Raw genomic sequence first — 63,466 nt, forward strand, 5'->3', positions numbered from 1 at the left:
AATTATTTATAGAATTTGGAATTCTTGTTTCTAGAACTGTAACCTTAAAAGATCTTAGGTATAGTTTGGGGTTACAGATGCTAAATATCTTCCGTTGGCATTTATTTATTGATTTAACAGGTTAATTTGGATTGAGGTTTCATAGTGACGACCAAATCCCTTGACCCCGGATTTGGGGGCGTTACAATTAACGATTTCACCACTTCTATAAAAGTGACCAATAATTGTTCTATTTTTTTGTGACGAGCTAGTCTATAAAGAAAACTCGCAAGAATCTCCTCTAAACAAATATTTCTTGTCTCGTTTGACCCACATATGTCCCTAACCATCTCAAGGAGTACGAAAAATGTTCTATGATTTATGCGAAGAAAATTTGTACACATAATGTCACTCTCCCTTCTCATTCGATTCAAGTTATGCAATCTCATTTTTATTCTAATCCTGTTTAAAGTTGTATGCAACGAGAATTATATCATGTATTTCTTACCGAGTAACATTTCAGATGTAACAAGACAACACAATTAACCATTGTAATTATAAAACGTATATAATCACATTTTCTTCTACTTCTCAAGAGAGTACCGATTCGAGCCATTTTTGTATAAGATGATAGAAAATTATATATAGACATACACACATACACATATGACATGAAAGATGAAAAAATGATTTGCATCTAAATTAAACAAGAAAATAGTCCATATAACAATATCCAATTGAATCTTAAAAAGAGAAAAAAATGTAAAATCATGAAAAGTAAAAAAATACAAATAACAGACTTGTAGAAATGACAAGATGAATGTGAAAAAGAATAAATGATGGAAAAATTACTTTAGAATTTGTTGAAATAAGATGTTGTATTTAATCTTCAATTGATGTTTTAGAATATTTTTTCGCTAAAGATATGAACGAGCATAACTGATAATACGGGGGGGATGGGGTAACGGGCCAGGTAGGGCTAAGCATTCGATCGGTTTGGTGAGGAACCGAACCTAAAAAATCAAAAATCAAAAATCTTAAATTTTTTAAATCGAACCGAACCGAAATATGATATTAAACCGAACTGAAACCCAACCTAAATAATATGATCGATTCAGTTGTGTTTGAAAAAACTGAAATTCTGAAAATATGTAGTATTTACAAGTCCACCACTGATACTTACATTCAAAATTCATCAAAGGAAACATGTAAGTCACTGCATCATTTAGCTGCATCAACTATCTCGACAGTCTGAGGGTTGTGACTATGACAATGTTCAAGTTTTAAACTGCAAAAATAAGAAGTAAAGAAATACAATACATAAACGACTTACATGTGAACAATAAAATAAAGCCAGCAAACAAGTCTGGGAAGTAATTAATCGAATGACATGATATATTATTGAATTGAATGACGGTGTTTGAAGTTCAGACTTCAGATCCTGCCATTCATTTAAGATTTAGACTTTTAGTAATATATATATATAAATAAATTTTAGTTAATTTGATTTTAGACGAATTGATACTCTGACAAACCAACCCAAATGGATATTATTTCGTTTAAAACCGAAAAATTAAAATGGCCAAATTTTTGGAAAAAACTCAAACCAAACCAAACCAAACAGAAATTACCCGGTTCGATTGAATTTTTCGATTTCATTTCTGATGTGCAAGACATGCATATATCTCAACAAGACTAAGTCAAATTGATAACCCTAAGTAAGTTGTATTGATATCTTAGTTTGTATTTGTACTTGTAACATTTTAAAGTCTGTAAAAATGCAAAGGAGCAGACTGGAGTCTTTTTCCTTAAACAGTATCAAGCCTAAGGATTCTATCTGGAAGAAGATCAAGAAGATCATGTCTCCGAGGAATTTTGAAGAAGTTTGGAGTTGAATAAATCTGTTTGGATAAAAATGCTCTAAGTCAAGATCTTTACAAGTCACATATTTAGTGTTATAGAGAAGTCACTCGAGAACTCCAAATGACTTATCGAGAAGTCAGGAAAGCTACTAGAGAACTCAGAGAGATATCGATAAGTCAATTAAAGACATGAAGTTTGGAGATATCGACAAATCATTTCTTCACTAAAGAACTCAGAGTTATCGACAAGTCTACATTCATTAGAGAACTCTGAGTTATCGATAAGTCAAAGTCCACTAGAGAACTCAGAGATATCGATAAGTCAAAATTCACTAGAGAACTATAAGTTATCGACAAGTCAAAGTGAAGACATGAAGCTGAGAGACCTCGACAAGCCAAAGTGAAGACATTAAGTTGAGAGACCTCGACAAGCCAAAGTCTCTTATAGAGAACTCAAAGACCTCTATAAGTCAAATTCACTATGGAGCATTAGAGATCTCGATTAGTCAATATACTTATCGAGATGTCAAGATCTCTATATGCCTAACTGGAGATCTCGAGGTAAATTCTCAAAGTACAAAATGCAGACCAGTTCAATAACCAAGATCTACAATCTACAAACAATCCAACTAGCTGGATTGACAAGTCCACAAAAAGCAGCTTGAAGGATGTGCAAGATCAATGGTGAATATTTACTGATAAATGAAGATCAAAGTAATCACATGATGCTAAAGATATGTTAAGCCATAAATAGAAGATTCACTTTTCCTAAAATGGAAATGACAAGTGACAGTTTATTAAAGGTTAATAGCATATCTTATTGCACATTGTGTAAACTAGTAGTTAACTGAATTATAAAATTAACACTAGTCCTTTGTTAGAAGTAACAATTTAGATAGAAAAATCTTGTAACACTCTCAAGAAGAAGCTAAGCTCTTTATCAACAAAGAGCCTAGAAATTTTGTAGCAAAACATTCTTAATTTTAATATAAAATTACATTCTTAAATTTAATATAAAATTAAGTGAGTTTGGAAAGATTTGTGTTCTTTATTATTGTATGTTTATATTCTGCATTAACACATTTTTCTACAAGATTTAATTTACTTTGTTCAACCATAAAGATTCAAGAAAAGCACAAAAACACCTAAAACACATTCACCCCCCCTGTGTGTTATTCATTTCCTAAAAATTTCGGTTTTGCTCAACGCTAGTGTCAAGGAAAGATAACTCTAAAATCTAGTGGATAGCGGGGAATCAGGATAGATGAGTATTGGATAAACCCATAATAAAAATGATTCAAAAGGAATGATTCTTTTTCTTATCAGAAACTAATAAACGAAAATTAAAATAATTAATTAATTTTTCCTTTATCAATTATCTCTAACCAAAAGCCCCTTAGCTATATCCTTATTATATAATATGCATAAGGATGATTTTATCTTAATTTTTGGTAGTTATAGTTCATGTACCACCAATTAAATATTGTCGTTAGATCTTTATACAAATTGATTATACCCGTTCAATCTAAAATAAAGGAATATTCAATAATCAACGATACATAGGTATTCTAAATTAAATAATTTTTCTTACATTTTCAATGATTTAAACCAAAAGAGTAGGTATTATAATATAGATAGAATAATAATGCAAAATTCATAATATTTTTTTCTTCAAATTCTAAATAATTACACCAGAAAAATTCAACTAACTTTTTTTAGTTTGAATTAATTTTTTAAACCCGATTTGATATAATAATTTTATTTTAACCCGGGACAAATAGTATATATGATTTTGTTTTAACTAGTCGAATTATATTTTGAATATATATTTTGATAAATTAACTATGATAGTATAAATATATATATCTATATAATAATTAAATTGTTTCTTAGAGTAAAGATTGTTTTAGAAATTAATTAAATAAAAATTAAATTAGTAAAATAAGTTGACTTCGGTATCAATTAGAATAATATAGACATCAATATGAATTATAATTCAAATTTGTAGAAGACTTGACCTTTATATCAAATATAATCATTCAGGAGTTCAATATGAATTAAAATTTAAATCGGTAGAAGAAGTTCAATTAAATATCAATCAGAATTAGAATGACCGACTGATCAATCAAACTTTTGATATTTTATCTGTTATATAATAGCATCAATAGATAGATGCATAAGTGATTCATATCCAAGTTTTTGGTAATTGTGGTTCATATACTACGAATTTAATATGGACTGTCAGGTTTTTTTTCCAAATATATATATGCATATATATAATTATTATCAAATTATATTATGCTAGGTCACACAACACTATAGAAGGGGGTTGAGTATAGTATTTATACAATCAAATCGATTTAGAACACAAGTATGTAACATTAATCAAGTTTATTCAATATTATAAGCTCTGTTACAAAGTAGGTTAAACTACTCTCTCGGTGATGAACAATATCACTAAGAGCTGCTATGTTACAATGAATAATGTTCTCGTGAATGATAACACATATAGTGTAAACCCTAAGTTGTGTTTATATAGTACATAGTTACAAGATATCTTCTAATTGATATGGAATATAATTCTGTCTCCTAAAATATATCAATCAGATATTATCTTCTATAAGTCGTCTAGCTGTCCAACTCTTCATTTATATCTTCCTTTGTTTTAGTCCAGATCCTCTCCTGTAAATCAGCTGCATTCCTTATCTGAAGTACCCGCACTTAAGTCCTGATATAAATCCTGACGGCCTTAAGTTCTGATATAAGTTCTGACTTCAGTAAGTCCTGATTTCCAGTAAGTCCTGATAAGTCCTGATATTAAGTTCTGAAACTAAATAAATCAGATTAGACATGACACCATAAATATATCTAACAATCTCCCCCAACTTGTAAATTATGAAAAATATACAAGTTAATAGATTTGATGATGTCAAAAACATTTAAGTACAAATGCAATGAGAGTTTATTTAGACAACTAACTACAACTTACAGTCCTTGCAGCTTATACCAATCTTATTGAATCAATCTGAATCCAAAGTGATTCCTGACAAAGTTTGATATCAGCTTCTCTTCTGCATTTCTCAGGACTTGAGCTAATGTAGCCTTGACTTGCTTCATTTCTTCATCTTGACTTCCAATCTGGTAGATTGCAGTCCTAAGTGCTGAGATGTGATTTCTTTCTAATCCATCACCAAGTCTGATTACTCTTGGATGGGAAGAGTCTTCATTATAGAACAAACATTTCTCTTTCAGAATAACTTCAAGTTTAGCAGAATCCTTCTTCATTAGAATTTCACTTCCATCATCTTCAACTATATTTGGAATAAATTCTGCAACCCTTGATCCAGAGATTCTAGCTTTATCCCTTATGGTATTCATGATGAAATTTGACCATCTTTTGGTAATCTCAGACTTTATCTCCAAAAGATAATGAAAGAATTGAAGTTCTTTCAGAGATTTGTTTAGCACATCTGATTCTGACATTCTGTATGTTCTTCCATCTTCAAGAAATAGAATCAGCTTTTCTTTGACATTACTCTTATCATGAGCATCCAGTACCACTTGAACCGATATAACCTTGTCAAGGTGTTTCTGTGTAACTTCCTCAAGAGGTTTGTCAGTTAATAAGAACGGATCTCTGGTAATTACTTCAACTCCTGTTTTGATCTTGGCTTCTTCAGAACCTAATCCAGCTATGTCTCTTGTTTCTCTGGCTTTCAATCCAATAGTCATGCAATCAAATAGCAGTTGACTTTTCTTAGGATATGATGGTTTAACATTTTTCCATAGGAGTTTCTTCTTATCAGTAACTGTCATCTTGTTCAAATCAACTTGACTCTGTCAGAGGTTGATGTCTTGATGACTTGATCATGATTTGTTGTTTTATTATCTTCTTGAGCACATAGCTTCTCAGAATTTGATAAACTCTGAGCTTCTAGAGTTTGAGTAGTTTGAGCATTATCAGTAGTTAACTCTGTTTCTTTCAGTTTCTTCCTTCTCTTCAAAGATTCAACTTCCTCTTCTATCAGAGTATCATCATCATGCATTGTAGCTTGATAGGAAGGATCTATTAGAACTGAAGGAATTTTCTTCTTCTGAATTTTTGTTGGTTCATCAACCTTTTCTTTCCCTTTTACTTTGAGATCAATTTCAACTTGTGATCTTGTCCTGGGATTTGAAGCCTCAGAAGTTGACCTTTCCTTGATCACAATGCCTTTTTCCTTAGGCCTTGAAAGTTTCTTTGTATTAGAAGCTTTAGATTTAAGATTTGTCTTCTCAGCTGCAAATCTAGCTTCTTCCTATTTAGAGTCTCTAAATCCATTCCAGGATTATGCTTGAGAAATAATCTTCTACCAATCTCTTCATCAAGTGTCTGAATCTTGGGATCCTTGTAGTAGACAGTAGTCTCCCTTCCCTTAAGCTTCAGAGTTTGTAAAAACTTCTAAGAGTCTTGACTTCCTCCTTAACTGAGAATATCATAACTTGATATCAGACTTTGATTATCAGAACTTGCTTTCAGAACTTGAGCATTCACAACTTCAGAACTTGTATTCTTCTGTGTAGAAGATTTGCTAGAATCAGAAGTTAGTTTCTGTGAAGAAACTTTGCTGCTTTTCCCTTGACCTTGACATTTGCCCTTGCTAGGGTTTCCTTGGTCATCTTCTTTATCAACCTTCTTCTTAAGTACTTGAATAGTTGAGCATTTGGACTTAACTACCCTCTCCCCCTTTTTGGCATCATCTGATAGGAGTAGAGAGAGAAGAAGTTCCACTGAAGATTGGATTTCATTCAGTTGAGTCTATTGAGAGGCTTGATTCTGCAGGACCTCATTCAGTTGGGCCTGTGCTTTTATTGAACTTTCTCAATAGCCTCTACTTTTTCATGAATAGGTCTGATAAACCTGTTTTATCTAGCTTGAGCATCAGGTCCAACTTATCAGCATTTTCCTGTTGTTTATCAACCTTAGCATGAGTAATGGAGTTTTGACCTTGAAGACTTTTAGTACTGAGAGTTGTGACTTTAAGTTGAGCTTTGAAGTCAGAATTTGTCAACAACTCATCAGCTTTTGCAATATGATCTGACAGAACTTTTGAGCTGGGAATGAAGTCAGATTCATTCCACTTCTTGGTCCACTCAACCCCTCTGTAAGTTTCTTCCCAAGGAATAAGAGCATCTTCTTCAACAAACTTTTAAGTAGTGCATCCTTTCCAAGAATTGGAGCATTTACTGGAGCACCGTCTCCAGAACTTGAGAGAATCTCATTATCTTCTGACAGTACTAAAGTGTGTGTCACTGAAGGTGATTCTGGTACAACTTCATCTGTTTCCACATCCAGAATTGGTGTGGTAGGAACTTCAGCATTTAGTGGAGAAACAGGTGGAGTTGTCTCCTTTGCTGGTGCTTCCAGATAAGAGACAGTTGGTATGTTCAGCCTGTGAATATCAATTTCAGGACTTAATCCTGAATCTTCAACTGTAGTTGTTTCTCTGAGTGGAGAGATATGAGGTGTGATCACTGTATCTTGAACAATGTCTTCAGGTGCTGGAAGGGCTTCAATTACCATAGGTTCTGATGAGATCAGATATTCCTGATCCCCTTCCTCAGCATCTTCATATTGAGCTTGTACAATTTTCACACCTACTCTAGTCTTCCTTTTTCCACTAGATGGAGGAAAAACATGATCTGCAACAGAATTTGCAGATCTTTTCCTTTTCTGAATTCCAGAACCTTCAGCTTCATTTTCTTTCTGAAGAGTTGACTCTTCAGCTTCTACCTCCTTCTGAAAAATTTCTTTTTCAGCTTCTAATGTCTTCAGGTGCTGGAAGGGCTTCAATTACCATAGGTTCTGATGAGATCAGATATTCCTGATCCCCTTCCTCAGCATCTTCATATTGAGCTTGTGCAATTTTCACACCTGCTCTAGTCTTCCTTTTTCCACTAGATGGAGGAGAAACATGATCTGCAATAGAATTTGCAGATCTTTTCCTTTTCTGAATTCCAGAACCTTCAGCTCCATTTTCTTTCTAAAGAGTTGACTCTTCAGCTTGTACCTCCTTCTGAAAAATTTCTTTTTCAGCTTCTAGTGTCAAAGTTCTGATGCATGAACCTGGACTTGTTCATCTTCATCTGATTCATCCCTAAAAATTATATTTCTTCTTCTCCTTGGTGGAGATTGAGGAACATATTTTGCTCTTGAATATTTGGGTCTGGATGTTTTACAACTGGCACTTTTTGGGAAGTATCAGAGGTGGGTTTGGTAGTAGGTGCTGATGGTTGTGGTTAAGAAGATTGTGCTGGTTGGAAATAGGTTCTGATGGTAGGCTGTGGTTAAGAATTGGAAGGTTGTGTTGGTGGAGGTTGAGATGGTTGTGGTTGAGAAGATTGTGCAATATCAGGAAATTGGGTTGTATATGTGTTGGGGTCAGAGTTTACTAAGAACTGTTTTACTGATGTAGGAATTTGAAGGGGTCTTAGTATCTCTTTCTTATTATCAGTAGATAACAAGTCTGTGAAGGCCCTTTTAGCAAGTTTAAAAGGTTGAATTGACTCACTAAAGTTTTGGGGCTTATCAGAACAACAAAAATTGTAAATGAGTTGACAAAATCTAGCAAAATAAACAGTATTTGGGTCCTCCTTCATCCTATCCCCAATAAAACCCAAAATAGCAGTAGCATAATCAAAGTGAGTTTGATTTAGAAGTGCATACCCTATTTGCTGACTCATAATGGGAATGTCATCAAATTTGGAGCATTTGTTGGCAAAAGCTCTGGTGATGTAGTCAAAGAAAAATTCCACTCCCTTCTAATGTATGGCCTCTTCAGCTGTCTCAGCTTGGACAGACTTTTTGTGATGCCCTCAATCTCGGGGTTAGGAAATGAGGACTCACACACCTCTAATCTAATAATTAAATATGCATAAACCCCGATTAACTACAAACAGGATCAACAGGATAAAGTATGAGACAAGATTACAACTACCAATCATAAAATATAACTTACAAACCCAAAATATTATTAAATAAACATTATCGATTCCGGCTGGGAACCGACAGATAACCCATTGTATCTTTATACACCTCTTCCTAGGCGCGAGCTCACTCATAAACACCAATACCTGCTCTGGCAACCGGAAGCCCTCAATACGGTAGGGACTGTTAGGGCGAAAATATGCGCTAATATTCACGCAAGTATACGCGTTCGCAAGTAGTATAAGATATAAATCAGATTCGTTCCCACAGAGACTGGTTTAGGTTAAGTTCAATTTATGCACCTATGCAACAATGTATGGTTATCGCTCAATGCTAAGACAAATAACAAATTGGGTTTTTATTAAACTAAGAGATTATATTAAATAACATTAACTAAGAGAATTGAGGTTGAATTACTATATATGACAAACATGGGATTCTAACTTCATTAAATACTTCATTCAATAGCCTTATTGTTTTTAACCTTAGCATGTGATGGTGATGACACTAATCAGATAACACGAAACTGATAAACGCCAATTTTCGTTGCACGAGTACCATTCTACCAGACATCCACAAAAGAGATAGAAGCTGAATAGGCACCAATTATATTGAGACCCTATATGTCTATAGAATTTGACAACATAACGGTTTAAGCACAAGTTATTTATCTTGATTACATAGGGCAAGTAAAACGGTTAGAGTTACCTACGAATCATGTATACACATACATGAACCTATGCTAACATGGCAAGTTCTAAACCTCTATATTCACTGTCGCTTCAATAGAGATTAACACGCTATCTTATATGTTAGCTACGCACATAAGACGAATAAGCACAACCAATACTAGGATATCAATCAATCACCACACACCAAGATATCGAAACAATTAATTATTGAAATCCATAAGTAAATCCGCTAGAATCCCATGACAACGATTAGCCCATAATCGAACTCATCGTCACCATGGGTTCCAATGAAAGCATGGTATAAACAAGGTCTTAATAAACTAAATAATAATCAAAGTATGAATAAACGAGATCTAGGTTCAACAAGAACGAAAACGAGCATCCAAAGTTATAACTAATTCAAAGAATCACAAGTTGAAAACAAGATCTTCTTTTTCGGAGTTGTTCTGTGCTTCTAGGTCTTCTCCTTGGTATCCCAATCTTCCCGGATGATGAAAACCCTTTTTTTAAGTATATATACGCCCCTAGTGGACCTGGACCCTTAAAATCGTCAAATTTTACTCAAAAAAGGCTTTTTCAGCGAAATCAGCGACCAGCCGCGCCCTGAGCGGCCGCTCAGCTCTCCTGAGCGGCCGCTCAGCTCTCCTGAGCGGGCGCTCAGCTCTCTGAGCGGGCGCTCAGCTCTGCTGAGCGGGCGCTCAGCTACTGACTGGGAAAAATATTCTGATGAATCTTGTTTTGGCCATAACTTGAGTTCTACTCATCAGAATTAGGCGATTCAACTGCCCACGCGAAGCTATTGAGATTCTCTACAACTTGACAATGGCCTTGACTTCCAATTCTGATCACTTTTCATCATATTTCCTTTAAAAGCTCTTTTCTTCATTTAACTGATACCAGAAATGCATTAACACAAAAACACATCAAAATACCAACAACTTGAGTCCAAAACACCAATTTAAGCTTGTAATAAAGCATTCCAAGTGGATATAAAATCCACTTATCACACCCCCAAACTTGAATCGATGTTTGTCCTCAAGCATAAACAGACTCAAAACTACAAAATAAACCTAATGCATGAATGCAACTACGTGAATGCAACTAAATGATAATGTAATCGATCCCCTCAGAATAACCATAACCAAATGAATAAGCCAATGCCTCTAAAAATGCAATGACTTTAAACAGAGCTCGAATAAATCCCACAAACCAACTCACAAACCAGAAACGTGCGTGTGTGGATGCTTAACAGATATACTCGCGATACTAGATCAATAACCATAACTTATCTATCATCGAAACAATCAAAAGTTTATAAAGAGAATAGACAATAAACGCATTATGACTCACAACACCTCCTTTCTACTAGAGTTATACAAGGATTCACACTATTATTGAACACATAGCAAAGATGCTTATTTGATCGTGCAATGAATGAGGTCCCAAAAGACTTATACAATAATACCCATGTAGCGAGCGTTAGGTTAGTGGATCCCAGACTATAAAAGCCTTAGGTCACTAGGCACAAAGTCCCCTAGAACTTAATAACTCGAGTATTAAAGAGCTCACTCTTGATCAATTATGCATAAACACATACTTTTTTCTTTTTTTTTCTCTTTTTTTTTCCTTTTTTTTCAACAATTTCTGAATGAGTGTGTTTCGCTCCATCTCATTCAACCCTAGACTACTCATAAAAATATGAGCCGGATACTAGCCATTTGACGCCTAGCCTTACAACAACTAGCAATGAAATCCAAGTTTTTCTCCAGATAAAAAAAACAGTGTTTTTACGTCATTACGAGAATATCACAAATTCTAAATATAACCAAGTGATTAAATCTCAACAACAAACAAGTATGATCATGATCTAGATCAAAAGCAACCCTATAAGACTTTGTGAAAATATTTATTTCTGGCATGCAAATCAATTCATTAAGACTTAAACATCCCTCTATTCCTCATCACCACACTCAAATCAACATCAACTTATCCAATATCATAGTTCATCTTAAGGGATCATGCTAAATATGCATGCAAATGCAACTATATGAAATTGCATAAAAATAAACAAATATGTCCTAAATGAACAATCATACAAAAATATGAATGAACTACAACTAAACATGCAACATGAATCTATATGAATCTATATGGACACACACTACTAATCCTTACATTATCACCCCCAAACTTAAAATTTTCAATGTCCTCATTGAAGGCAATAATAAGGATTTCAGGCATACCTAGTCGTCGGAAAGATCACCCTCTTCGGGTGGAGGATCAGGTGGCCAATCAATCTCGCCACTAGTGTCTCGGAAAATAGTACCGAAAGCGTGTGTCAAATCTTCAGCAAAATGACGGTGAATGTCGTGCATGGCCTCCATACGCCTAATTACTCGCCTGTACTGCTCATCACCAACACCAGTCCTATCAACTACCTACTGCACATGAGAAGAACCCTCTATAGGCACTGGAGGATCCGTTCGGCTACCCTCTACATCATCAAAGATATATCCCAACCCCTTGTCAGGGGGTGCACCTAAGAATGAATAACTCAAGTGATTTGGTAGTGGGTTGAGCTCAAGTGTAGGAGCATCTTCAATAGACGACTCGAGACGATCCTGAGAAATTTTCAGCTCTGCTAACCCAAGAGAATCGAATGGCACATCCAACTTCCTCTTCCACAGAGGTGCATTCAAAACCTGAATTTGCTCTACTTTAAAGCACTCCTCTTTAGCTGTGGGTAATTTTATTTCCTTGAACACATTGAAGTGACCTTCTGATCATGAACCTTCATCGTAAGCTCTCCTTTTTGCACATCGATCATAGTTCGGCCTGTAGCCAAGAATGGTCTTCCCAAGATAATGGGATTCTTCTTATCTTCATCGAAATCAAGAATTACAAAGTCAGCAGGGAAGAAGAGTTTATCCACCTTGACCAAGACATCCTCCGCTATACCTCGTGGATAAGCGATGGAATGGTCAGCTAGTTGAAATGACATGTATATTGGTTTCGGCTCAGGCAGACCAAGCTTCTTGAAGATAGATAAGGGTATCAGATTGATGCTAGCTCCTAAATCACATAAACACTTGTCGAACGACAAGTTTCCGATGGTGCAAGGAATAGTGAAGCTTCCAGGATCTTTAAGCTTCGGAGGCAACTTCTGTTGCAGCACAGCACTGCATTCCTCCGTTAGAGCAACGGTCTCTAAGTCATCGAGCTTCACTTTCCGAGAGAGAATACCTTTCATAAACCTCGCATAGCTAGGCATCTGTTCAAGAGCTTCAGCGAAAGGTATGTTGATATGAAGTTTCTTGAACACCTCCAAAAACTTCTCAAACTGCTTATCCGGATTTTTCTTCTGCAACCTCTTTGGAAAAGAAGGTGGAGGATAGATCTGTTTCTCCCCTGTATTACCCTCAGGAGGAGTGTGTTCCACAGTAGTCTTCCTTGGTTCCACCTCTACTTCCTTCTGCACATCTTCTTCAGCCACAATTGCATTTTCTAAATCTTGAGATTTTTCAGGCTCTTCGTCTTGCTGAATTTGGGGGCTTGCGACCTTTCCAGACCTTAAGGTGATGGCGTTCACATGTTCTTCAACTTCCCTCTTTCCTGGATTGGCTTCTGTATCACTAGGAAGCGTTCCTGGTGGTCGATTCAATAAGGCATTAGCAATTTGCCCTATTTGGTTCTCCAGAGTCTTGATAGAAACAGCTTGGCTTTGGCATATAAGAGCCTGGTTTTTGCACATAAGCCTCAACTCCTCTAATTCAGATTTTTCATTCGAAGATAGACCTGCATCATGAGTTTGTTGTTGAAGTTGGAGTTGTTGTCTTGGTGTAAATTGTTGCTGAAAACCAGGAGGGTTAAATAGCTTATTTCCAAACTGCTGGAATGGCTGTTGCATCACATTTTGATTGTTGCTCCAGCTGAAGTTAGGATGATTCCAGTTGTCAGGATGATAAGTGTCTGGAACTGGTTGTTGCGATCTCTGAAAGTTGCTCACAAACTGAGCTGAGTCGCTAGATATAGCGCATTGCTCTGTCGCATGCGGACCTGCACACAGCTCACAAACACTAATTATCTGCTTAACACCATAGTTAGCCAGAGAATCGATCTTCATAGACAACGCCTTTAGTTGAGCAGTGATAGCCGTAGCTGTATCCACCTCAAGTACTCCTGCTACCTTGCCCTGTGGATATCTCTGGGTTGGATACTGATATTCATTAGCAGCCATCAGTTCAATTAGATCATAAGCTTCCTTATAGCTCTTTGCCCATAATGCTCCGCCTGATGCTGCATCGAGCATGGGTCTGGACTGTGCTCCCAACCCATTGTAAAAATAAGTGATGATCATCCAATCAGGAATTCCATGATGAGGACACTTCCTAAGCATCTCCTTGTAGCGCTCCCAAGCTTCACATAGCGATTCTCCCGTTTGTTGCACAAATTGAGTAATAGCGTTCCTCATTGCAGCTGTCTTCGCCATAGGGAAGAATTTAGTAAGAAAATTCTGAGCAAGATCTTCCCAAGTAGTAATCGAACCAGCTGGTAGAGAGTGTAACCAGCTCTTAGCCTTGTCCCTCAAAGAGAATGGGAATAGTCTCAGCTTCACAGCATCTTCGGAAACACCGTTGAACTTGAAGGTGTCGCAGATCTCAATGAAATCCCTAATATGCGTATTGGGATCTTCCATTGGAGAACCCCCAAACTGGACTGAAGTCTGTACCCATTGAATTATGCCATGCTTGATCTCAAAGGTATTAGCTGTGATAGCTGGCCGGACAATGCTAGATTGAATGTCATTGATCTTGGGTTGAGAAAAATCCATCAAGGCTTTCGTTCGTGCTGCTGGATCTCCCATTGTAATGAGTACCTGAAACACAAACAAATAAACCGTGAAAGTAAAAGAATCCGAGTCAGTGAACTTTAACGACCACTGATGACAAGCACATAAACTAAAAATTAACACCGAGTCCCCGGCAGCGGCGCCAAAAACTTGTTAGGGCGAAAATACGCGCTAATATTTACGCAAGTATACGCGTTCGCAAGTAGTATAAGATATAAATCAGATTCGTTTCCACGGAGACTGGTTTAGGTTAAGTTCAATTTATGCACCTATGCAACAATGTATGGTTATCGCTCAATGCTAAGACAAATAACAAATTGGGTTTTTATTAAACTAAAAGATTATATTAAATAACATTAACTAAGAGAATTGAGGTTGAATTACTATATATGACAAACATGGGATTCTAACTTCATTAAATACTTCATTCAATAGCCTTATTGTTTTTAACCTTAGCATGTGATGGTGATGACACTAATCAGATAACACGAAACTGATAAACGCCAACTTTCGTTGCACGAGTACCATTCTACCAGACATCCACAAAAGAGATAGAAGCTGAATAGGCACCAATTATATTGAGACCCTATATGTCTATAGAATTTGACAACATAACGGTTTAAGCACAAGTTATCTATCTTGATTACATAGGGCAAGTAAAACGGTTAGAGTTACCTACGAATCATGCATACACATACATGAACCTATGCTAGCATGGCAAGTTCTAAACCTCTATATTCACTGTCGCTTCAATAGAGATTAACACGCTATCTTATATGTTAGCTACGCACATAAGACGAATAAGCACAACCAATACTAGGATATCAATCAATCACCACACACCAAGATATCGAAACAATTAATTATTGAAATCCATAAGTAAATCCGCTAGAATCCCATGACAATGATTAGCCCATAATCGAACTCATCGTCACCATGGGTTCCAATGAAAGCATGGTATAAATAAGGTCTTAATAAACTAAATAATAATCAAAGTACGAATAAATGAGATCTAGGTTCAACAAGAACGAAAACGAGCATCCAAAGTTACAACTAATTCAAAGAATCACAAGTTGAAAACAAGATCTTCTTTTTCGGAGTTGTTCTGTGCTTCTAGGTCTTCTCCTTGGTATCCCAATCTTCCCGGATGATGAAAACCTTTTTTTTAAGTATATATACGCCCCTAGTGGACCTGGACCCTTAAAATCGTCAAATTCTACTCAAAAAAGGCTTTTTCAGCGAAATCAGCGACCAGCCGCGCCCTGAGCTGAGCGGGCGCTCAGCTCTCTGAGCGGGCGCTCAGCTCTGCTGAGCGGGCGCTCAGCTACTGACTGGGAAAAATATTCTGATGAATCTTGTTTTTGCCATAACTTGAGTTCTACTCGTCAGAATTAGGCGATTCAACTGCCCACGCGAAGCTATTGAGATTCTCTACAACTTGACAATGGTCTTGGCTTCCAATTCTGATCACTTTTCATCATATTTCCTTTAAAAGCTCTTTTCTTCATTTAACTGATACCTGAAATGCATTAACACAAAAACACATCAAAATACCAACAAGTTGAGTCCAAAATACCAATTTAAGCTTGTAATAAAGCATTCCAAGTGGATATAAAATCCACTTATCAGGGACCACCAGGTACGCTCTTACAAGCAGTGCGCCTAAGCCTGACCATCTTCTTGCTTAACTGTCATGGTTAGATTAAGACAAAACAAATGAGTATAAAACTCAGCAAGTAACTATATAGCAGTTCTACAATATCAAATCACAATACGCTTTATCAAACTAGGGCATTCTACTTTAATTAGTCTAGGTGGCAGATTTCCATTTTTTTTTGAATAAGGAAAGGTATCTGAAGAATAGTAGGGGCTTTCAAGAAACAAGGCTCGAAACAGGACGAAAGTCGATATTCATCACAAATCATTATAGGATCAAAATAGATCTTTCGATAGAGGAAAGCAACAGTATTTCAAGATAGAATCAATCATATGATCAACAATTTCAAGAATCAGGGTTCTCGAGCTTTAAGCTCCACAATAACATAATCAACTCTTTTCAAGGCAATATAAACCATTTTCATTTCCAAAAATCAATTTACTGAATAAAAGTTTCAGTTCCCTTTTAAATAATCAATTAGAACCCTTGATTGGATCACTTTATCTTTCCATTTCATTATATACGGGTAATCAACCCGTATCGACCTCCATTCCGGTCTTTAAGGTACCAATCGACATAATTTCAGCCTTAAATTGGACTAGTCCCACTAGCCTCTTACCATGACTGGACTAGTCCCACTAACCTCTTACGTCTCAATCCAATCCATCAGGAATTCATTTGGAAAACCTTGAGTTGGAAAAACAAATAGGTTTTCTAAAATCCATTTTATCATTACCAAGCATTTGAAATCATTTGGACTCTTTCAAGTCGAAACTCATTCTTAAATCAGATTTTAAAGAAGCAAAGTTCAGTGAGTGAATCAAAGATACGCAAGGAATAATTCACAAGAATTCTGTGTCAAGGATAACAAGGCACCAAATTAGAAGGATAAACATTGATTTAGGGATCAATAGGGTGATCAAGAGAAATAGAATATCATTAAACAGGGTTAACCAAGATAATCAATAGGTTCAATATGATTCATGGCATTATAGGTAACTTGAACAGAAAGGTTAGATTATCAATGAGTGAAATCAATAGGCTTATCAATAACAGGTTATCAAGAACAGGGATTCTTTAAATCAATATCAGGGTTTCATAAAACAAGGGTCTCATAAAACAAGGGTTTCAAGCTTAAACAGTTCAATACTCTACATGGTATGAACAACATTTCTTTTATAATCATTTACACAAGTAATCAGAGTTACTTGCCTGAATTTGCTTTCCTGAGGGTTGAACTACTGCCACCTAGTAAATCCTTTCCTTTCCTAGCCTGAATGCCCTCACGCTCCGAATCTACAATAAAACCAAAATCTTAATCAGATTCTCAACTCTCGTTCCCGGAACGATCACTCTATACGATAACTCGATTATATCTTTGACTCAAGTATACGGATATAGCTTATACATATAAGCACATAACACATAGCACATCCCTTTTTCGTAGCTTTTATATCCTTATATACTTAACCATCAAAGCGTACTCGCTTAACCTTGGCTATTTCTTAAATCACACTAACATAACTCTATTACGAGTATAAGACCTATTCACAACCAAACATTTACGTTCATAACTATCACTTATATCAATCAACTTAGTTCCATTTTCTTTTGTTCCTTAATTTGAACCACATATTATAATCAAGCAACAAATTCATAAATATTTACTTATACACTTTCAATCATCCTTTTAATCATAAAACCAAGTAATTTGACTTTCATTCCCTATGGCCTATTCGGCCTTATCACACAAAATTAACCAAATTCTCACTTTAACTCACATACATACACACAACTCATTCAAAACTATTAAAGTATCATCATAAAAATTTGAACCAAATCATACATACTTGCGCACATGAAATTCAATTTCAACTTATCATGATATCAAACACTTTATCTTTATTAAGTAAGCCAACTAAGTTCCTTAACACAATCGATTTTCACCTAAATCACAACATGCATCCATTTATTCATCACATTAATCCCTTTTAACTCAATTTCATTCGGCAAAACTCAAACTTGCACCTCAAAGACAAATCAATGACATGCACATCTTGATCCTCTTTAAAACTAGCATGCAATCACTTTTAAACCATACAAACTTAGTGTTTACCAAGATTATCTCACAAAATTCAATTTCCTTTCTTGTTAACATAAAAATTCAAACCTAAACTTAGCATGCAACAACAATTTCATTCCTTTTTACTCTAATAGCAATCCGTCATTATTTTAAACAAGTTAACTCAAATCAAACAACTTTAAAGATTAACACCATTCGGGTTTTTCAAAAATAAAACATGCAACTTGATATCCTTAATCCTTGAATCACAAATCATCCTATTTTTCAACATCAAATCAATAACTCATGCATTTCAATACAATCAACTTGATTTCCTTAAAATAATAATGGCCATTCGGCCTTTTTAATCAAAACATCACATGTAAACTCAAATATATGGTCTTAAGGTTCTAGAGCTCAGTTTTTAACATCATAGCTCACCACCGGTTCATCAGAGTTCATCACCGGTGGCGGTGGCATCACGGTGGTGCCCTCATTCGAGGGTGTCCAACCATGAAACCCCCAATTTCTTAACAAAAGAAATGCAGCAACACCACATGCAATCTGATTTCAGCACAATAATCACAGAAAATGAACTAATCAAGCAAGCCCTCGGTTCTTGGCTCAAAACCGAACCCAAAAACACACACACACTTTGCATGCAAGCATAAACACACACATGCACATGAATTAAAGCTCTTGTATGGAATAAGGTTGATGATTCATGGAGGGTTTCAAAGAATTAGAGAGGGAGAGACAATATACCGAGAGAAATCAAAGAGAGAGAGTTGCCGAGAGAGAGAGAGTGAGAGTGAGAGAAAAAGAGGAGAGAAAAGAGTGAGTGCACGAAAAAGAAGAAGAAAATGGGGGAGGAAGGAGTGATTTATACTCCACCAAAACAAGGGCAAAATGGTAATCTAATAACTCCTTTTTGACTCACACATTCTTTCTCTTTTTACTCGAATGCAACAAAATTCGAATATAAAATATTTCTCTCTCGGAAAGTCGAGAATTATTGAAAATGACAATTTTAACACGTAGGTCTCAAAATTAGCTTTTTATCCATTACTCATAATAAGAATTTGAGCGAACGGTTGATTTTATATGAATTTCGCAAACTTGCTTTAATAAATATATTTTCCATATAAAATCAATTTAAAAATGCAAAGATCAACAATCAAATTCACTTATTATTTTTAAAAAGTCTCTAGGATCTTTACGAAGATAACAGAACAAATCCCATGTTTTTATCCTTCTCGGATGATTTTATAAAAATGCGCGAAGGTTAATTAAACCTTTACTTAAATCACGTAATTCCTTTAAAATTCGCAAAATTGACACATAATACATAGTCATACATACAATCAAGCAATCACACATATACAGTCACAAAATGACTCAGGTCTGATCATAGAACTTATCCCTCTTGAATATTTTATCCTCTTTTACGCGTACCGGGTCACGTTCAGCCTGACGGCCCGACGCTCAGCGTTTCGATTACTCTTCTCATTATCTTTGCCAATCATCACGTCTCTTAGGACGAAATATTTTTTTATTCACTTCACATATAATTATCATTTTATATTATTTAATTCCATATTTGGACGGGTTCCGTTCTACCTGACGGCCCGACACCACAGCTTAACTTCTGAGCTGACTCTTTAAATTGGAATGTTTTTATCCACGCTCCTTAACTCTAGTATACAGATAAGACAAATAATCATCACTTAGTCACATAATTATAATCACATCACATAACACATACTTTATTCTCTTAATTACGTCACAAAATTCTCATTCGTCACACTTTTCTCATAGCCAAGATTGGCCATCATACCCTGTATAAGTGGTTCTTCAATCTGAGCATTGAAATTGCAATTTTCTGGAAGATGTAGAGATTGTCTAACAGTAGACAAAGTAACCAGATGCTCATCCTCCCCGTTGTGAAAATAATACTTGGGGACCCAGCTTTACGACCATCATCATAAACTTCACTCCTCCAAAACTCCAGTATCTGTGTTCCTGAGAGTGATTGTAGTTGGGTCAAAGCATACCCAATCTCACTGCGAGCAAGAAAGTCTTGGATGAAGTGAAGATTTGATGGAGCATCGTCCTTGGTGAGAATAGCGATGTAGTTATTGGGGACGAACTTGGCTCCATTAAAGATGATGTCCTTGGGTGCCATTTCTGTAAGAAATTAAGTGAAAAGTTGTGTGTACGAAAGGTGTTTGATAAAATGCCTGTAAGAGAGTCCGTCAGAAAATAGAGAGAAAAAGAGAGAGAGAGAGAGAGAGAGAGAGAGAGAGTAAAAGAAATAATAGATAAAGTAAGAGTAGATAAAAGATTGTGAAATCTTTTAACTCTAATATTTAAACTCTTTCCACTCAACAGCTCTTTTTGGAAGTAAAACAGACATTTGACACCTGTCACGCAGTAAATAGTCAAAACAGTGGTTAGTGGGCACGAGAAATGTGCAGTAATTATTGTTCACATGCTGTTTTCAAAACAAACACGCAACCTATAAACCAAATGATTATTACTGTTTTTATCTCACTTAATCATTTTCTGATAAAAATGATTGTTACAGTAAACACAAAAAATAAGTCAAGTAATTTAAATAATGCCACATAAGCATCAGAGTTTCCATCAAGATTTGCATAAGAACTTGACTATTATCAGAATTTAATGGTCATCAGAACATGGCTTCTGTACTCAAAAAGTGAATGATTGTTTATGTGATTCTTCGCATAAAAACTGACTGGTTTCTTCAGAGTTTAATCATCAGAACTTTCATCAGAATTTGTCCTCAGAATTTATGCAAATAATACTTAACTCTTTATCATTCATATGGAGTGAGAGTGTGTGCATTTGCAAATGATCAGATAAAGATTAAAGTTTGATAAACTTCGGTATATCTTAGAAATAAGGCATAACTAAGAAAAGTGCTTAAAATCTGTCTTGAATTGTGAAGTCTACTATAGAATAAAGTTATGCAAGAATCCACCTCAACTGTTTGTGCTTAATTAAATGCATCTTTTGAAATTCTTAAGACAGTGGCTTCTCAGTGTAAATGTGTTACAACTGCCATCAGAATTTATGCTGTTATCAGAATATTTCTCCAGTAATCAGAGAATGTGAAAATTCACCAAAAAAATTAATTTGCTTTTCTAATGCATATTACTAAATACCAGCAATGCACTTGGATCTTCCCTTTCACATATTTACTCTATATCTCAAAAGAGTACCTGATTTTAATTTTTTTTATTTTGTTTTCTTCAGATAAGTGAGGCTTATCAAGCATGTAGTTTATCCTTAAGATTTACTAACATCAGAATTTGACAGATAAGAAGCAATAATCTAGTTTGTGACTTAGTAATAAGATACACAGAGTAAATTTGACTAAGATCAAAATCAGAATTTGCTTGTGTTATTGATTTTCACATAAACAACTAATTCAAACATGAGATACATAGTTTGTTAAAGACTACTAAGTCAGCATCTAACAAATAATCCTCATTGGAGTGAATAGTCAAAGAACATTCAAAACACTTTCAGAGTTTATAGAATCACATCAGATAACAATCAGTATTTAATATGTTACAATTTAAGCACAGATTACATGGAGATAAGATAATCTGTAAATACTGATCATAAATTCTGATGCATGAGAACAAAAACTAAACAGATTTTGAGAAAGAACCTGAAACCATTCCAAGTTCATTTACCAGTCTTGTAAAAGTAGCTTCACATAGTGGTTTTGTGAAGATATCTGTTAGTTGTTGATCTGTTTGGATAAAATGCAATTCCACTGTACCTTCCATCACATGTTCCCTTATGAAATGGTACCTAATGCTAATGTGCTTTGTCATTGAGTGTTGAACTGGATTACCTGTCATAGCAATATCACTTTGATTATCACGGTAAATGGGTATTTTAGAGAATTCTAACTCATAGTCCAGTAACTGATTCTTCATCCAAAGAATATGTGCACAACAGCTTCTTGTAGTAATATATTCTGCTTCTGCAGTTGATGTGGAAATTGATTTATGTTTCTTCCTAAACCGAGAAACCAATCTGCTTCCAAGAAATTGGCAGCTTCCACTGGTGATTTTCCTGTCTATTTTGCATCCTGCAAAATCTGCATCTGAGTAACCTATTAGCTTAAAGTTTGATTCCCTAGGATACCATAATCCTAGATCAGCTGTACCCTTGAGGTACTTGAAAATTCTTTTCACAGCTATTAGATGAGGTTCTCTTGGATTAGCCTGAAATCTTGCACAAAGACATGTAGCATACATGATATCAGGTCTACTTGCAATCAAATATAGAAGTGAGCCAATCATACCACTATATCTACTGATGCTCCAGTATCTTTATCTAACTTGGTGGCAGTGGCCATTGGAGTGGATGCAGTTGAACTGTCTTGCATTCCAAATTTCTTGAGTAAATTTCTGGTGTACTTGGATTGATTTATGAAAGTACCTTCATCAGTTTGCTTGACTTGAAGTTCCAGAAAATAACTAAGTTCTCCCATCATACTCATTTGATATCTTGACTGTATTAACTTGGAAAATCTTTCACAAAGTTTTGTATTTGTAGATCCAAAGATGATTTCATCAACATATATATGTACCAAAAGTAAGTCATTTCCATGGTTGAGGTAGAACAGAGTTTTATCAATTGTAACTCCGGTAAATCCACTTTCCAGAAAGAATTGAGCTAAAGTCTCATACCATGCTCTTGGAGCTTGCTTAAGGCCATAAAGTGCCTTATCAAACCTGTAGACATGATTTGGAAATTTTGGATCTGCAAAGCCTGGAGGTTGTTAAACATATACCTCTTGTTCCAATTCTCCACTGAGAAAATCACTTTTCACATCCATTTGAAAGACTTTAAACTTCTTGTGAGCAGCATAAGCCAAAAAGATTCTTATGGCATCCAATCTAGCAACTGGAGCAAATATTTCATCATAGTCAATACCTTCATGTTGAGAGTAACCTTTAGCAACAAGCCTTGCTTTGTTTCTTGTAATTATTCCATCACTGTCAGTTTTGTTTCTGAACACCCATTTAGTACCAACAATGGATCTGTTCTTTGGTCTTGGCACTAGGGTCCAGACTTTATTTATTTCAAATTCATTTAACTCTTCCTGCATTGCTTGCACCCAATCAGCATCTTGAAGAGCTTCTTCCAATTTTTTTGGTTTAGTCTGAGATAGAAAGGAATGATATAGACATTAATTTGATGTTGCTGTTCTAGTTCTGACACCCGCTTCAGGATCTCCAATTATTAAGTCAGGTGTATGTGATTTAGTGCACTTCCTTGCAGATGGAAGTTGATCTCTAGAACTGGATCCTCCCCCATGATCCATGTTGTCTCCATCAGTATTTTATGATGCTCCCCCTGAAGTTATGCTCTCTGAGATTCCAGAATTTGAGTTGGATCCTTTAGGAATTGAAGAATCAGAGTTTTCAGAATTATCAGAATTTGTCTCATCAGAACTTGATGAATCAGAACTTAAAAAGCCAGTGACAGGTTCCGATGCTTCTTGAGAGTCTTGAGATGTGGTAGGATCATTAACTTGCTCCCCCTAAACAGGTGCATTTTCCTTCAGAGTAGTTACCACAGTTTCAATGACATCAGGATTTAACTCGTCAGAACCTACAGTATCAGGATTTAGGTCATCAGAATTTACAGACTTAGAATTTACATCTTCATTTTCAAATCTCAGCTGATCATGATCATTGAAATCTTCAAGTCCAGTAATCTTTTTATCATCAAAAGATACAATAATAGATCCCATGACAACCCTTGTTCTTAAATTATAGACTCTGAAGGCTTTTGTGAAAAGTGGATATCCAACAAAAATTTCTTCATCAGCTTTTAGATCAAATTTTGACAGCTTTTCAGGATGAGTATTAAGAGCAAAATACTTGCATCCAAATACATGAAAGTATTTCAGATTTGGCTTCTTTTTCTTCACCATCTCATATGGTGTTTTTCCATGCTTGTTTATGAGTGTAGCATTCTGTGTAAAACAAGCAGTCTGCACAACTTCATCCCAAAAATAGGTTGGTAGCTTTGCTTTATCAAGCATAGTTTGTGCCGCTTCAATAAGAGTCCTGTTCTTTCTTTCTACAACCCCATTCTGCTGTGGAGTTCCGGGTGCAGAAAATTCCTGCTTTATTCCATGCTCTTTGCAAAACTCTTCCATGATTGAATTCTTGAACTCAATGCCATTATCACTTCTTATAATTTTAACAGAATCTTTGATTAACTTATCCAGCTGTCTGACATGATCAGTTAGAGTAGATGCAGTTTCATTCTTCTTGTGCAAGAAATACACCCAAGTGTACCTTGTGAACTCATCCACTATAATCATAGCATATTTCTTCTTTGCAATAGACATGGCATTGACCGGACCAAATAGATCAACATGCAGTAAGTGATAAGGCTCAAGAATTGAGGATTCAGTTTTGCTCTTGAATGAAGATTTTCTTTGTTTTGCCTTTTGACATGAGTCACAAAGACCATCAGGAGCAAATATTGATTTTGGCAGTCCTCTCACAAGATCTTTCTTTACTAGCTCATTTATGTTGTTGAATTTTAAATGAGAGAGTCTCTTGTGCCAATTCCAGCTTTCTTTAAATGATGCTCTGCTTAATAGACAGATTGCAGAACCATCAGAGTTTGTTGAAAGTCTGGCTTCATATATGTTACCATGTCTGTAACCTTTCAGAACCACTTTGCCTGTAGAATTACTTACAACTTCACAGTGTTCTTCAAAGAAATCCACATGATAACCTCTGTCACAGATTTGACTCACACTTAGCAGATTGTGTTTAAGTCCTGAGACAAGAGATACTGTTTCAATTATGACATCCCCAAGATTGATATTTCCATATCCCAGAGTTTTTCCCATGTTGCCATCTCCATAGGAAACTCATGAGATAACTTTCTCCATAAAGTCTGATAGCAGGGCTTTATTTCCAGTCATATGTCCTGAACATCCACTGTTCAGAACTATGATATTTTTCCTGTTGCCCTACAATCACAAAGACAACTATTGGTTAGTTTTAAGGATCCAGACTTGCTTGGATCCTTTGGCCTTTATAAGTTTGTTAGCATTTGCAACGGATTTAGTTTCAGAGTTTATGCTAACATACTTTTTATCAGACTTTACATCAGAATTTATACTAGAAGAAATTACATTAACTTTCTTTAAAGAAGGTTTTATTTGATAATAATCATAGTACAAACTATGATATTCCTTACAAGTATAAATAGAATGCCATAAAATACCACAATGAAAATAAGGATTTTATGGTTTAAACCTAACAGACTGACTCTTAACTCCTGATGTAGGAGGTAAAGAGTTAATATCTTTATTTTTCCTGCAAAAAGAAGCAAGATGGTTAGAGTTCATCCGAAGAAACGGAAAATACCAAAAAGTTCGAATTCACAGTCCACAATAATAGCATTTCTTTCTAGGAGCATTAGGAACAGGCATATAATTATTACTTTTATTCACACCTTCATTTCCATTCCTATTTTTCCTAGCTTCCTTTACCTTGTTCACATTTCTAATCTCTTTCAACTTATGCTTAAGCTGCTTCTTTATCATTAAACCTATGTTTACTGAAGCTGATTTGTCCTGTTTTAATTTGTCAGAAGTTGACTTTTCTTTAAATTCTGTCTTAGAGTCTTTCATCTTTTCAGAATCAGACACAAAAGTTTTTGCTACAAATTTAACAGGATTAACTTTAGGCTTTTCAGCTTTATTGGTAAAGTTTGGTTTAGATGACACAGTTTCCTTTTCTTCTTTATCTTCTAGGTAACCTAGTCCTTCTTTTCAATTTTCATTTTCTAAGATTTTCTGAGTTGTTCTTCCAGAGTTAGTCCAAGTTTTGATTATCTCCTTTTCCTTTTCCAGTTCAGATTTAAGAGATTTATTCAATTTTAGTACTTCATCTCTAATATACAAAGCCTCATCTCTTTCTTTCTGAGTTTGATGAAATATAACTAACTCTTTTTCTAAGTAGTCATTTCTGTTTCTAAGAGCAAGACTTTCAGATGTTAATCTTTCATTTGTTAAAGTCTGATCTCTAAAACTAATGAACATAGTTTTAAGATATAATCTTAGCTCAGAAATATCATCAGTATGAAAAGCAAGAGTAGAATGAGGTACCTTCAATTCAGCAGCATCAGAACTGCTACCAGCATTTGCCATTAAGTCATAATTCACCTCATCTTCAGAATCTGAAGTGTCTGCCCACTTTTTCTTCTTTGTAATAAGTGTCTGGCCTTTATCACCCTTTCCTTTCTTGCAGTCAGGAGAGATATGGCCTCTTTCACTACAATTGTAGCATTTGACATTTGAGTTGTCTCCTCTGTCAGACTTTCCTCCTTTGCCTTCAGACTTTCTGAACCCTTTTTTTTCAGTCCACCTTTCCTGAAAAACTTCTTGCCCTTTCTGAATTTCTTGTAGGCTATCTTTGTGTACCCTTCACCATAAGAGCACACAGTTGCATCATCTCTGCATCAACATCCACTTCAGAAAAATTTTCAGATTCTGAATCATCATCATCAGAATATGATGACTCTGAATCAGACTGTATGATGAGAGCCTTTTCTTTGCCCCTCTTTGAGATAACCACTTTAGGAGATTCTTCCTCAGCTTTAAGTGCAGCTGTCTTTGACTTTCTTCCATGCCTTTTGCTCCTTTGATCCATCTCAAGTTCATGAGTCTTGAGCATACCATAAATTTCATCAAGAGTAGTTTCAGTAAGGTCATAGTAGTCTCTTATGGTAGTAGACTTCAAATCCCAATTTTCAGGAAAAGCTAAAAGGAATTTTAGATTTGAACCTTCAAGATCATATTCCTTGTCCACTAGTGACAGATCATTCAAGAGTTTGGAAAACCTGTCATATAAATCACTTAATGACTCATCAGCTTTTGAGTCAAAGTGCTCATACTCTTGTGTGAGTATAGTCTTCCTGTTCTTTTTGATGGCTTCAGTTCCATGGCATCTTGTCTCCAAATCATCCCATATCTCCTTTGCAGTCTTGCATCCAATTACTCTGTTTGACATGACATTGTCAATTGCACTATGCAGCAGATGCCTTACCCTTGCATCCTTGGCAATAGATGAGATGTCTTCAGTTGTGTAATCACCTTTCTCCTTTGGTATCATCTTTGCTAGTTGATCAACAACTGCAACAGAAAGCTTGGTAGGCTTATATGGTCCATCATTAATTCTATCAAGGTATTCTGGATCTGTGGCTTCCAGAAACATAACCATTTTTACCTTCCATATAGGATACTCAGATGCTCTCAGCATGGAAACCCTAATACTCTCATATCGACTGTGGGTTTGATTGTTTTGAGTATCTTGAGTTTTGGTGGGCTTAGGTGGAGTTTGTGTTTCATCAAACATGATTGTAAACTGGATCTCACTGTTTGTATATCAACAAAGATGCTCTGATACCACTTGTTAGGTCACACAACACTATAGAAGGGGGTTGAATATAGTATTTATACAATCAAATCGATTTTGAACACAAGTATGTAACAATAATCAAGTTTATTCAATATAATAAGCTCTGTTACAAATTAGGTTAAACTACTCTCTCAGTGATGAACAATATCACTAAGAGCTGCTAGGTTATAATGAATAATGTTCTCGTGAATGATAACACATATAGTGTAAACCCTAATATGTGTTTATATAGTACACAGTTACAAGATATCTTCTAATTGATATGGAATATAATTCTGTCTCCTAAAATATATCAATCAGATATTATCTTCTACAAGTCTTCTAGTTGTCCAACTCTTCATTTATATCTTCCTTTGTTCTAGAACAGATCATCTCCTGTAAATAAGTTGCATTCCTTATCTGAAGTACCCGCACTTAAATCCTGATATAAATCCTGACGGCCTTAAGTTCTGATATAAGTTCTGACATCAGTAAGTTCTGATTTCCAGTAAGTCCTGATATTAAGTTCTGAAACTAAACAAATCAGATTAGACACGACATCACAAATATATCTAACATATTATATATAAAATTTTGAATAAATAAATTCCGCATTTTAAAAATTAAAATTTAATTTACATTAAAAAAATTATATAATGTTAAAATAATCTGTGCATCCCTTCTAACTACTAAGTTAAAATATGCCATTTTGTACCATTTTTTATGAACAATTTAAGACGCAAGAGCAATTCCAAGAGTTGTGTGGAAGACTTCTAATAAAAATTATATTGTATGGGTTCCTAAATCATAATGTTTAGGCTACTTTTAACAACTTTTTTCTTAAAAGGTTCTCTATTTTTAATCATTTTTTAATTCCTAACATCACCTGCACAAATTACAGATTTTACAGCTACTATGTATTCAAAATCTATATTTTTATAATATAAAAGTCACCGATGAGCCAATACATCCTCCTCAATAATGAGAAAAGATTTAACATTCTTTAAAATATAGGGAGGATTTAAGAGCCTGCTAAAGCTGATTTTTGTTTAAATTTCAATAAAATTTAATAAGTTAAATATCAAGTAGGTGACTGACTGCGTCCAAAAAACTCAAGTAGGTCACTCATTGTAAATTTAACTCAAAATGATCATCAATTAACTTAATTTGATCATTTCGTTAAAGTCGAAAATTGAAATTAGCTAAAATCGATAAATGTTAACATAATGGAGTGGAGATCATTCTGGGCTTCAATATGGTTATTAAAACTTATTTTTTGACTAATAAAATTATGATGAAATCTCGTTTTAATTTTTTTAAATCTTGAAAATAACCCTGATAAGTGGATTTTATATCTACTTGGAACGCTTCATTACAAACTTAAGTTGGTGTTTTGGACTCAAGTTGTTGATATTTTTGATATGTTTTTGTGCTATTGCATTTCAGGCATTCGGTAAATGAAGAAAGGAGATTTTCAAGGAAATATGCTGAAAAAATCTCAAAATTGGAAGCCTAGGCCATTCTCAAGTTGTAGAGAATCTCGTTACCTTCGCGTGGGCAGTTGAATAACCTAATTCTAACGAGTAAAACTCAAGATACGACTAAAAGAAGAATCAGAAGAAATATCCAGAAACCCTGCGCGGCCGCCCCCAAAACTAGCACGGCCGCCCCGACTTTTTGCCAAAAAACCAGCGCGCCCGTGCTGATTTTAGCGCGCCCGCCCCGCCCTTTTCGTGCCGAAATCCTGATTTTAGTAGAAATTAATGATTTTGAGGGTCCAGGTCCACTAAGGGCTTATATATACCAATAAAAAGACATTTTTGAGGAGAAGGAGCGAGGGGTGAGCAATAAGAATACCTAGAGAGCACGAGACGACTACGGAGAAGAAGACTTTTATTTTTTTTAGTATAATTGATACTTGGATGCTTGTTTTCGATTTGTATTTGAACTCTAGTACTCTTATATTGTTTATTATCATGCTTTCATTTGAACCCATGGTGACGATGAATTCGGTTATGAACTAATCGTTGTCGTGGGGTTCTAACAGATTTACTTATGAATTTCTATAGTTAATTTATTTCAATATCTTGGTGTGTGGTGATTGATTGATATCCTAGGATTGGTTGTGCTTATTCGTCTTATGTGCGTAGCTAACATATAAAAAAACATGTTAATCTCTATTGAAGCGACAGTGAATATAGAAATTTAGAACTTGCAATCCTAGCATAGATTCATGTAATTGTTATGCATGATTCGTAGGTAATTTTAACCATCTTAACTCCCCTATGTAATCACGATGGATAACTTGTTCATTAAACCTTTATGTTGTCAAATTTTATAGACATATAGGGTCTCAATATAATTGGTGTATATTCAGCTTTTATCTCTTTTGTGAATGTCTGGTAGTAGGGTATTCGTACAACGAAAGTTGGCGTTTACTAGTTTTGTGTTATCTGATTAGTTGTCATCACCATTGCATGCTAAGGTTAAGAACAATGACCTTGAATGAAGTATTTAATGAAGTTAAAATCCCATGTTTGTCTCATATAGTTAATTCAATCACTTTTATTCTTAGTTAATTGCATATTAGTTTAATCTTAGTGATAAACATCTCAATTTGCTATTGTCTTAGTATTGTGCGATAACCATACCATTGTTGCACATGTGCATAATCTTAAGTTAACAAAAAAGAGCCTATGTGGGAATGAATCTGATTTATATACTACTTGCGAACGCGTATACTTGCGTGTAATTTTAGCGCGTGTTTTCGTCCCGGCAAACTCAAGCCAGGAGAATCAAAAGCAGACTTCATCATGATTATGTGAGCCATATAGAAAGTTTTAGTAATCATATTGAAGCCTAAAACGAGTTCTATCATTCTATGTTACCATTTTTAATTTTGGGTAATTTCAATTTTTGACTTTATCAGAATGATAAAATTAAGTTAATTAATGATCAAGTTGAGTCAAATTTGCAATTAGTGAGTTACTTGAGTTATTTGAACGCAATGAGTAGAGCTATCAAACGGATAATTAGAATACGAATATGCCTGTATCCGTATACGCATCCGCAATTGTCGGATTTGAATACAGATAATATCTGCTTTATTTCGAATACGGATAATATCCATTTTTTTTCGGATACGAATGCGGATATGTCGGACAGACATCGGATTTTTTGAGTTTTTTGATGACCCTACCGTATTGACGATGATTTTAGAACATTTTTTATTATCAAACTTGAATCATATATTTATATATGTATAAAATATGTGTACAATTATATAAAATATGTATAAATATATTAGTTAATGCATATACACACACAGTAAACTAAAAGAATAAATTTTAAATTATATATAATTATATATTTATATAATTTAAATATTATAAATATATAATTTTGGATTCAAATATCCTGAATTTGGATACAGATAATATACTATATATTTCAAATATAAATAATATTCATTTTTTTTATTTGAATACAAATTTTTCAGACAGTCAGATTTTTCGAATTTTGTTGAGATAATAAGTCATCTTTGAATCCAAAATTTAAATTAGGACGATAAATAGAATGATAATCGGAGATGCTATAACACCCGAAATCCTATCTCGAGATCAAGGCCCTTACAAAGATTTTATTTTAAATCTTACAAGTTAATTGCAGACCCTTCGGCTATCGAAGCTATAACAGAGGGAATGCATAATCGAGTTTAGGTTTCTCACTCAAACCTAAAATTTAATTAAATAACATTACAATTCAATGGACATTTAGATATTAGAATTGAAACCCTAGAGTGATTACTAAACCATATATATTATTAATGGCGGAAAAATCTCCGTCTCTCTTTGCCGGCGGGCACTCTGCTGGAGAATTTATGATGCTATTAGTTCAATTCATATCTGCCTGGGAAAGAGAGTTCTAGTTCCTTCATCCAGCTGAGTTTGTTAATATTGATGTCTGTTTTTGCAATTTTCATTTATCCACAGGCTAATTGTTTTGTAAAGATAAAATGATTAGCAATTTTAAATTAGTTGAATCTTGAAGCAGAAAATTAAAGCCACGAGGTAGCTAACTTAAGTTTGTTGTAACAACTTAGTTATATACTTGTTTATAAAATCATTACAGCTAAGCTTCCATTGACTTGCCGGGTTTATAGATCTTAATAGCAGGATTAGAAGATGAACAACGTCTTGTGTTTGCGCCATGCATGATGACAATCATTTGCATTATTGCTAAATTTAAGATATTTAGTACTAGTGATATATTTAAGTATCCATTGACTTGTAATTGTACTCTCCAGGATGTTAAATGGAAATTATTTTATTAACTTGAGTTTGATTTTGTCAACAGTGCATAGTATTATATATTCGCATGCTATTACCTGCACCTAATTCATCTTTCCAGTTAGCTCCCTACTCTTTCTCCCCTCTTATCTTTGTTATTTGATTTATCACAGTTTTAGCAATAAAACTGTATCTTTGATTTCTTATTACAATTAAAGCAAACACAGAAAAAAACAGAGTTAAAGGAAAGTAATAATCATGGTCGGTCTGGCGGACATTCCTTGCGTTGGAAAAGCTGTGGACAAAATATCTGATGTCACAGTTGAAGCAGTTTATCGTGGAGTGCGCTATATGTTTTGTTCTCAATTCTGAAATCGAGAAAGTTGAAATTGAAGAGATGAAAATTTCCAACAAAGTTGTTGTAGCAAGAGCTGATGGTAAACAAATTTATGATCATGTATCGAAGTGGCAGATAGAACTGGAGGAATTCCGTGAGAGTTCTAAAGAATTCTCGAAAAGATACGAAAGAAGACGTTCTTTGGGGTGCATCAAGCGGCTACCAATTCCTAATCCGGTCACCCGTTTTCAACTGGGTAGGGAGGCCCAAAAGAAGACCGACAGAGTCGTTGAACTCACTGCATCAGGATTGACGCACCTGGCTGATGAAATTGCTCATCTTCCTTCTGGAGAATATGTACCAAAACCTGATACTATATTTCAGAATTTTCAATCCAGAAAAGATGTTTATGGGAAGCTCTGGAAAGCACTAACTGAAGGTAATTCTGTGATACATGGCATTTATGGAATGCCAGGAGTTGGTAAGACTCGGATGGTGGAACAACTCTGGGAAGACGCCATGAAGGAGAAGATCTTTAAAAAGGTCACACGGGCAGATGTCGGAGGTGATACGTTAGACGTGATAAAACCGCAAAACCAGATTGCAGGCTATCTAGATTGCCATCTTGAATCACAAGATAATACAGAGAGCAGAGCTAATCAACTTAGGAATAGTTTATTGAATGGGGATAAGTTCCTCGTCATATTAGACGATGTATGGAGAGAAATTCCTCTGGATGCTATTGGAATTCCCTATAATGATAGTAGCAACTCCAAAGGCTGTAAGATCCTCTTCACATCTCGAAAAAAAACTGTATGCTTGCTAAACAAATGCAAGCATCCTGTCAATATTACAACCCTGACATTTGATGAAGCTATGGTTCTGTTTAGGAACATTGTTGGCACTACTGAAATTGACTCTCTGCATGATGATAACCTGGTCCAGGAAGTGTGTAAAAAATGTGCAGGTTTACCGCTCCTCATTCTTGCAGTCGGTAAAGCTCTCAGATTCAGGTCTCACAGTTTATGGAAGGATGCACTTAATTACCTTGAGGAAGGCAACTTTGAAAACATTTTTGAAATTAATCCACAAGCATATGGCTGTGTTAGATTGAGTATTGACAGATTACCAGATAATGCAAAGTTATGCCTTCTTTTGTGTTCCTTGTTTCCTGAAGATGCCGACATCAGTATCAGGATGCTGATCACGATAGCAAAAGGCTCACAACTTATACCTGATAGAGAATCTAGTATACATGCTATGGTTGATATTCTGAAATCATCTTCGTTGGCGCTTGAAGGTCCTTACAATGGACATATCAAGCTGCACGCATCATTAGAGATGTAGCAAGTTCCTTGGCTTTCTCCAATCCAAAATATGCATTCTTACGAGTAAGATGTGGCTCCAGGTTGCCTGATAATTACGATTTTGGTACTCGGAAATTGTTGCGTTTAGTTGTGGTGGATGATGATTTTCAATTCCACAAGGACCTTGTCTGCCTAAACCTGCATAGCTTGTGGATACACTGCAACAATGTACAGCAATTCTCAGGTAGCTTCTTTAGTATGTTTGTGAATATTAGATTTTTGATGCTTCAAAGTGTCCGTCATTTTCCAGAGCCTTTCTCTCTTCAACACTTGGTGAAACTGAGGGAGCTTTTTATGATTGATTGTGTCATTAAGGAGAAAGATCTTAGTCTTCTTCCCGAAAACCTACACGGTCTATGCATAAGGGCCTGTAATCTCCCGAGATTGCTGGATTTACCAAACCTGAAAAAACTTTGAAAGCTCGAAATTGAAGGCCCGGATGATAGTAATATAAATGCAGTGGTACTTGTGCCGAATACCATATCCAATTTATGTAGTCTGGAAGAACTGCGTATACCGAACGGTTACAGTTATTTTGGGGATGCAAGTGATAGATCAGTGCAGGAAGAGATCTGCGGATTAAATCTTCTAACAAGTTTAGAGATTAATCTAAGTGATTTTAAGCCTTGTGAAGGTACAACTCTATTTTCTAAATTACTTGCATATAATATACGTGTGAGTGGGCAGGAGGATAAAGATTCTAGATTTAGAGCTTCATTTGTCTCAACAACAAGATTGATTAAGGTGTACGGCTATCACTCTAAATGCTTGGAAAGTCTGATGGTGAGGGCTGAAGAACTGTGTTTGTCCTCTAGTGATGTTGATTTGAGTAGCATTTGCAATAGCAATAGAGAAGCATTTGCGGACGTGAGAAAGCTATACATTCGACAATGTAACACCTTGGAGCATCTAGCAAGGATATTACAGCATAGCCGTCAACCACTGACATCTTTTTCTAAACTAACCATCTTAAAAATAAACCATTGTTCTGCATTAAAATACATTTTCAGCAGCTCTGTTGCAAAATGTCTTACACATCTGGAAGCGCTCAGCGTAGATAACTGTCCCGTGATGGAAGTAATCATATTGAATGAAGGCACAGTTGATGGAGATATCATAAATTTTTCTAGACTAAAATCATTGACGCTAACAAACATGAGACTTAGAAGCTTCTATGGGAAACAGAAGGTCACACATACCCCCTCAACATCAACAGCGGACAACTTTGCCATTTCCTTTGTTCAATATCAGCCTCTTTTTGATGGAATGGTATGTTTTGGGTTACTTTATTATTATTATTATTATTATTATTATTATTATTATTATTATTATTATTATTATTATTATTATTATTATTATTCTTATTATTCTTATTATGTACACGTATTTACTTTGAAAGCATTTTTAGAATTAGTAATCATTTTAGGAATGTTAATATTTTTAATATTAAATATCAAAAAGATTATTTACAGTTGAGATTTGTAACTATATGTATTGGAATTTGTAATAATGGGTATATATCTGCTACAGGTTGCATTCCCTTCCTTGGAAAGATTGGAGCTAAATGGATTGGACGATATGAGTGCTATTTGGGGAAACCATTACTATAACAATGTATCCTCCTCCTTTTGCAAACTAAAGGAGCTCAAAGTATATCATTGTAATAAGCTGGAAAGTGTGATCTCATTTTCCATGTTGCAGAGGCTACGGAATCTTGAATATATATATATATATAAGTTCATGCGAGAATGTGAAAAACGCGTTCGTATCTTTGATTGTTAGAGACCTTGCACACCTTAAGGGAATGTATGTACGTAACTGCACAAAGATGACAGAGCTTATTGGGGCAGGTGAACAAGAAGATTTCACTGGTGGCATTGTGTTCCCAGAATTGAATGATCTATCTCTTGTGGATTTACCATGCTTGACCAGTTTTTGGTGTTGCCACAGCGAGGAAGCTAAAACCTACAAGGTATATTCATATATTACTTACTTATTTGGATATTACACTCAATGAATAGCTTATTAATTTAATGTTTAAATTTTATAGTTCATGTTTAGAATGCAAAAAACACCGGTGTATCACCAATTACTTCAAATTTTCTACTTAAATAATACATAGCTGATATATGGAATGCGAATCCATACTATGGTTCTGGTTTTCCTATCCGATCATCCTTTTACTATTTACTAGCTTGTAACTGTATTTTTCTTAATATATTATAATTTTCTTATATTTATATATTTTATAATTCCTTTTTAATGTTTTTAATTTAATTTATATATATAGTTAGTCATATTAATTAATTTTCATAATGAAATAGGTCTTTTTTTTCATAATGAAATAGGTTTTAATAATTTATATTGGTTAAAATTGTATCTTTGTGAGATTGTAGCATTAATAGTAATAGTTTTTTAATTAATGACATGTGTTATTTTGAACTAATAATATATTCTTTTTGAATAAATTGGCTTATATGCCTTATTTGTTCTAATAAATTTTGACTGTGAGCTAGAGACAAGAGATAAATCTTACCATTTGAGTTATCTCATCGAGCTCAATTTTATAAATTCTTAATTGTAATACGTAGACATGATTCGAAAATTAGCATTTTAGGCTTTTAGTAGTGTAGTTTAAGTGTTTAACATATAATATTAATTCGAATCTTACAGCCAAGTTGAACCAAACTACAAACAATTATATACATGTAACATGTTTATTTATTTTTTGGTATAATGTCAACTATAATCTTACTCCTATGTTTAAGATAATTGGTCATTTATGACTTTTTTTAGTTAGAATTTTGATTGAATATTAAAAAAATATTTTTTACGATTTTAAATACTTGACGCTTGCATTTTTAAAAAATTACACTAACTAAAAATATGTTTGTTTATATGATTAATGTAAATTTTCATCAATTTAATAGCAAAAGTTGAAATACAATTATTTTAAAATGGTGAGAATATTATTATTGTCATCATTAAATAGTGTGGGTAGTTGAATCATATTGTATATTTTATTATATTATCAAGTTAGTATTATACAAAGGGACGAAAGCAAGTGAAAAGGGAAGTAAATAAAAAAAAAATTCACTTTCTAGTTTTTTAAAGGAGGTTAGCAAGTGAACGGGAGTGAATTTTTTTTATTCTTTCTCCACAAGACTTTCAATTCAAAAATGGGATGAAAGTGAAAGCAGGTGTATTTATTAAAAAAAAATACTTAACATTACCCTTTTACTTAAATTATAACTTTTTATATCTTAGGAAATTATTTTTTCAATCTATAGTTTTTTAAATTCGGGAGCAAGTGAGACATATTATTTCTCATTTCAATCACTTCTTTTTACATTCATTTATTTCTTAAAAACTCGAGAGCACGGCGTTAACCTTATCCGAAATTTAGCACATTTGTTGTACAAAGATGTCAATTAATGTAGTTAACATAATGAATGGCATTGGTTCTGTAGGTCGGATTTCCAAACTTGGTAAGATTACAACTCAGGCGCTGTGAAGTAATTGACTTGGAAGGCATAGAGTTCACTTACCAACTAAAGCACCTAAATTATTGCAACAACCTAAAGCTTCCAAGTACATGGCAACTTCGATTACACAATATGAAAGAATTAGCATTGAAATGCTACCCTTGGTGTCATGAGCTGGAATTTTGGTGCTTCACAAAGTTAGAGATGCTTACAGTTGAAGAAGGTGAATGCTCTACTCTTTTTAAAGTCTCAGACTTTAGAAGTCTACGACAACTTCAACAATTATTTATAAGAGATTGTCCATTATTTGAAGTAATCGTGGACGATGTATGGGGTGGGGAAGCAGCTTCTGGCATGGATAACAACACTATCACACTCTTTCAGCTGGAATACATATTTCTTTTAAATCTGCCAAACCTCAAAAGTTTCAGTTCCACTGCAAACTGTTCTTTCTATATACCCAAATTAAATTCTTTTTCTTTGCGACGATGTCCCCGGTTAGAAAGCTTCACTTCCCTAAAAACAAGCACAGGACTAGTAACTGTTCATTCTGGGTGGGGGAAAAAGGAACATATTTTAGATCTGAATGACTACATAAGACGGAAACGCATAAGTGGTGCTAGAAAATCAAGTTGTAGTGATCAAGATCAGGAAACAGATATAGAGAGCGTTGAAGAGGAGAAGAGTCTGGAAGAACTATTTGAAAAAGAGCAGCTTCAGTATGAAAGAGTTGAAGAAGAGGGGTCGGCAGAGGAGAGAGCACAGAAAGAGCAGCCTCTGGAAGCAAATCTGTTTTCCTTCCGCTGGTCTTGCCCTCGGGCCTATTAATACAGTATATGTTTGCAGGTAAAATACATTATATATTTTCACTTATAATAGCTATCTGATCCTTTTACTTACCAGTCAAAGAACATGTTCCATACAAATTTATCATGAAAATAACATTTGAATCTTGATTCCAGAGTGTACAAATTTTTTAGATGAGTTAAATGATAAACCTTTAATAAAAAAAGTGCTTGTTGGTACCTAAGGGTTAATGTATGATCTACAGAATTTTCTTCATGTGAAGCAACTCGAGTAGTACTGATGAGTGATGACTGATGAGTTGGAATAAAATATTTTAGGATGGAGGAAAGTCTACCAGTATTTCCATTCACATCCAGTTCTCTATGCTTTTCTTTGTGCATGGCTTCCTCTCCTCTCCTCCAACAATTATCATTACTCGTGCCATCTTACAGAGGATATTTGCTTTTTAGCTTATCATTACCCTCTTCTTCTTTTTTTCCTTTCTTCATCATTGCTCTTCCACCTTTCATCAATCATCATCCTTTTTCCTCTTGTTGTTTTCTTCATCCACAATTATTCTTAGGTAGATTTCATCTTTGCAGAAACTTGTTGCTAAATTCTTTTGCTGGAGACTTGTCACTCAGCATAGCCATATTCAATAATTTTGCCAGTTGATAGTTTGCTAACAATAAAGTGATCGATCTTTCCAAACCCCTCAAATTTAGTATTTGCAGGATTATGAATGAGTTGTAAGTTTCTTGTAGTAAATTCTATTTCTACCATCCTTTGCCAATTTTATCTATTAAAGTCTCTAACTTTGTGCAAGTCGCTTCATTCAACAAATATCTTAAGATGTGAAAATGTATCATAATCCACTGCTCGCTCTAACTAGAAATTTGCCATTTGTTTTTATAGTCTACCGCCACTGGTATGTTGATCACACTGTTTCTAAGTTCTCTTTATAATCACAGTGATCTTTCCTCTTTTTCCAATCATTAGAAAAAACAAGTACTCCGATCTTCATAAGGCTTACAAATTTCTTTGGTTTAAACTCGAAAAAATAAACAAAATTCTCACCGGACCAATTTAATAAGACGAAATTAAATATTTGATTTTCAAGCCCAACAGTATCTATGCGGGCTCAATTCATGACACTGTTTCACCTTCAACCGGTGCTTATTTGATAGTTTGGAAGATAAAAAATAACTTCAACTTGTTAATGAGCTGCCTTGAATTATTAGCAAATCTTTTCAAGTTTAATCTTCAAGAACAAAAATAATGCAAAATAAAAATGAAATAACGCTACTAACTTGCCTGCTTAAATTTGCTGTTATGAGAATGTGACAGCTAATTAAGCATCCACTAACTTGCTGGATTACTTGTATACAATTTTATGTGGCAAAAAAAGTTATATACAATTATAAGTTGTTTATTTGTTTTTTGTGCAAAAAATCAAAGCTTAAACATTTAGGGATAAAAGAAACCCTGGAGTGATTACTAAAATGTCGTCTCCGTTCTCTCTTTTCCGGCAGGCACTCTGCTGGAGGATATGCGATGCTATGAGTTGGATTCATATCTGCGTGGGAAAGAGAATTCTAGTTCCTTCATCCAGCTATGTTTGTTAATTACATTAAAACTTCTTTTTCATATTGATTTTTGTTATGTCAATTTTCACTTATCCACTTGCAAATTGTTTTAAGAGTAAATAGCAATTTTTTTGTAGAATCTTGAAGCAGAAAAATAATGCCACTAGCTAACTAGATTAAATTTGTTGTAATGATTAATGGGCATGTGACAACTTAGTTATACACTTGTAGTAGTATATAATTACATAACAGCTAAGCTTCCATTGACTTTCTGGGTTTATAGATCTTAATAGCAGGATTAGAAGATGAACAATGTCATGTGTCTGCGCCATGCATGATGACAAGCATTTGCATTATTGCTATATTCAAGTTATTTAGTACTTAAAGATAATGATATAGCTAAGCATTCATTGTCTTTGTAATTGAACTCTCCATGTTGTTAATAAAAAATTATTTTATTAACATGAGTTTGAAATTCTCAACAGAGAGTGTCAGGAACTAGGTTTTGTGTTTTGTATTTTATGATTTGTTTGTGATTTTCTGTTTAAGTAAAGCAAGTAAATGCAGGAAAAGTAGTAGATTGAGAACAGAGATAGACAGAGATCAGAAAAACAGAGATTAGAGAGAAGGAGATCAGAGATTAGAAGAGAGATAGAGATCAGAGATAGAGTGAGGAAGAAGACAGAGATTCAGTTATAAAGAGAGAAAGTTTAGAGAGAGAAGTGAGAGAGAGAAGTTGGTGGAAACATTTCCATTTTATATATTTCATAACCAGAACATTACATTCTGCAAGCTATTTATAAGCACTCTTGAACAAGACTAACAGAAAATGACTTAACTACCCTTAGTAACACTCATACACAGTAACACTACTATTAGTAATGGTCATCCTTCCTAACAACACTCCCGCCTTCAAAAACAACCATGTCCTCATGGTTTGTACTAGAACAAGCAGCTGGGTCCTTAGCAACAGTATCCTCAGGAACCCTGGACAAGGCATCTGCCACAATATTATCCTTTCCCTTTCTGTAAATAATAGTATATGTGTATCCCATCAGCTTGCTTATCCATTTCTGCTGCAATAAATTGGCGACCTTCTGCTCTGTCAGAAACTTTAGGGCCCAGTGATCTGTCTTGATATAAAAATGTTTATCCATCAAGTAAGAACTCCATTTCTTAACTGCTGTCACCAAGGCAACCAGTTCCTTCTCATAAGCAGACATTGCTCGCCCTTTAGGTCCCAAGGCCTGAAATAAGCTAAAGGCTTCCCATCTTGAGTCAAAACTGCTCCTAGTCCCACATCAGAAGCATCAGTTTCAACAATGAAATCTTTGTCATAGTTGGGAAGAACAAGAATGAGAGTACTAGACATAGCCTGTTTTAAGGCTTGAAAAGCTTGGGAGGCCTCTTCAGTCCAATGAAAGTTGTCTTTCTGCAGCAAATTAGTTAAGGGCCTAGCAATTAAGCCATACCCTTTGACAAACTTCCTATAGTAGCCAGTCAGCCCTAGGAACCCTCGTAACCCTTTAACAGTCCTAGGAACAAGCCAAGATAACATATCAGCAACCTTACCTTGATCAACCGCCACCACTTCCCTACTGATAATATGACCTAGATATGCAACCTGATCCTTCATGAAGTCACATTTAGACATTTTAGCATATAACTGATGGTTTTTCATTAGTATAAAGACTTCCTCCAAATGCTTCAAATGTTCCTGACTGCTTTTGGAGTTAATCAGTATATCATCAAAAAACACCAAAACAGATTTCCTCAAATGTGGTGCAAATACTTTGTTCATCAAGGCTTGAATAGTGGCAGGGGCATTGGTGAGGCCGAAAGGCATCACCGTGAACTCATAGTGCCCAAGATGGGTCCTAAAAGCTGTTTTCTCAATATCCCTTGCCTTCATTCTCACTTGATGATACCCAACCCTCAAATCTAGTTTAGTAAAATATGTTGTCCCCTGCAACTCATCTAGTAAGTCCTCTATCAAAGGAATAGGAAACTTATTCTTAATGGTTAGTGAATTGAGTTTCCTATAGTCTATAAAAAACCTCCAGCTGCCATCTTTCTTCTTTACCAACAATATGGGGGATGCAAATGGAGAGATGCTAGGCCTGATGACCCCACTGTCCAGCATTTCAAGTACCAACCTTTCAATTTCAGCTTTTTGGTCATATGAGGTTTTGTAAGGCCTTATTGAGAAAGGCTGAGAACCTTCCTTTAGATCAATACCATGCTCAACGTCTCTATGAGGTGGTAACCCTTCTGGAAGTTGAAAAAGGACCTCATACTTCTTAATCAACTGTTGTAAGAGCACATTGTGTTCATTAGGAGTAGAAATTTCCTCCACCTATTTCACAGCGGTTTCAGGTCCAGAATTAGCATATAAGACATACATCAGCCCATGCCCCTGTCTTTGACAGCTCCTGAAGAAGGCATTAGCTGTCATTTGTTGTAAAGCAGGCCTTGTTCCTTGTGAGTTACCCTGTAGCATGATTGTTTGACCTTGATTTTGGAACTGCAATGTCAACTTCTTTAAATCAAAGGTAACAGGTCCAAGGGTGCTCAACCAATCCACTCCCAATACTAGATCATAGTTACCCATTGGCAAGGTCTTAACAGTGATTTTGAACTCATTCTGCCCCATTTTCCACTTAAAATCCGTACATTCATATCTACTGATTAGATGATTACCATTAGCCACAAGCACCTTCATAGGGTTAATCTTCACCAGTTGACACTTGAGCTTGATGGCAGTTTGCTCATCCAGGAAACTATGTGTGCTTCCTCCATCAATCAGCACTGAGAATTCTTTCTTGCCAATCAATCCAGTCATAGTAATGGTTTGATTGCTATGGTTCCCTTCAATGGCATGAACAGAAACCTCCATTGAAGTCTCCTTACCTTTCCAACTTATTTTTTTCTGATTTATTCTTAACTTGTTCTTTTTCCTTCTGCTTTTGATCTGCAGGACATGGACACAAAACTTTTTTTTCCTTTGAGTTGCTCCATACATTTCTCAAACTGGTTGAAATAGTGATCTACTGTAATAGTTTGCTTGAGCTGCTTAAATGTATCATATAAGAGCTCTTATTCCATACTTCCAAACCTAGCAGAGAATTGCAAGATGAAATCAGACCATTCCATTTGTTTCCTTCCTACAGTGTAAACCTGATACCACCTCCTAGCCACACCTTCAAGGTGCATACCAGCCACAACAACTTTTTTGGAGTCTCCTACTTCAAAGATATCAAAGTAGTGCTCACAATCCTCTATCCATTCACTAACACCGCCTCCTTCTGTGAATTTAGGAAACTTAAGCTTTAAATGTTGGAGTTGACTAGAGCTGTTTCCTTTAATCACTATCTTATCTGCTAAATGTTGTTTTCCAAAAGGATTGACAAACACTTCTTTTCTCTTCTGCGTTTGTCTCGCCTGCAACATTGCAAACTTTTGTACAGCTAGCTCCATTAATTCCTCAACCTTATCAAGTTTATGACTAGTTTCCTCCCTATGCATCAAAAATTGTTGCTGGACTTCTTGCATCAACTCATTATAAGATTTCTCCTTCATCTCCTTCATCTCATTCAACTATTCTATCCTGACTCCTCAAAAAAAAACTTCTAACTAGCAAGTATTTACTAACTCTTGCTATTCTCTGATTATCAAACCAATATTTAACCACAACTGTTCAATCAAATGTATTTTACAACTTAGATCAACAACAATTTCACAATCTTCAGTAATTGCTACAGATCTAGACTGAAATTCAACAAACTAAGTAGTAGAGAACAAATATCAAATACCTGGAGTGTAGAACAAGTAATTTCTGAAAACTGCTGCGATTACTTCCATTCTGGACTCGCATAGCTCGCCTTAGAGTGCTCAACACGTTTGAAGCTGTGGTTTGATCAAAAATAGAGCTCTGATACCAAATCTGTCAGGAACTAGGTTTTGTGTTTTGTATTTTATGATTTGTTTGTGATTTTCTGTTTAAGTAAAGCAAGTAAAGGCAGGAAAAGTAGTAGATTGAGAACAGAGATAGACAGAGATTAGAGAAACAGAGATTAGAGAGAAGGAGATCAGAGATTAGAAGAGAGATAGAGATCAGAGATAGAGTGAGGAAGAAGACAGAGATTCAGTTACAAAAAGAGAAAGTTTAGAGAGAGAAGTGAGAGAGAAGTTGGTGGAAACATTTCCATTTTATATATTTCATAACCAGAACATTACATTCTGCAAGCTATTTATAAGCACTCTTGAACAAGACTAACAGAAAATGACTTAACTACCCTTAGTAACACTCGTACTAAGTAACACTACTATTAGTAACAGTCATCCTTCCTAACAGAGAGTCACATGCTCTTACCTGCAACTTTTTTTTATCAATCTCTCTTCTTTCCAAGCTTTCTCCCCTCTTATCTTTGTTATTTGATTTATCGCAGTTTTAGCAATAAAACTGTATCTTTGATTTCTTATTACAATTAAAGCAAACACAGAAAAAAACAGAGTTAAAGGAAAGTAATAATCATGGTCGGTCTGGCGGACATTCCTTGTGTTGGAAAAGCTGTGGACAAAATATCTGATGCCACAGTTGAAGCAGTTTATTGTGGACTGCGCTATATGTTTTGCTACAAGCATTTTGTTGACATTCTCAGTTCTGAAATTGAGAAAGTTAATATTGAAGAGGAAAAAATTTCCAGCAAAGTTATTATAGCAAAGTTATGCCTCGAGAGTTCTGAAGAATTCTCGAAAAGGTACGAAAATATACCTTCATGGGGGTGCATCAACCGGCTGCCAATTCCTGATCCTGTCGCCCGTTTTCGACTGGGCAGGGAGGCCCGAAAGAAAACTGACAGGGTCATCGAACTCACTGCCTCGGGATTGACGCACCTTACTGATGAAATTGCTTATCTTCCTGCCGGAGAATATGTACCGAAACCTGATACTTCATTTTTGAATTTTCAATCCAGAAAAGATGCATATGGGATGCTCTGGAAAGCGCTAACTGAAGGTAAATAGGTGATACATGGCATCTATGGAATGCCAGGAGTTGGAAAAACTCGGATGATGGAACAACTCTGGGAAGAAGCCATGAAGGAGAAGATCTTCAAAGAGGTCAAACGGGTAGATGTCGGCTGTGATACGTTAGACGTGATAAAATTGCAAAACCAGATTGCAGGCTATCTAGATTGCCATCTTGAATCACAAGATAATACAGAGAGCAGAGCTAATCAACTTAGGAATAGTTTACTGAATGGGGATAAGAATCTCGTTATATTAGACGATGGATGGAGAGAAATTTGCTGGATGCTATTGGAATCCCCTACAATGATAGTATCAATTCCAAAGGCTGTAAGATCCTCTTCACATCTCGAGAGGAAACTGTATGCTTGCTAAACAAATGCAAGCATCCTGTCAATATTACAACCCTGACATTTGATGAAGCTATGGATCTGTTTAGGAACATTGTTGGCACTACTGTAATTGACTCTCTGCAGGATGATTACCTGGTGCAGGAAGTGTGTAAAAAATGTGCAGGTTTACCGCTCCTCATTCAAGCAGTTGGTAAAGCTCTGAAATTCAGGTCTCACAGTTTATGGGAGGATGCACTTTATTACCTTGAGAAGGGCAACTTTAAAAAAATTGCTGGAATTGATCAACAAGCCTATGCTTGTGTTAAATTGAGTATTGACAGATTACCGGAAAATGCAAAGTTATGCCTTCTTTTGTGTTCCTTGTTTCCTAAAGATTCTGACATCAGTATCGGGATGCTGATCACGATAGCAACAGGGTCACGACTTAAACCTTCTAGAGAATATAGTACACACACTATGGTTGATATTATGAAATCATCTTCTTTGTCGCTTGAAGGTAAGTACATTGGACATATTAAATTGCACGACATTGTCAGAGATGTAGCAAGTTCCTTGGCTTTCTCCGATCCAAAATATGCATTCTTACGAGTAAGATGTGGCTCACGGTTGCTTGATAATGTCGATTTTGGTATTAGGAAATTATTGCGTTCAGTTGTGGAGGGTAATGATTGTCCATTCCACAAGGACCAGGTATGCCCAGACCTGCATAGCTTGTGGCTACACTGCAACTATCTACAGAAATTCTCAGGTAGCTTCTTTAGTATGTTTGTGAATTTCAGATTTCTGATGCTTCAAAGTGTCTGTCATTTTCCAGAGCATTTTTCTCTTCAATGCTTGGTGAAACTGAGGGAGCTTTTTATGATTGATTGTGACATTAAGGAGAAAGATCTTAGTCTTCTTCCCGAAAATCTACACAGTCTTTGCATACGGGCCTGTGATCTCCCGAGATTTCTGGATTTACCAAACCTGAAAAAACTTCGAAAGCTAGAAATTGAAGGCCTGGAAGATAGTAAGATAAATGAGGTGATGCTTGTGCCAAATACCATATCTAATTTATGTAGTCTGGAAGTACTGCGTATACCGAACGGATATTGTTATTTTGGGGATGCTAGTGATAGATCAGTGCAGGACAAGATTTGCGGATTGAATCTTCTAACAAGTTTAGAGATTAAACTAAGTGATTTTAAGCCTTGTGAAGGTACAACTCTATTTTCTAAATTACTTGCATATAATATATGTGTGAGTGGGCAGGAGGATAAAGATTCTAGATTTAGAGCTTCATTTGTTTCTACAACAAGATTGATGAAGGTGTATGGCTATCATTCTAAATGCTTGGAAAGTCTGATGGTGAGGGCTGAAGAACTTAGTTTGTAGTTTAGTGACGTTGATGTCAGTAGCATTTGCTTTAGCAATAGAGAAGCATTTGCGGACTTGAGAAAACTATGCATTAGAGGATGTAACACCTTGGAGCATCTAGCAAGGGTTTTACAGCATAGCCGTCAGCCGCTGACATCTTTTTCTAAACTAACCATTTTAAAAATAGAGGACTGTTCTGCTATAAAATACATTTTTAGCAGCTCTGTTGCAAAATTTTTAATAATCTTTAAAATTATAAATACGAAAAATAAGAAAAACTTTTGATAACTACGAATCGTGAGCTATAACCAAGAATACTCAAGAATACTATGACCCAGTGAGCTATAACCAAATATTGAACAAAGAATCATAAAAAAATAACCAGGCTCAAACTTTTGCATATCCAATGATCTATATGTAAATCAGTACTCGACATTCATATAACAAGTTAGAGGTGAAAGTAAATTAAACCAAGAACTCGACATTCATATAACAAGTTAGAGGTGAAAGTAAATTAAACCAAGATTTCAAGAGTACAAACTACAGAGTACCTTGATTTGAAGTATTGATCTTGATTCTGAATCTTGATTCTTGTACATCAATAAAATGTTAGGTTTCCCTTTTTATCTCTTTCCCGCTCTTAAACAAGAAGCAAAGATATTTGTGTGAAAAAGAACCCAAAATTGATATAAGTATGTACACTGTACATCACTTGACTTTTTGGCCGGACCCGATTTTCCCCGTAATTGACCCGATTTTCTCCGTCTTTGACCGATGTTTGAGGAAAACGTATAAACTAACGATTCTCATGAAAAAGATCGTCAGGTTGCCGCATACCGATTAAGCGCCCGATAAATCGGAATCATCGGCGATGTTTACAACACTGACTACGATAGAATGAGTAATTGTTAAAAAAAAGAAGCAGAACTTTGTAATTCATTGAACATATATATGCACAGGCTTCATTCCCTTAAATAATTTGGTGCTTAAGGGATTGGAAGATAAAAAGTGAAATTTGGGGAAATCATTATTATAATGATAACAATGTATCCTCCTTTTACAACAAACTAACGAGACTCGAGGTATCACTCTGTAATAAACCGGTACTGGTGGTCCCACTTTCAATGTTGCCGAGGCTGCAAAATCTGAAATTTCTACAGTTTTGGAAATGCGTTCGCTTGAGAAACTTGTTCGTAACTTCCACTGCCCAATATCTTACACACCTTAAGGAAATGCATATTATCAACTGCGACATGATGAGAGGAATAATTGAAGGTGAAGAAGAAGAAATCACTGATGCCATCAGGTTCCCTGAGTTAAACTGTTGTAGAACTAATGCGGTTGACAAATATGACCAGGTTTTGGCGGTTGCCAGGGTGGGGAAGCTAATACCTACAAGGTATATATATTTAAACCAGAAAGTAGTAGTTTGAAAGTGATTGTGGAAGGTGTAACGGATGAAGCAGCCTCTTCTGACATGGATAAGTACACTATTACACTCTTTCTTTCAGCTGGAATTAATAAGGCTTAGAGACTGTCCGAATCTCATATGTTTCAGTTGCACTTCAAGCTATGCTTTTGATATGCTTTTGGCACAAGCTATAATTACATATCTAATTCGAGGTATATAAGATAATGTGATGTTAATTAAACAGTAGCTGCATCATATATCATTTAGTTTCTTGCAATTGACAAACACTGCATTACATTATCCTTTTTAGTTTGATTTTGAGGAATCTCAGTCACTTATCAGTATTTATATATATCACAAGCGATCATGAGTTGTCCCTGGTATACAACAAACCCAATATTTCCTCATTAGCCTAATAATCTTACACACCTTACCCCTTTAACTGCTACTATACAAACCACACAAAGTGCACCAAAAATCAAGGTTTCGAGTATTCTGGAAAAACCTCATGCATGGACGGGGAGGAATTTCCACTCATCTTGCTTGGAGCAGGCGTATTTCTTCGTGACTGTCGTTTTGTGGGGACCAGCTCTTGCTCCCATTTCTCAGGCACTTCTATCATATCATCATCCGAGTCCGAATCATCACCAGCTTTGAAAACGGGGTGAATGTAAGCATTCTGAAGGTAGCCCTTTAGGTTAAGATTTGGCTCCTTTGCTCGTTCCAAAGTGTCTTTCATCATGGCTTCCTACAATCCAGCACATAACCAAAAGAAATGTTTATGCAATCTGAGCAAGTTCAAGTTTGTGTCTGACCAGAGACTAGACTAGATAAGGCTTAGTAAATGCACAATATTCTCTTACCTTGGCAACTTTAAAATTACTAGGTTCAATTCATTTGATTATCCCATATCAAATAATATTTACAGTGTTGAATCAAGCAAGGATTACCCTATTATAACTGAGGGTTTGAATTACGCAAGGATTACCCTATTATAACTGAGGATCTCAAATCAAAAAATTGCTACAGAACTAGACACACCAACCTTTACATCACTAAATGATTGCAGTGAGCAATCAAACAAGTAAAATACGTTTTCTGCTCCTAACTTGAACGTCGTGGTTCAGAAGGTATACAAGGCCATCTTAAGCTACCACAGTTACAACATATGGTTTACTGGTACATTACCATCTTTAAACATGTTAACTTTTGTACATATAAATTAAGTGCAGAATGTCAAAATTGCATAATAAGTCGGATACAAGAGCAGAGGCGAATACTGATTTTTTACTAAACTTTCACTATGAAATTTTACAAGAGCCACAAAATTCAAAGTAGCAAAAATCCATGAATACGAAGTCACAGAATTGTGCTGTTGCAGAAAAAACTTAAGTATCTATGATTAATGCCACTTCATCAAACCATATCATCCTTGCAAAAAAGATTCTTAGTTGTCATACTACTAAAAGCGCCAATTTCTATAACGTTACTCGAGTCAGCTGGAAGGCCTCGATGAAAACTTTGGTTAAGTAGCATATTTGACATCTTTTAAGCATGCTCTCTTAGATATTCTTTTTACGTAAGACTAAAAAATGTAAATTAAACATATACCGACTCATACTTATCTGTGAAGTTTAGCACAAAAAATCTCCACTGATATAAAAGGATATAACACTAACAGGAAATCCGTCATAAATACCTGTAATGGGTACTTCACAAATGCAGGTTCGTAGCGACCTTTGCAATACCTATGGAACCATATTGTAAGAACGGGAAGAACAATAAGAACCGGTGTTGATTGAGCTTTTTCTTTGGTACTCAATAAGCCCATAAAGAGGAGTTGTGAGATTACTAATGCACCGATTATACGACCGTGGACATCAGGCCAAAATGCCCCAGCACTTTCATACTCTTGGTTGTAGACATTTATTATCTACAAAATTAAACAAACTGTAATTGGGAAAGCTAACGAATTTGTAGAAGGGTGAGAACATATACGTCAGTAGTCAAACCGTGATCATTAAAGATTAAACATTGCACATGGATAAGTAAGTAATATGCTTTAAACATCAATTGCAAACCTCTCATAATATATAATTACAGCAAATTTTGCTTACCTGATGTCGAAATACAACAAAAGCGAAGGCAAAGAAAATCAGTATGAAAGGGAGCAGCAGTGGGGTCACGACGGCATAGACAAGGCCTATTAGAAAATACAGTTGTATTTGAGGTTCCCCAGTGTCAAAACCTAGACTTCCTGGATCCATTGCCTCCTCTCTATCCTTTTCAGTCTTCACCAAGAAAGTGTTCTTTAAGTGGTAGAATATTAGGGGTTTCAATCTTAATATCTCTCCAGCTAAACCAGCCCATCCATCAACCATTATGTAAGTTATAAAGAAAGTTGCTTTCATAGGGATAGCCACACCAATAGTTGTAGGGATACTGCAAAATCAAGCACCCATTAGTCTCCAGAATCTCAAGTTTAGAAATATTCCATGAATGATGACATAAACCACAATGGGAGGAAATCGTTTATATGATTTTCTTACTATGATTTGATAGACTATTCATAACTATCAAGAGAAATCTGCTTTTAAATTTACAAAGTTTCTATTGACCAGTCGCAATGAAAATTCAATTATACTAAGAAACTATTTGCAGAGACAAGTATACAAAAAGTTCACTTTTTGAAATTAATCTGATCAATACGTCAATTCAGTAAGAATATTCTGTGTTTCAGTTGGTGTCCACAGATTAGTTATCTTCATAAAAATGAGCCTTCTCTTTTATATTAATATCAGGTCAGATATGTAGCATGCAATAGATAATAAGAGAATTCGATGTAAGCATAAAGACATAATATGTACTGCATTTTAACCGAGGAAAGAGACTTACTCTTCTGCTGACTGATGAATAAAAGTATGTAGCTGCTCGAATGCAGCCCCTGCGACTATGCTCCCAAGGAAAACATTTACAAAGTTAAACAAATAGAATCTCGATGCGGATCTCCTCTCTAGAGCGGAAATGCTCAGCCATCCTTCAAACTTGGACATTATCATCAATATAGTTGGCAAGAGTATAAGGAAAATCTTCAATGCTATTCCAGGTAGAAAACCTTGTATAAATGACTTGATAAAACCTCTGCACAACAAAGTTTCCTTAGTCAAAGTGTGGATTTAGCTGAACTACATTCAGAGTTCGGTCTTATGTTATTTATTTCCATTGGCAGTACCAATTAACTAAGAAACAATTACAAGGATCATCTTAGAAATTTTATTTCATAAGACTAAGCTCTGACTAAGCATTTATTCTAATGTAACCTCTAACTGTAAACATAAATTTCCAGGGGAAATTAAACTCACTTCACATCCGTTTTTATTGGCATCATTTCTTCTTTTGTGAAGTTCTACTTTTGTTACTGTGATGTCTCATGCCCATGTTTTACATTTTAGCACGTACAAGTTCTGGCGCTAGAGAGAGTTGTACAAAGAAGCTCAAATGGAACACAATATGACAGAATAAGAATGAAATTAATTTAAACCCAAATATTAGTGACTGAGTGGCAAGTATTATGGACGGACACACAAAGACACTTCTTTAATAGAAGAGTTGACTTCAATATTGAGTCACAATGTACAAAGGTAAATAAAATAGGCATCTTTTTACCTTCTAGTAGTTGGGCAACTTCAGTTTTTCATCCACACTTAAAGGCCATCATGACAAAATTTAAATTAAATTAATAGAAAAAAAGAAAAAACTTGCAAGTATGTCATATTGGACAATTCTATTTAATTCAGTATGTCTACATCATAAGAGATGATAGGTAGATATCATGTCATCCAAAAATAATCATTCATGCAGTCAACTTTGATACATTACACTATGGAGGAGCCCCAGCACTACAGCCTTTTCTTTCACCAATGTGTTTCTTCAGAGATAAGACGCCTTAATTACTATATGCACTTTGTGTTTGTTTAAAGGAAGATAACACATCCAGTAATTTCTACATCTCAATGCACAGAAAACAAGAAATCTAGCTTACATCTCGAACAGGTTTTACGAAACTTACACTTCAATTATAACCTTCAGAAATGGTGCTGCTTTCTCAATACCCTCAATATTTGCAAGTGATTGCACCATCGCAATTGGGATCATGAAAAAGAACGTCAAGAAAAAAAATGCTACTGCAACTATTAGTCTATTAATAGTCAGCCGAAAATACGGAAGTGCCAGGTTTGGCCAGTATACATCACGGGGTTCTGCAGCCCACTCTGTTAACCACATAACTGGATTTCTACATTGTTGCGTCTGGGCACAGACTGCAGCAGCCCAACGATTTTTGAAGGAGACAAATGCTGCTGGCATAATAGACTTAGGATCGTTTGTTACACTTTCTCGCTCTGCAGCTATCTAAATTTGATTCAGACCATATTAGTAATGCTTCCAATCATACGATCAATTTAAACAGGACACTAGGACAAGTATTAACATTTTTTCCATTCTAGTAATACATATCAAGAAACTTGGAGACATCTAAATAGTAATGAATATTACTAGCTTACTGAATAGGGATACATAGAGAAGCACAACGATATATGACACTCCCACAAATTTAAGGAGTATGGAACATAGATCACAAACTTTCTTCAGATCAAGTATCATAAGCAAGCCTATAACTTCAACAGAGAAAATACAGAAAATACATTTTACAATTGTGGAGGCCTTAGTTCAGGCACTTTTTTTACAGTGAAACTTGTATTATTTTGGACTTAAAAGTAAAACAACTGTTAAGTTTGCTCATCATTGCAAGAAGCAGTTGTTTCATTATTCGTATACTTCGATGAAGTATAAGAGAAATACATTTTACTCTAATGAATGAAGAATGATTACTTACTTCTATAGATAATTTCTCTATTTCCGACATGTAGTAGTCAATTGAATCAACTTTTGCTCCAAAAAGTCCTAGGAACCCAGTCTGTCGACACCAGAGAAGCATTTGTTAAATACCATACACGGATACACCTATGCTTTATATATGATATAATACAAAAAATTCCAGCTAATTAGCATACTTAAGATGTATAAAAAAAATTATACTAGAGAAGAATGTAAAGTAAGTCTTTCTTAGGCATCTCCTTACACAACAGTACCTTCTTCATGGGACGTTTTGCTTGATTTCTAGAATATTTAATTTGGTAGTAGTCAAGCCAATTCCGCAAATTTTTCCTTTTTTCAACCAATTCCGCCAGTTTATTTGCATTGTACACAACCTGCGTAGAATTTCTGTACTTAGACCAACACGTGACAACTTAAATGTACATTTCACTTAGCTAAAGATGGTATTATCCAACCTGATGCGTGAGATAGTGATCAGGATGGTTGACCAAGAAAAAGTGTTCAACAAGCTCGCTAACTGATTCATCGGGATCTGGTGGTACATTCTTTACAAGAACCTGACAACAAACAGAGCAGAACTTAGTAGTTAAGAAACATGTGCTTGAGTAGTTCCCTCACAAAAAACCAACAAAGTATATACCGAAGAGAAGAGATAATCACAATCACTGTATAGAAACATGTAGGTAATAGAGAATATTACAGCAAGTGATAGTTAAAGTATCTTGTCTAGAGTTTGCAAAAGCTGCAGATCTTTAAAAACTATGTGCCACATGTAATTTTTTTAAAAAAAATAAATTTCTTAGATAAAAACCATGGACCTCCATACAAGATAAATGTCTCAAAACAGGCACCTAATGGTCCACCAATTCCAATTGAGAGATCATATTATTGTTTGTTAGATATAAGAGCTCTGGTGGCATCACAACCAAAGGTTGATCTGATTAAATGTGTTGAGTTGAACTGAATAATGTCCTTCGAACTACTATAACAATAGATTACAGGATACATTTAAAATAACAATCTGTAATTATTTCGGTGAAGTGCATCATACTGTAAATTAACAATAGATTTAAAATTAACAATATCATGCGTAGAAAGAGAGTACATTTAAAATTAACATTAACAATAGATTTCTAGAAGTTTGACACAACATAAACTATTTACATCTTGCAACAGTCTTATTTACAACAGTCACAACTGTTTTACAATTTATTTTAGATTGATAAAGCACTAGTTTAGGTATATCAGGTAACTTGGAATAACAATCTATAATTATTTCGGTGAAGTGCATCATACAGTAAATTGATCCGGTCTGCGCTTTTCTGATGCCAGAAAGTGCAATCGCATGTCCTGAATTTTCTCATACTCCATTTTTAGCACATAACATGTCCAGAATGTAAAGGCATAGGCCATCACTATATGAGTCCAAAACCTGCAATCAGTTTTAAATAAATAAGGTTCTCATCCTCCAAGCTGTCAAGTTCTTAAGCTAACATTCAAATTACTATTTAAAAGATTAAAGGATCCAAGTTCTTATGGTAAAAGTATTTTACAGCAGTTCACATGTACTGCAAATGATTGTATGCATTTTACTAAATGATTGTGCAGAGTTCCAGATGCATATACAAAATGAAGGAAATACAGCACAGGAGGAGGGTCTTTACAGAAGTTTCTTTTATAACACCAGCAGAGCAAAACCCATAACAAGGAATAGTTGAAACCTCATTGGCAGCAATTAGAATGCTCGAGAAGTCTAAGTTTGTAAGCTTAATAAAATTTTGCTAATTAGCACAGAATGGTAGATGCAGTTAAAGAATATGTAGTGAAAGCACTGCAGATGAATCAAGACATTTCAAAAACAACATACATGTAATGATGGTACAGTTCATATAATGCTTGAAACAACCTATGTTCTTACCTGTTTGATCCTAGTGGAATGTTTGAAATAGAAAGTTTATCAATATTGCTGAACGTTACACCTTTGGTCTTCTCTAAAGTGTCATTTGTAACATTGACTGGTACAAGGATAGCCCATGCCAGCAACATCACGGGGAAAAATATTTTGAGCCTGCATTTAAAGTGCAAATTAGCTATTATAATTATTTCAACAAAAACAACGGAACAACCACAAAGGAGATGATCTTGGTACATAAGAACCAACATATTAGATAGTTAACCATGCCTAAGCACGAGCATCTGAAATATCTGAACTCTGTAACGTATGATATGAAGTATATATTACTAAATGAATATGCAAACAGCTTATTTTCTTGTAAGAGAGGAATTACAGATTATTGTCCAATGTGTATATCCTGGAATTCAGTTGGTTGCTGAATGCTGATATTTCATGTCACTGTCAAAACTCCAGATAATATGATTTAATTTAAGACAAAAAAAATGCAATACTAAAGGGGCTTTATTTTACTAACACAAGACAACCAATGTAATAGACTTTTACATATATATGTTAGCGAAGTTAGTTCTACCTATGTTAAAATAGGATTCATGTTTGGGATATGATGCACGAGAGACTGATTATGTTTGTGAAGTCAAGCATGAGAGACTGTCTGTTCGACATGCTTACAGATAATTTAGGCCACACCATTGAATAGCCTAAAAAAAGGATTCCAAAATCCAGGTCTAAAGAAGTAAGAACAAAAAAAGAACGAAGTTACATACCCAACCAAGTAAATCCGCAAATACACAACAGAATCCAATCCTGCATGGTCAATAAGCTCGAGCTCTGGCATTTGAAATGCATCAGGCATCCACTTGAGAAACTTAACATAGGAGTTCACATCAAAATTCACAAACTTGCTGACAAATGTCCCAGACCTTGTCGGACTTTCTCTTAATTTCTTAAGATACCATTTCGGAAAATAAACTCTATCGTTGAAAGGTTGAAGCCTTAGTATGGCAAAAGCTATGAGAAAGATCAGTGCAGTGATGATATTGATAGCTGCGGAAAGAGCAATATCGCCAAATGTAGCCATCTTGTTCTTCTAAATGAACTATGAATTTTCCTGTTATTAAAATGGTCAATTTAGAAGCAGAAAAGTAGATCAGAGCCACAACAAATTACTGAAACCGGCTAAAAAGTATCAAAATTTTATTAGCTAGAATCTTTTATGAGCCTCAATTTTCCTATCCAAAGCATACTGATCATGTATAAATTCCCATACTGGATCAAGTATGCATTAAATCTACAACAACCCCACTGACAAGTTCAATGAAATAAGCTATAAAAAAGTAAAAGTAACTCTAGTTTTAAATCAGATGCTAAAAACCAAAGAATTTCCCCACAACATACGCACTCATAACTGTAAAAATAAATAAATTTCCAGTCTTAATTATGCCAGTAACAGTCAGTTGGGTGAGCTCTAATAAAGTAAAGATTAAAAACAAAAAAAAACACCCATGCAGATACAATTAATCTAATCACTTTACAAAAAAAGATCAAAACTTGCATGTTATAAACACAAACAATCAATACCATGGACTTAAAACAGAAAGAGAAAGAAGATAAAAGTTAAAGAAACTGAAGTTCATACACTTTGTTATTCAATGCTAAACTTGTGAGCTCCCTCAAAGACAGTGATCTTCCTCATGTAAGATCAAGATTACCTCAGTAGATAGTAATATAAAACAGCAAGTTCTCATCTGTATTTTACTTGTAGTGAATGTAGATGTGTGTGGTTACATATATAAGTTATAGTACATTCTGTAACTGGTTGAGAAGCTATAAAGAAGTTGAAGTGGTGATAATGATAATGAGAGTGTGGAGTGTTCAGCAGAGATATTTTTAGAGCAATAATGACAATACAGCACAAATAATAATAGTAATAAACACTGTTGTAACGACCTCATTTACTATTTCAAGTTAAAGAAGTACTCTCAGCTTCCGAGTCATAGAACTTCGTGAAAATAAATACCGATTCTATTGTTTTTACGTATTTAGAGACTTTATAGTTTTGTAATGTTTTTTAATTTTTTTTCCTGAATAAAAATTTAAACATAAAACTTTTATTTAGAAAAAAAATATTATAAAATTATGTTTTAAATGCACATTGAAAAGCGTGCTAAAAAAGTGATATATAGAATTTAATAGGATAGAGAGAGTAAATCTGTTATGGATTTTTTTTATAATTTAATCATACGGTCACACTATTTACTCAACAATTTCACCTATAATTTATTTGCAATTCTATTAATGCCCGTTTGGTAAATTTTATTTGAAATTTTAAATTTGATCAAATAATATGTTTGGATAAGTAAACTAATTTGAATTTGGATTTTATTTGAAATTCAAGACATTCAAATTTTAGTGCAAATATGAGAATTTGAAATGACAACTCAAATCATATAATTTGAAATTCATCGTTTCAAATGAAATACTTATTTTCAAACGAGGCATTATAGAATTATAATTTATTTGTTAAATTGGATTTATATTATAAACTAAGTATTTATTTCATAGATTCGAGAGTGGATGACGGGTCAAAAATATAAGATATTAAACAAAAGATCAAACCTCAATCATTTGAGGTAATATCATGTTTGAGTAATTCAACCAAAATATTAAGGTCATGTTTGTTTAATGGTATTAAGCAGGAGATCAGATTAAAATCCTTTAAATTTTTCAATACCATGTTTGTTTTGTTAAAAATTAGTGAAGAGTTATCCAAGAATTATAATCTTTTAAATTAGCCTATGTTTGTTTTGTTGGAGAAGATGATAGAACTATAATCCCATTTAATGTTTGGTGGGAAGAGGTATTATTTTATTCCCTCCTACAAGTCATTTTTTAAAAGATTATAATCCCCCTCATTATTATCCCATATGAAACAAACATATGATTGAAAAATTTGAAGGACTATATTACAATCTCAAGTACTATCCTACAAAACAAACATACGATAAAATTTTAAAGAATTATATTCTAATTATACACTTAATCATTCCAAACAAATTTAGGATATGATTATTTAATCCACGAGACTAATTTTGATGGGATTAGTTATCCCCGGATTATTATCCCGAGATTAAAATCCCACGAAATAAATATGACCTAAGATGTTAAAGAAAAAAAAGAGTCCGACCAAATTTTTATATTATATTTCAACGTTATCATCAAAATATGGATGATTCTGACCGCCAATAATGTAACTCTACATTTGTGCTCATGGAGCCTGATCCTTTGTGTTTTCGTATCTTGTGAATTTCGAACATATATTATATATACACAAGGATGTAGCACAGTACAAATACAGTTTTGTCTTGTTGTTAGATTATTCTATTTCAACCGAATTGTAATTTAAGGCTGGAATTATTGATTATGTGTGTCGGTAGGACTTGATGCCTCTGCTTTTGTTGTCACTGAATCTCGTGGATAAGATTATTCCCCCTTGTGGTTGAGATTTATGATTATTACACTACATCTTTCGCAGCACAACTACAGAATGACGAACAACTTGAATGGTCAGAAATTTAGAACCCAACAATACCCATTACCCAAGGTACTTACTTTATGCTAAAATAAAAAGTAATCAACACGAGTCCAGGTGTAATCGAGCCCAGGTTAAAACCTAGGATCCAACTCGATTAAAAAGTTTGAACTCGATAAAAAGTTTGAACTTGTATTTAAATTTATTCAAATTTTTAATTTTAAACTTGAAATTTGACTCTTAAAAAATTGATAGTTTCGAATTTAGCTCGAATTAATTTCACCAAATATTTATAAAAACTAGAAATATAATTGATTCGGCTAGAATTCAATTTAATTAAATATATAAAATTTAAATAAAATATTAAATATTTTACGGTATAATTAAAAAAATTAAAAATAATAAAATGTCAACAAAGCCGTTATACATAAAAGAGAAAAATTAAACTCATTTTAGTAAAGATTTGTGTCATCTTTGTGGACTATTATATATCCTAAATATTAATTATGTATATTTATGCCGGAATTTCTAATCAAGGAATCACTTTTTGTTAGAGTTTCTGCTCTACTAACTAAAATTTGTGTAGAGCACAGTGAGATAATTTAAGTGGTTAAAAGTTTATCCTCTCTCGTTCTAAATCCTCAATTCGATCCTCACTCATCTCGAGAATTTATGAAAATAAATAATAATTTGTAAGGTTATAAATCATATTTGTAAAAAAAACTAAATTTTTTCTACTTTGAATTAACTTGACACTAGATAATACAAAATTTCAAAATTTATTGAGCTAATGATGTGTACGGGATTATAACTTGCAGACTTTAAATCACAATTATCTGCCGAAAATCTCATAGTACATGACAATTTAGTTAAAAATTTAGTTTTATTCTTAGTTATTTTATATAGAATTTATTTTTAGAGCGCACTCTTTTTCCTTCTTAAATTTTGTATCATCGGATTTTATTCATGCGAGGTTTTAACAAGATTTTTTTTCATGAATTATTTTTTTAGACATCGAACCAATATTATCTAAATTCCTAGGAGCGCTTACTTGTCAGTTATATGATACACTTCTATAAATTAAGGAGACCTAACCCGTACGAATTGTATATTTATTATTTTTCCTTCTGACAAAAAAAAAATCAAATCAAATATATGTCGTATCGTTTTAAATTACCATTCCTAATAATTAACTCAGAATTTAAGATGTTTTAGCCTAATAAATTGAGACAATTTATAATAAGATGGACAATGAGTAAACATGAAAATGATTTATATTCTTTCAAATTATGAGAAACTTTAAGAGTTATTCTTTGTCGGACAACTCATTATTTAACCCTTTTTTTTGTTTCAAGAACTCTAGTAGTCTCAAAGCAGGGGTATGTTTTTTTTAACATAAATAAAGTGAGGTTAATAATTCAACTGCATAACTTGCCAAAACCACCAAATTTGGGAGAAAATGCAACTTGAAAAGTATGGCTCTAGCTTTGGCCAAGTAACGATTTTTGTAACTAATAATAAACTATAATTTACACCTAAATTGTCTAAACTCTGATGACTTGCTTTTCAGGAAGCACAATCAAGCACTTTCATTGCAATGCTTAAAATTCTGGGAAAATGACTACATGTAATGTAAGGCCTTTTAAAAGCTTTGTTAGGAATATGTCGTGAACTTGATGATTTTATTAACAAAACACATTAGTAGATTCAATTTAGTGAAAAATGTAGCACTCGACGGATAATCAGGTATAGTCCCGACGGATGACTCAATATAATCCCGACGGATGATGATTTCCATCGAGTGAGTAGCTTATGTAACAATAAGTCATGTAGCACATATCTGTAAACACCTTTGTATAGATTCTGTAATAGCATATAAGTCATGTTGAGTTTAACTAGATATGCAGAATAGGTTGATTAATTGTAAATATAAGATGTCTTGTAATTCTGCATAAGTGAAATGAAGTCAAGTGTCAAATAGCTCCCCGACGGATGATCAACAAAGCCACCGACGGATGATCAACAAGGCAACCCGATAGATGATAATCATGTACCTGACGGATGATCAATTCAAACATCCGTTGACAGTGACAACACAGTCACATGCGTCGAGTGTTTGCAAAAAGAATGTGGCAGCCTATTCAACCGAGTTTTTGAGAACAAAGAAGCATTGCCATTTCCATGCTATTATGAAAATATTCAAAGATGCTGCAATAGAGTAATGAAGCAGCATAGTATTAGACTTGATATGTTTTATTTTATTATCTTGTCTTATTACTATGTAATCTTGGTGATATATAAACCAAGAGTAGCAAGTAGAACAACAAGAAGACTAAGCAAATACATTTCTCAGAGAAACAATTGTAAGCTGTATCCTTTAGCATTTCTCTGTAAGTTTAGTTGTTTTTATTTGTAAGCAGTTGTGAGCTATTCAAGCTTTACAGGGTTCTCTCGATATATATAAATATAAATATAAATATATATATATATGGTGGATACATTCAAATCCACCAGAAAGTTTTAAAAACTTGTATTTTTATTACTTTGTGTTTTGATTCATTTTAACTTATCATTCCACACTTTGCAAATCAAAACACTCAAATATATATTTTGAGTTAGAACATTTTATAATTCAGAAAAAAAAGTTTCAAGAATTTCATTTAACCCCCCTTCTGTATTTCTTGTTGCATTGTTAGGGACTAACAATTGGTATTAGAGCAAGCTCTTGAAACACAAAGAGTTTAAAGATCACAACAAACAACAAGATGAACAAGAAGGATGTTGGAGTCAAGATTCCTTTTCAGGACAAAGATAATTACCATCATTGGAAGGTAAAGATACATCTTCATTTACTTTCTCAAGATGAGGCCTATGTGGATTGCATAGAAAGAGGTCCTCATGTACCAATGAGAGCTGTAACTGGAAATGAGCCACCAGTTCCCAAGCCAAGGCATGAATGGTCAGATCCTGATATTGAACAAGTCAGGAAAGACAAGAAGGCCATGAATATTCTGTTCAATGGAGTTGATGGTGACATATTTGATAACATCATCAATTACAAAACTGCCAAGAAAGTTTGGGATACAATTCAGATTATCTGTGATGGCACTGAACAAGTTAGAGAAAATAAGATGCAGTTACTAATTCAGCAATATGAGCATTTCCACTTTGAAGAAGGTGAAACTCTCGCCGATATCTTTAGTAGATTTCAAAAGCTACTAAATGCTCTAAAGCTGCATGGAAGAGTCTACCAAACCAAAGATTCTAACCTCAAATTTCTGAGATCCCTACCAAAAGAATGGAAACCAATGACAGTCTCCTTGAGAAATTCACAAGAATACAAGGAGTTTACACTAAAGAGACTGTATGACATTTTAAAGACTTATGAGCTTGAAATAGAGCAAGATGAAAGAATGGAGAAAGGGAGAAAGAAAGGAGGGTCCATTGCACTGGTAGCTGAGTTAGAGAAAGAAAATGAGATGAAGATAGAAGCTGTTGAGTCTACTTCAAAGGTCTGTAAAAACAAGGGCAAGGGGCTGGTAGCCGAAAATGAAGATTTTTTGAGCCAAGATGATATGGATGATATTGATGAACATCTTGCATTTCTTTCCAGAAGATTTATTAAGCTCAAGTTCAAGAAGAACTTTGAAGCAGCTAAGCCAAATAGAAACATGGTGGATAAATCAAAATTCAAGTGTTTCAAATATGGCTTGGCAGGGCACTTTGCTAGTGAGTGTAGAAAGTCAGATTCCAGCAAGAAGAAGTTTGAGCCTGTGAATTATACACAGAAATATTTTGAGTTGCTCAAACAAAAGGAAAGGGCTTTCATTACACAAAAAAATGACTGGGCAGCAGATGGTCTGGATGAGGGTGAGGATGTCAGCTATGTCAATCTAGCCCTAATGGCCAAGTCTGATGAAACAGAGACAAGTTCTTCAAGTAATTAGGTAATCACCACTAACCTAGCACATTTATCTAAAGCTGAGAGTAATGATGCTATCAATGACATGTCTACAGAATTATATCACTTGCGTGTTATACTTAAGTCTCCCACTAAGAAAAATGCTAAAATTAAAGAAAACAATTTGTTTTTAAGTGAGAGGAATAATGTGCTAGAGTCTCAGTTTATTGAATTTGAAAAATTGAGAATTGAGTGTAAGATTGCTAAGGATGAATTAACTGAGTCCTTGAAGAAATAAGAGGTTTTGAAGAAGCAGTTTGAACGAGAACATGAGGTGATTAAGGCATGGAAAACATCTAGAGATGTTCATGCTCAAATCACCAAAGTTCAAGGTATTGAGTCCTTTTGTGATGCAGCCTGGAAGAAGAATAAGGAGAAGCTGGAATCCAATTTGGTTGAAGGATTGCTAACAGATGTGGACTCGACGGATGATGAGAGCCATCTGTCGGAAACCAAAAGGATTATCCGTCGAGTGACATAAATCCCCATCCGTCGGATGTAAGCAAACCTGTGAGTAAAACCAAACTTGCTAAGTTAAATGAAAAATATATATCAGTCTCCAAAAACTTCATTTCAGAAGAAACTAGTCAACTGAAGAAGGAGAAGAAAGTGAATGTTGGTCATCTGTCCATCAAGCAATTGAATGACAGACTAGACAAGATTGAGGTTAAAACATAGGCTAAAAAGAAAACAATAGAAATGGTAAAGTAGGGATTAACAAATATAACAACTACACACCTGATAAGTATGCTCCAAGAAAAATCTGTGTTAAGTGTGGTAGTGTAAATCATTTGTCTGTTAATTGCAAAACTGCCATGCCTACTTCCTTATCTGTACCACCTTCTTTTCCCAACATGAGTGATATGCCTTCTATGCTTATGAATGCTATGTCTGCACAGAATATGAATGCACAATTTGCTAATATGCCATTTGCACCTAATCCTTATTATGCTGCATTTAGTATGCCTCAAATGCCATTTAGCATGCCTTACTAGAATAACATGTTTGCTAATAGCATGCCCACTTTCTGTTAACCAAAATGTGTATAATAATTCTGTTTTAATGAATGGTTTCAAAGGTCCAACTCAGATGACTAAGGATGAATCTGATATCCCCAAGTCAAATGAGATCAAACCTAAGAAACAAAAGAAGAAAGCTAACAAGGCAGGACCCAAGGAAACTTGGGTACCAAAATCAACTTGATTTGGTTTTAATGTGTGCAGGGAAACAGAAAGAATCTATGGTACTTGGATAGTGGTTGTTCAAGACACATGACTGAAGATTCTACCCTGCTCACAGAGTTCAAGGAGAGAGCTGGCCCAAGTATTACTTTTGGAGATGACAATAAGGGTTATACTGTGGGGTATGGCTTGATTTTAAAAGACAATGTCATCATTGAGGAGGTTGCCTTAGTGGATGGTCTCAAGCACAATTTGTTGAGTATCAGTCAGCTTTGTGATAAAGGCAATTCAGTAACCTTCAATTCAGAAGCCTGTGTTGTAACAAACAAGAGGAGCAACAAAGTGGTTCTCACTGGAGTGAGAAAAGGAAATGTGTACCTAGCTGACTTCAACTCATCAAATGCAGAATCTGTTACTTGTCTTCTCAGTAAAACAAGTC

General features: G+C 34.7%; 3 protein-coding genes and 1 non-coding gene across 4 annotated transcripts; 3 read left to right on the forward strand and 1 right to left on the reverse strand.

Annotated features, from left to right (window-relative positions):
• The first annotated feature begins 13,867 nt into the window (after window positions 1-13,867).
• On the forward strand, window positions 13,868-13,974 carry LOC141682890 (small nucleolar RNA R71). The gene has a single exon (XR_012559990.1). It is a non-coding gene; the product is annotated as a small nucleolar RNA R71 (small nucleolar RNA).
• A 17,966-nt stretch (window positions 13,975-31,940) lies between these two features.
• On the forward strand, window positions 31,941-39,653 carry LOC141724756 (disease resistance protein UNI-like). The gene is made up of 7 exons (XM_074527013.1): window positions 31,941-33,516; window positions 33,582-33,892; window positions 33,974-34,809; window positions 35,071-35,154; window positions 35,228-35,512; window positions 37,011-37,871; window positions 39,344-39,653. The coding sequence occupies exons 1-6, from the start codon at window positions 32,150-32,152 to the stop codon at window positions 37,851-37,853; spliced, it is 3,726 nt and encodes a 1,241-aa protein (XP_074383114.1). The 5' UTR covers window positions 31,941-32,149; the 3' UTR covers window positions 37,854-37,871; window positions 39,344-39,653.
• A 5,038-nt stretch (window positions 39,654-44,691) lies between these two features.
• LOC141711372 (putative disease resistance protein At1g61190) lies at window positions 44,692-46,152 on the forward strand. Its single transcript, XM_074513782.1, has one exon. It carries the CDS (start codon window positions 44,692-44,694, stop codon window positions 46,150-46,152), a length of 1,461 nt encoding a protein of 486 aa, XP_074369883.1.
• Window positions 46,153-47,777: 1,625 nt separating this feature from the next.
• LOC141670851 (calcium permeable stress-gated cation channel 1-like) lies at window positions 47,778-56,235 on the reverse strand. The gene is made up of 12 exons (XM_074476885.1): window positions 55,993-56,235; window positions 55,121-55,464; window positions 54,360-54,509; window positions 53,738-53,873; window positions 52,897-52,998; window positions 52,696-52,815; window positions 52,440-52,520; window positions 51,615-51,955; window positions 50,441-50,686; window positions 49,663-49,987; window positions 49,245-49,478; window positions 47,778-48,293 (listed from the first exon to the last, which is right to left on the reverse strand). Exons 2-12 carry the CDS (start codon window positions 55,432-55,434, stop codon window positions 48,024-48,026), a joined length of 2,319 nt encoding a protein of 772 aa, XP_074332986.1. The 5' UTR covers window positions 55,435-55,464; window positions 55,993-56,235; the 3' UTR covers window positions 47,778-48,023.
• Window positions 56,236-63,466: the final 7,231 nt, after the last annotated feature.

Source organism: Apium graveolens, chromosome 1 (assembly GCF_009905375.1).
Source record: "Apium graveolens cultivar Ventura chromosome 1, ASM990537v1, whole genome shotgun sequence".
Lineage (NCBI taxonomy): Eukaryota > Viridiplantae > Streptophyta > Magnoliopsida > Apiales > Apiaceae > Apium > Apium graveolens.

Coding starts and splice junctions, on each gene's coding strand:
- LOC141724756 (XM_074527013.1), top strand. CDS start 32,150: ATGTCACAGTTGAAGCAGTTTATCGTGGAGTGCGCTATATGTTTTGTT. Junction 33,517..33,581: donor CTGCACGCATCATTAGAGAT/GTAGCAAGTTCC, acceptor ATGTGGCTCCAG/GTTGCCTGATAATTACGATT. Junction 33,893..33,973: donor TCTTCCCGAAAACCTACACG/GTCTATGCATAA, acceptor TCGAAATTGAAG/GCCCGGATGATAGTAATATA.
- LOC141711372 (XM_074513782.1), top strand. CDS start 44,692: ATGGAGAGAAATTTGCTGGATGCTATTGGAATCCCCTACAATGATAGT.
- LOC141670851 (XM_074476885.1), bottom strand. CDS start 55,434: ATGGCTACATTTGGCGATATTGCTCTTTCCGCAGCTATCAATATCATC. Junction 50,687..51,614: donor CTGAAGGTTATAATTGAAGT/GTAAGTTTCGTA, acceptor TTTGTTGTGCAG/AGGTTTTATCAAGTCATTTA. Junction 49,479..49,662: donor TTGTTGTATTTCGACATCAG/GTAAGCAAAATT, acceptor TTAATTTTGTAG/ATAATAAATGTCTACAACCA.